Below are 72,089 nucleotides of genomic sequence, written 5' to 3' on the forward strand. Positions count from 1 at the left end.
GCTTTATTTTTAAGGATACAATTTTTTTTGGGAATAACAGTAAGTTCGCCACACTTCCAGTCGCCGCAAAATGTATATTATTGACGTATAAAATATACATTAAAAATAAATTAAACAATACATATATTTATACAATAAATATTATTTTTCGTGTAAATATAATATTTTTCTTTAAAACAATAAGTACTCTTTTTTCTTAATCAATATGGCATGTTTGAATCTTCAACCTTAGATGTAAGTAATGAATATTGAAAAAAGTTTTGTTAATTAATAAATATTCTAAAACCATTAGTTAAAGTGTTTAATATAAAAAGTTTTTATAAAAACGTAAGTAAAGGTATAAAATGAATAAGAGGACGAGTTCGAGTTAACTCGTCACGAGCAGTGAGTCAAAAAAAAAAAAAAAGTTAGTTCGTATTTTAAATGAGTCAAAAAAATGCTAATCTGATTCGACTCATTTGAATCAACAAATTAGACGAGTCAATTTGTTTGACTCATTTTTTAATTTTTTTTTAAAACTTCATAATTTTAGTTATTTTTAACTTGATATCAATACAAATAAAAAAATATATAAATAAAAATTAAAATTATTATACATTCATATATTTTATATTATATTAAATTATTTAAAGTCTAAAAACTTAGTTAATAAAAAAGATATTTTGTATTCCAAAAAAAAATTTATATATCCAAAATGAAAAAAATAAAATGAGAAGAGAAAAAGAGTTAGACGAGCTAACTCATGTTCGCTCGATCTGAACCCATTTAACTCGCGATTCACGAGTTATATAGGTCGAGTTAATTCGTTTATAATAAGCAGTTATAATTTTATTGATTCGACTCCCTTAGCTTATTTTTACGAGTGATTTGAGCTGACTGACTATTCACAACTCATTTTGATAGTTTTAAAATTAAATAGTTAAAATTTTTATATATTTATAATATATTTGCAAAGTGGTTTAAAAATTTCAACAAGTGATAACCTTAAACAATTGCCTAAAAACACTACTTGTTAGCAAAATTTTTTTAAAAAAAATTATAACTTCTATAAAATATTGAATATTCAAAAAATAAATTACATAAGAGAATGGAAAAAATAACACCATATGGATAGATAGTATAAGAATGTCTCGTTTAAAAAAAATTTATAATATTTTTTTAAGTATAAATAACTTTATTACATACATGATACATAATAAGATACAATAATATTATTTGATCTATATTGTTAGCTCACTGAATAGAATAAATTTTTTTGTTATTATTGTTCTTTTAACAAGATTCTTAAAGACAATTATTAATAAGATTTCTTAATATTTTTTAAATATCATATATAAGACCTTTTTCAATTTTTTGTATGTGTGAATATTTTATTAATAGTATATCAAATATCTTGTAAGATAATTTTTGATAATATTTCTTACTTTGGAATGTATTCAAAAAAATAATACAAATTATATAGTGTGGTTTCACATAGTATTTTAAATATGTATTATATATACAAATAGTTAATCAAATAGTTAATTTTTACAGAGATGGCTCCTTTGGAATAAGGAGAATGGGAGGAATGGTATGACTTTGGTGAGATGGAAATTGGTGCAGGCGCCAAAGAAGCTAGGTGTGTTGGAAGTTGGGGATGCTATCGTTCATAACACTACACTTTTGTTTAAGTGGTGGTGTCAGTTTACAGAGGAAGAGTGTCCGTTGTGAAAAAAAGTGGTCTGTTCCTGTAATAATCTAAATCCGGATATATTAGTGTCCACTCAAGTGCTACCTACTAGAAGAGACACATGGAAGGATATATGCCATGTACAAATTAAGGAGCAACATATAAGGGATAAGATGATTACAGGCCTGTCTATGGAGATTAGTGACGAACGGCGGACCCGGTTTTGGGAGGATGTGTGGTTATGTGGTGGCCCATTGAAAGATCGGTTCGCTAGACTTTTCTTTGTTTCAAACCATTGTGGATTCATTATTAGGGATTGTGGGTTTTAGAATGGGTTAGAGTGGATTTGGAGCTTTCAGTTTCAATTTTTTGCAGCCGTTTATAACCGCTGCTAGATCCCACTTAAAACTGCCACAAAAATATATTTTGCAGCATATTTTTTTAATATTCTTGGTGATTTTTTTCACTGGGCGTTCAACGCCCAAGGCAGCACAAAAGGAAGAAAAAAAAGAATATTAAACTCAGAGAGATAAACCCCCGAATTAGCAAGCCACAAATAATGAGCATTTTGATGATGAAAAACCATAGAAAATAAGCTCAATACACACAAAGAGTAAGTGTTGTGACAAAGAAGCACTAAGTTGCAAGAATAAGATAAAAAATAAATCAAAGTTATTAGTGCTTTTTCACAAACACTTGATATGTATATTATAAGCAAGAAGCAAGTTGAGAAATTCAAGTGTGTAATAGATCCAAAATTGAATGCCAATTATCAAAGCAACACCATATAACACAAACAAGCCAAGAAATATTAAAATAAACCACCAATTCACAGAATATTCATCTTGAAACTCCAACACCAATATAAAAATGCAATGAAAGAAAAATAACAAAAAGGAAACTACAAATAACAAAACTAATATGCAATTAAGAACAATTAACATATTCGAATACAAGAAAAAAAAAGAATTGAAGAGTAAAATAGAATAATAAAAGAAACCTTGAAAGGAAGGAAAAAAAGATGAGGGTATATGGAAGTAAGAAGAAGATAAGAGGGGTGAGAAGAGAAAAGAAAAAGAAAGACGGTGAGACCGCTGGAGGTGGTGGTCCGTCAGCGCTGTGACGCGTGTGCGTCATTCACGCGTACGCGTGGAAGGACCAAAAGTGAAAGTGACGCGTGAGCATCGGTCACGCGTACGCGTGATAGGTTTTCGTGCTAGACGCACGAAACTGGCACAATTCCATCACAATTCTCTGGTTTTTGTACCAGAGGCAGCATTAAGAGACGAGACATGCGCGTCGGTCACGTCCACGCATGTGTCGTAAAAAAAGTAATATGACGCGTACGCGTCAGCGAGGCACACCCGTGGATTGGGTTGTGCATCTAGCACCCCACCTGCACAGTTCCAACGCAAGTCTATGGTTTTTGTACCAGGAATTGTAGCATTAGCATACGACGCGTGCGCATCGGTCATGCACATGCGTGGACAAGGAAAATTTGTAGGTGACGCGTACGTGTCAGCGAGGCGTACGCGTGAGGTGGGTTGTGCGCCTGGCACCGCATCCGCACAGTTTCAGCACAACTCTCTGATTTTTGTATCAGAGAGAATCAGCATCAAAATTGTGGGGTGTTGACGCGCACGCGTAGGTCACACCTACGCATGATAGCCCCTTTTTTTTATATATAAGAGCAAAGGTAAATATGCATAATTGAAAAGGATGACACACATCTAATGAAGCAAAGATAAATAAATAAACTATAGAAAAGGAATATCATACCATGGTGGGTTGTCTCCCACCTAGCGCTTTTCTTTAACGTCCTTAAGTTGGACGGTTGATGAGCTCAGTCCTCTTTCTTGGTCGGGTCCTTCAAGAGAAAGATCTCTAACTCCTTGTTGTTCTTTATTTTTGCACCCTGGTAAAGTTTTAAACCGTGGCCATTGACTTGAAGAAGGTAGGGCTTGAGGGGTTACTCAAGTGGACAACTCCATACGGTTCAACCTTTTCTACCACATATGGTCCATCCCACCTTGACCTCAGTTTGCCCGGCAATAATCGCAACCTTGAGTTATAGAGAAGGACTTGATCCCCAACTCTAAACTTTCTCCTCTTGATGTTCTTGTCATGTACCACTTTCACCTTTTCTTTGTAGAGCCTTGAGTTTTCATAAGCTTTAAGACGAATGCACTCCAATTCTTGCAGTTGCAATTTCCTTTCAATTCCGACTCCTCCCAATTCTGAGTTACATTCCTTCGCAGCCCAATAAGCCTTGTGTTTCACCTCTACCAGAAGGTGATAAGCCTTTCTATAGACTAGCCAGAACGGAGTCATGCCAATCAGTGTCTTGTAAACCGTCCGATAAGCTCATAGTGCATCTCCAAGCCTAGAGCTCCAATCCCTCCTATGGGGTTTAACCATCTTCTCGAGTATGCGCTTAATCTCTCTATTGGACACTTCGGCCTGGCCTATTTATTTGGGGATGATAAGTTGTCGCCACCTTGTGAATAATACAATGTTTATTCATCAAACCTGTCATTCTTTTGTTACAAAAATGAGAGCCTTGATCACTCATGATTGCTCGTGGTAATCCAAAGCGGCAAATGGTGTTATTTCATACAAAAGAGACAACCACATTAGCATCATCAGTACGGATAGGAATTGCTTCCACTCACTTAGAAACATAATCAACAGCTAACAGAATATATAAGAAACCATTCGAGTTTGGAAAGGAACCCATAAAGTCAATACCCTAAACATAAAAATTTTCACAAAATAATATGAGTTGTTGGGGCATCTCATCCCTCTTGGATATGTTTCTAAATCGTTGGTGTTAGAATATAATTAGGATCAATTAGAATTATTTAGTATATCTGAATATTTATTATAGAATATTACGCCTTTATTATTACGATTCTCTTAGTCCCTATAAATACCCTTCTATATTGTATCATTCCAGACAACTTGAGTAGACAACTTGATTACACTCAATAATATACTATCCTTTCTCCAGTTTAGTCTCTTATTTCTAACATGGTATCAGAGCCATGACATCCTCCTTGAAGAGGATAGGTTATTTTTCTTCGGTTGAAATTACCGTATTTTTCATACTTTTCTTCCGTGCCATTTTTTTCCCTTCCTTTTTGTCACTTCTTTGATGCTTTTTCACCTTACCGACTAGCCTATTCTCTCCGTCTTGTATCTTTCTGAGTCGAAAGATCAAACACCAATGTCATCCGCTGTTTTTCTATTCTCATGAAGAAATCATAAAGTTTTTTCTCTCTTTCGGCAGATCCGTCTACGTTCTCTCGTGGCAGTTCCATTTGCATTCTCTCGTGGCAGTTCCGTCTGCGCTCTCTCGTGGCAGTTTCGTTTGTGTTCTCCCGTGGCAGTTCCGTCTGCGTTTTCCCGTGACAGTTTCGTTTGCATTTTCCTGTGGCAGTTTTGTTTGCATTTTTCCGTGGTAGTTCCGTCTGTGTGTTTCCTTGTGGCAGTTCCATCTGCACTTCCTTCAGATAGTGGCAGTTCCGTCTGCGCTTCCTTCAGACGAGCGGCAGTTCCGTCTGCGCTTCCTTCAAACTAGCGGCAGTTTCCTCTGCGCTTCCTTCAGACAAGCGGCAGTTCCGTCTGTGCTTTCTTTCGGCAGTTTCGTCTGCACCCGTTTTATCAGTTTATGCAGTTTTTTTTCTCTTTATTTTGTTGTTTTAAATAAATTTCAAACTCAAGTTGTCACTTGAGTTTGAGGGGGGATGTTAGAATATAATTAGGATCAATTAGGATCAATTAGAATTATTTAGTATATCTGAATATTTATTATAGAATATTATGTCTTTATTATTATGATTCTCTTAGTCCCTATAAATACTCTTCTATATTGTATCATTCCAGACAACTTGAGTAGACAACTTGATTACACTCAATAATATACTATCCTTTCTCCAGTTTAGTCTGTTATTTCTAACAGTTGGCATTGGTGGCAAGAGTTACAGAAAAGATTTGCATCCTTAAAGAGTGTGGGCCACCAAAATCCGCAGTCTAAGATTTTTCTTGCAGTTCTTTAAGGGCCAAAGTGGCCACCACTTTCAGAAGAGTGGCATGCCTCCAAGATAGACTGAATTTCGAATTGTGGAACACACCTTCTAATTATTTGGTCGGCACCACATCTCCACAAATATGGGTCATTACATATATAATATTTGGACTCGTTTTTCAGCTTGTTCTTTTGATGTTTAGAAAAATGTGGAGGAAAGGTGTGACTAACCAAATAATTAGCCATGGGTGCATACCAAGGAACCACCTTGGATATTGCTTGCAAGTTATCAAGAGGAAATGCATCATTGATAGGAGTGGAGTCACTTTTTATATGCTCTAAGCGACTCAAGTGGTCCGCCACTAAATTTTAGGAACCACTCCTATCCTTGATCTCTTAAATCAAACGTGTTTATTTTAAATGGACAGTTCATCTTCCCTCTTATTTAAAATGGACGGTTTATTTTTTCTATTATTTAAAACATTCCATTTTTAAGAGTTTGGTCAAATTAAAAGCATTAATATTTTTATTATTTTAAAAATTATATTTAATTATTTATTAATACATATATCTCGTTTACAGTGTAAACGAGATAACATGTATACTGTAAATGAGATACGTGTAAAATTATCTCGTTTACAGTGTAAACGAAATAAAAGAAGAATATTTATTTCGGTAAATTTTTTTTAAATTATTTATTTCAATAATTATTATATTTAATTTATTTATTAAAATAAAAAATCTACATATTAATAAGCTTAATATTAATATGTATATATTTTTCACACATTATAGTATATGTATTCACTCATAAATAAAAAATCGGCATATTTTTCACACATTAATATGTATTCACTCTATAGTATATGTATTTATTTTCAGTTTTTCACCAACTCAAAAAAAATTATTTAAAGCCAATGAGTTATAGTTCAATGACATAATCTCCCCATATTCAATTAAGAGGTCACGGGTTCACTCCAAGCTAGCTTTGCAATTATATATATCATGCTATTATTGAGCTTCACGTGATATTGTGATGAATGTTGTGCTCTTAATAATATTGTGTCTTTGAATTAAATTTTTATTTATCTGGCTAAAATTTGTTAAAATGTCTTTTTTCGTATAGAATCAAAGTGTATAGAGAATATAAAAAATAAAAATAAAAATAAATGGTAAATTATGTGAAATCTATTATTTTTCGTTTAAATAAAATATTATTTCACCACTATATACGCTTGCTATGTTTAATTTTTCCATACTTTTGAACATGTGTTGATCTTTTTACTGTATTCACTACTACAAACTCTCCTAAAAAAAAAGCACATTAAAGTAATTCTTTCTTCTACTATCTCATTGATGAGAGATCCCATTATTAGTGATGAGACACTTTTAAAAAATGGACATCACTAAATTGGTCTTGATATTTTTCTATCAATGCTTAAAATGTTATTTATTTATTTATTAGGGAAATAGATTAAGTTTAGATGAAAGCTTTTGCTTTTGATTTCTTTACATATTTTAATTTTAATTCTAAAATGTTGCCGTTGAACGAAGAGTTGAGGGTGACATTTACTTGGTAACATCATGGGTCAGCTATATGTATATTTTACCTGTTTTATTCTTTTTAAATTGTTTTTAACTTTTTTTTATCAGTATACCACCACATCGGCTGTAGTTGATTTTCTTTTGTCTAGTTGAATACACGTTTTTACTAAAATTTAATTTTAATATAATGTTAATATAAAAATATTTACACATATTTTAAATCATATCTTGTCACATTAGTTAGAATTTTATTATCTCACGCTTAGATGCCCATTTATATTAATACTAATAGACCTTATAATAATAGATAAATTTTATTAAAAGCATTACATATAAAGTATGCTGGAACATCAAAATTATTCTAATATCAAATATTTTTATTGAACCTTACACAACAATAACCTAAAAACGATCGATCGAAATATATATATATACGAAGAATGTTAGAAACATTTTTCTTTTTATTTAAGTCGATCAACACAAACTATTTTTTTTTTTCTTCACTAAAAATATTGACTTTCTAATATTTTCCATATATCAGTGTTTAAAAGTTGTGTCCCCGTGGATAGTCTCTTGGTAGAATTCTCGGAGCTGCAAAGTATTTCAATTTAATAAAAATTAAAATTATGAAATAATTAATTAAGAACTTTAAACTGGCAGTATTATTTGATATATTTATATATAAATATGCATACAGAAGTACATATATATACAGATATACTGAGTTAAAATAAAGTTTCGTGCACGATAATTTTAGACATATTTTAATTTGTACATAAAATATTATTTTTATATACTCTGCAAATATGCTCACATAAATAAAAAGTAATTAAGGATTCAAGCTAAGTGAGCATGCTATTCTTATAACAAGAAAATGAATAGAAATAAAATATTAATTCCAGAAATTAAGCCAAAATTAAAAAGGTTCCTACTTTTTTTTTTCCTTTTCTTTTTCAAGTAACAAAACATAGAGTACAAATTAAAACATGTAATAACCGTAACAATTAAAAAAAAAAAAACAAAAAAAAAATATTAGGGTTTCTACTTACATGATGTTTTGGATGATTGAGATTCAGGTTGAGTCGTCTTTCGACTCCAACCAAGACGCTTTGCCATGTTTCCAAAGTTGAGTGAAATAAAACACGAAACCATTTTGTAAGACAAAAAAAAAAGTTATTAGTTTGTAATTAATATGATGTTTTTGTATAAGTGATTTTATTTGTATCTTCTTGACGCTAAGTCTCTATGTATATGCATGTATTTATAGTGTTGATAATTCTCAACTTTTCATTCAGTCAAAATTTTCAGTCCTTGTATCTTACCAAGTCAACTTGCATTGTGGAAAAAAGATAATGCTACTTGTTGTGTATACACACATATTGTTCTTTTATTATTACTATTTTGGTTCACACTATTTTTATGGAACGAGTAAAAATACAATCATATATATTGTTCTATTATAGATGAAAATTCACGTATACTTATTTTTATACGAAGTTAATAGTTAAAAATTATTAAATAATTATTTTATTAAATATATTAAATTATCCAACAGTTTTTAATTATTAATTTAATACAAAATTAACTGCATATAAATTTTTATTTATATATCAAAATTTTATTTTCAAAAGGTTTAGAATTGATTTTTGATAAATTTCAAAAAGAGAACATAAGACAAATAAAAAAAATTTTACACAAAAAATTAAGTGAACAAACTTAAAAAATATATTCTTATTTGATAGTGCATATTAAAAATATTTTTTTATTAACTTAAATTTTTAGAAAAATAATATTACGACCTATTTTATCATAATTGTGATGGTTTAGATGGATGCTCGGTAATAAATTATTGTATGCTAGATAGTTAGAGGCACGAATAGTTGAAACTTGAGTTAGCTAGATTAAATGATTAATTAAACTGATTAAGCCACTTAGTTAGTTGAAGTTAATTATAGTACTTAATAATTATATATAAATCAAAAATATTATTTGTACATTAAAATTAATTACTAAAATTAGTCATTAATATATTTGTGTATAAATATATGTGTGGTTTAATTTATTTTTAATGTGTATTTATATTCTAATATGTATTTTATACTGGTGGCTGATTTGATGTATATGTAGCATTATTCTATACAAATATATAGCTGTTAACTCGTGTAACGTAATGATGTGTATGTGGTTAACCGCCCATATATAATACTATATGAAGTACGGATATCTTGTTGAGTTGTTGTGTCACGTGTCAGGCACATTTTGGACACGATACTTATAGACATTCATTCAATATGCGTGTCTGCTGTGTCCAACCATGTCTTAATAAAAAATAAAAAAAATTTTGGATACATTTAGATACACTTAAATAACATCACGTGTTAGCATATCCAACCTTATTCTTAACATATATTTTTAAAATAAACTTAAAAATAATATATATTATTTTTATTAAAACAAAAAATATCTTAAATATTTTATATAATTAAAATAAAATATTAAAAATAAAAAAATTATATTTTAATATCAAAATATCAATACAATTTTTTTTAAAAAAATACTTTATATTTTATATATATACGTGTCCCCGTATCTTATAAAATTTTAAAATTTATGTGTCAATGTATCCCTATCGTGTTGTGTTCCATTTCTATATAAGTGTTTATGCATTATAAATACTACCAAAATTTATTTCTCAAAAAAGTTTAAAAAACAAAGCAAACCAAAATAAATTACAGGGTAAGTTAATAAAATAAATTGTTTATTTTTTAATATTATCAAAATATAACATTTATACATTGAAGACGAAAATACATATTTTCTATTTTTATAAAAATTGTGATCGGAGTATAGTGGATTATAAACGTAATATAAATCGCGATTGGAGTGTAGCAATTTATGTTGGATTGCATGTGAGAAGAAATCGCTATACCCCTCTAGTAGTTTTTGATAGAATGCTTAAAAGGCATACATTGCAGTACTCCATCGTGATTTATGCTTGCCTATATCAATTAAAAAATTGGATGAATGATTAGGACATTGTGTATATTAATTTCAGGTTATATCAGTAATAATGTCAATTTTAGTATCTGATTATTGTACCTTGTTTGGAATTTGAATTTGTTAGTTTAGCAGGTGCTTAAGTACAATTTAGCTTGAATCTATATTTTGCACATGTTTTTGAGATTTGACACTATACTATTTAGCTTAAACGAAGATATGTTAAACTTATATTCATATAAAATAAAAATCTTTTTTATTTATCTAAAATAGAACTTAAAGAGGTATAAAATGAAGAATTATGTGTTGTTGTATGTAAATCATTCCCATTATCATGAGTTAATTAACTTAATATTCATTTCTTTTGGTGTACCATTCTAGATTCATTACAACATGATGTAATGAAAGTGGTATAAAAATAATATAAATTTTCATAAGTAGTATTGTATTAAACTCAACAAAAAAATATGATACAGTTAATACAAATAACACCAAAATATTATCTCTTACAATCCAGATGAATAAGCAGGTCCGGAAGTGGGTTGGTATTGGAGTGGGTCTGCTGCCAAAGTCTATGACTCACACAATGGTTACTTGTGGTTGTGTAAGCAGCTGTTTGGTTGGGAGGAGAGGGAGAATTGGCTTTGACTTTGGCGTCAGCTTGTTCCGGAAAAGCATAAGTTTTTGGCTTGGTTGTGTCTTAAGGAGGCTCTTCCTACTGCAAGTTTTCGCTTTAGAAGAGGGATGTCGTCATCGGATAGGTGTCCAAGATGTCTTTCTAGCCAGGAATCGGTTATACATTGTATTCGGGATTGTCCAAAAGCTCAGCTTGTCTGGCAAAGGTTGGATATTCCTTGTCATCCTTTGGATTTGAAGAACTGGTTCTTGTATCATAGCAGAGAGCACCCGTTCAAGTTCTTTTCGGGACTTTGGTGGATATGGCGAGCAAGAAATAACGACATCTTTAATCCCCATGAAACTTGGCCTCCGGAAAAAGTCATTTGTCTGGCATTAACTTCAGAAAAGGAGCTTAGAAATATTTTTGAATTACAACGTATGTCCCTTCCCTCTACTCTAAATGGTTTTTGGAATCCCCCATCCATTGGTACTTTTAAGATTAATTGTGATGCTAGTTATTTTGGTTCGGGTGATAGTGTTGGTTTTGCTTGTGTTATTAGAGATTGTAATGGGAGCTGGCAAAGGGGGTGTTTGGGAATGATTGAGAGTAATAGTATTCTTCAAGGAGAATTGTTTGCTATTTGGAGAGGATATCTCTTAGCTTGGGATGTGGGTCAACGAGATGTTATTTGTGAGACGGATTGTGTGGAAGCATTTAATCTTGTTACTCAAGATGGTTTTGGGTTTATTGATCCACTGGTGCTCAAAATAAGAGATATCATGCATTGAAATTGGCGTGTTGACTTTCGTTTGATTATGAGAGATGCAAACACGGTGGCAGATACTATGGCAAAGATGGCGATGAAGTTACAACTTTCGCATATGGAGCTTCTTTCACCTTGGGAGGAGTTTAAGAGTAGTCTTAAACGGGACTGTCCCTCTATTTAAGCAGTTCCTTGTTTTGTTTCTTTTGTTTTTCTTTGTTTAATTTATTTCGGTCACCAAAAAAAAATAACACCAAAATATATAACAATTTCAACTACTTGTATATGTGTACTTAATGCATCACAATAAGTCACATAGTACTAAAAGAACTTTAACTTCTCATTTTCTTTTCTTATTCCATTGTACCTTTAGAAGATGACAATAATTCTTGTCAATTTTGTTTATAATATTCCAATATAAATTTTATATTGTGAATTTCAAAAGACCAATTTAACTTGTAGTACTCAAATAAAACTCTACTTCTCAATTTTCTGTATGAATTCCGTATCATAAGAACTTAACTTTAATTTAGAAGATCGTCAGGCATGTGACTCAGATAATAGAAAAAAATTCAAATTAAATTCAACGTCAATATAAATGGAAGAAATTAGGTTCGATGAATTGTTACGAGTTTTTATATTGACAACTACATATCATATTTTAAGGGATATATAGATAAGTATAAACTCCTATAGAAATACTGCAGTTATGCCTTTAAAGCATTCTATCAGAAATTGCTAGAAGACTGTAGCGGTTTCTTCTCACAATCCACGACTACACTTCTACCACGGTTTACATCTAAATTATAATCCATCATATTCTACGGCGATTTCTATAGAAATAAAAGAATGTATTTGCATCTTTAATGGATAGATGTTGTATTCTGATAATATTAAAAGGCAAACAATTTATTTTTGTAACTTGTTCTTACCTTTAATATTAAAATATTTGATTGTATTAAAAATAAATATTAATATTATATAATATAAACCAATTTTAATATTTTATAGTTTTTTTTTGTGTTTAATTTTTATTTAATTTTTTGTAATAAATTTTATATTTTTAAATTTAAAATTAATTATTTAATTTTTTTATAATTAAATAATAACTTTTAGACACAATAATAAATACTTATAATATGTCATTCTATTAGCAATCAATGTATATTTAATAAATAACATCAAGTTATCAAATATAAAATTTGTTTTCCGAACATCATATGCAACTTTCTGATAGAAAATTGGTCTTGCAACATTAAAATTTCTTAAGGCCATACGCTATTTTTATAAAAAAAATTGCTCATTTATCGCTATTTTTTAAGGATGTAATAATTTTTTTCCTATAAGCATTGCCCTCAATTTATTTCCATTTTTGTCATTGTTCAATCCTTATTGATTTTAATATGATGCGTTAAAATTAAAAATTTATTTAAAAACTTTTTTAGTAATTTTTTATATATTTTATTTTTTATTTTTATTTTATAATAACCAGTGAGTTGTGTAATAAAATTTGTAAAAGTATTTTTAATTTAATATCTATAATTTTACGTACATAATATTCAAAATTTCATACAAATAATATTCATACTTTTATATATATATATATAAAATATCTATAATTAACAAATTTTTACTATTAATATTATCTAATTTAAAAATATATATATCTTTTGAATTATCTTATATGTACGTCAATAGATCACAATTTTAAATTATTTTAATATTTTTTAGTTGATATATATATATATATATATATATATGTTTATTTATTAATTTTAATCTAGTTTATTAATAATTATATTTAATAATTTATTTTATAATTTTTTTATATTTATATTTATTTTTTGTTTTATAATATTTAATCGTAAAAGTATGAGTTGTATATACAGTAGAAGTTATTAAAAATTTAAAATATTTTTAATTTAACATGCATAATTTTATATGTATAATATTTATAATTTTAAAGATATAATATCTATAATTCAAGAATTAAAATTGATTTATTATAATTTATTATTTATTTTTTTTCAAGTCATAAACTAACATTTCTTTATGTTTTTTATTTTCAATAAATTGAGACCAATCGAATTTGATATTTTAGATTTTTTTAATTTTTTTATAAAATATATTGTGGTGATTTAAAAATACTTTTTAGGATTAATGATGTAAAGATTTAAGACTTTTATTTAAAATAAAAATTATATAATTACAGATATAATAAGCTAATAATGAGAGAAAGATTTTTGAGATTTGATTCCCATAAAAAATAAATTAATTTTTTGTGTATTAAATAAAAAAAGATATCTATAAAAAAATTAATTATATTAATTAATTAAAAATTAAAGAATGATTCACACTCTCTTATAAATAAAAATATTATTAAATATACATTTTTATTTATTATTTGTGATTTTTAACTACATAACATTATTCTTATTGATTTTGGTTAATATTTTTAATTATTAGTCTAATTTTTTAATTTAATAAATTAATAATATACTTTTTAACTCATTTTTAATAATACAATGTTACATGCATTAGTATTTAGATTACATCTCTTTCATAAAAGTCAAGAAATACTTTTTCCAAAACCATAAGCTCAGCGCCTAGATCCACCGGTTAGGTAAATACATCCTATATACAAAGATAGTTAAACAGAATAAAATGATTAGATAAACAAAATTTGTATTTCTATATTGTGTGTTCTGAAAATGGACATGGAATTTTATGTTAAAATAAATTAGGATTCTTTCAGTGCGGCATAATCGTAATTTGCATGTATGTATAATTCCAACTATTATGCATAGTCAATTAACACAGTCCATAGTCAATTACAACATGTACAAATATTACTTACAGAATAAACTATTATTTTTATCTATAAAAAATTAAAATAGAAATTAGTTTACTTATTTATCATAGATATGAAGTTGATTTTATTTATTTATTAATATATTTGTCAACGTTTTGAACTCATATATAATATGTATAATAATTCGACTTCAATCAGTGTAACAAGTTATAGTTATTAGTTAGTTCGTTCCCACCACATATAATTACTATGTATGCTTAGGGAGATAAATTAATTTAATTCAGTTCCCATCCATATTCAAGTCAAATATCCAAAGTCTAAAACAATTTGCTCAAATGGCTAGAGTTGATGGATTTAACTGAGCAAAGTTTCAATTAAACTTAGCAGCAAATGCTAATAATATTAATAACTACTTAACTAGTAAGCACATACATAGAACTCTATTTTTATTAATCACATTAGTTTCTGATGAACAATGTCTAACAACAAATGCTACCATTTATTGTGCCATAAAATTCAATCTGCATTGATGGTCATGATTATTGTTCTTCTTGTTCTTGATCTTGCTCTATGTGATGTCACTTCAGGGGTAGCATCAGAATCTGAGGCCTTACTCAAATGGAAACAAAGCCTACCTCCACAACCAATTCTTGATTCATGGGTTATGAATCAAACTAGTCCATGTTCATGGAGAGGGATCACCTGTGATCTTCAAGGGAGTGTGACTACCATAAACTTAGCCTACACTGAACTTTCAGGTACTCTTCACAACCTAAACTTCTCTTCTTTCCCAAACCTTTTGATTCTTGATCTCAAAACAAATAACCTGACAGGAACTATACCACAAAACATTGGTGTCCTTTCAAAACTTCAATTCCTTGATCTTTCTACCAACTACCTCAATGGAACTTTACCTCTTTCTATTGCAAATTTGACTCAAGTTCATGAACTTGACTTGTCAAGAAATGACATAACAGGAATCTTAGACCCTCTTTTGTTTCCTGATTCAAGTGATGATCCAAAAAGAGGCTTAATTAGTATTAGGAAACTTCTATTCCAAGATACCCACTTAAGTGGAACACTTCCTAATGAAATTGGTAACATTAAAAACTTGACTGTTCTAGCTCTTGATGCTAACAATTTCTATGGACCTATTCCACCTTCTTTAGGAAATTGCACACATTTAAGTGTTCTTAGACTTAATGAGAATCAATTCTCAGGTACAATACCTCCTAGTATTGGCAAGTTAACTAACTTAACCGATGTGAGGTTTTTCGCAAATTACTTGAATGGCACGGTTCCTAGAGAACTCGGGAACTTGTCTTCTTTGGTTGTCCTGCATCTTGCTGAGAACAATTTCATTGGTGAGTTGCCACCTCAAGTGTGCAAAGCTGGAAAGCTTGTGAATTTCAGTGCTTCTTCTAACCGTTTCACCGGTCCAATTCCGGTTAGCCTTAGAAACTGTCCAAGCTTATACAGAGTTAGAATTGAATACAACATGCTTACAGGGTATGCTGATGAGGATTTTGGAGTGTATCCTAATCTAACATACATTGATTTCAGCTACAACAGGATTCAGGGTGAGATCTCTTCGAATTGGGCCGGCTGCGAAAACTTGCAGGTACTTAGAATGGCTGGGAATTCCATAAGTGGTAACATTCCGGCCGAGATTTTTCGGCTGAGCCAACTAGCAGAGCTTGATGTATCTTCCAACCAACTTTCTGGAGAGATTCCTCTAGAGATTGGTGGTCCAACAACCTTGTATGAACTGAATTTCAGTGGCAATAGACTTTCTGGTGTGATACCGGCCAAAATTGGAAACCTTTCGAGTTTGCAGTCTTTGGACCTGTCAATAAACATGTTCCTGGGACCAATCCCAAATACAATTGGTAACTTGAACAACTTGATGAAACTGAATTTGAGCAACAATAACTTGAATGGCACAATCCCATACCAAATCGGAAATCTTGCAAGCTTGCAAGATTTCTTGGACTTGAGTTTCAATTCACTTTTAGGGGAAATACCTGATGATCTTGGCAAGCTTGCGAATTTAATAATCTTGAATCTCTCTCATAACAATCTTTCAGGTTCTATTCCTGAATCCATTAGCAAAATGTTGAGTTTGTCATTCATCAACTTTTCCTACAATCATTTGAAAGGTCCTGTGCCGAATGCGCGCATATTCAACTCTTCTAGCACTTCAGATTTGAGCAACAATGAAGACTTATGTGGGTATATCAAAGGTTTGCGACCTTGTGAGGTCTCGATCGATGTGCCTTCAAGCGCAAGTAACAAACACAAGCTTAAGGTTCTTGTCCCACTTCTTGCTTCTTTAGGAGGCGCTTTGTTTCTTTGGTTGGTCTGTTTCGCGATTTTCTTCGTCATCAACAAGCAAAATTTAGGATCAACAAGACGAAATTCGTGGAACAAGAGGCCTAATCCGTTCTCAATTTGGTGCTTCAATGGCAGAATTGTGTATGAAGACATAATGGAAGCTACCAAGAATTTCGACAGCGAATACTGCATAGGAGAAGGAGCATTAGGAAAAGTTTACAAAGCAACTCTGAAAGGAGGTCAAGTATTTGCTGTGAAAAAATTGAAATGTGATGAAGAAAACTTAGACATTGAAAGCATAAAGACATTCAAGAGTGAGGTAGCAGCCATGAATGAAATTCGCCACCGGAACATTGTAAAGCTCTATGGATTTTGCTCTAAAGGATTACACAGATTCTTGATCTATGAGTACATGGATAGAGGAAGCTTGGCAGACATGCTTGAGAATGATGAGAGAGCATTAGAGCTAGAGTGGGCTAAGAGAGTTGACATTGTTAAAGGCGTGGCCAGAGCTTTGTCTTACATGCATCATGATTGTAATCCTCCATTGATTCACAGAGACATTTCAAGCAAGAATGTTTTATTGTCATCTGATCTTAGAGCTCATGTCTCGGATTTCGGCACAGCCAGATTTTTGAAGCCTGATTCGCTAATTTGGACCCCGTTTGCAGGCTCATATGGATATGCTGCTCCAGGTTAGGTTCACATGCATTCATTTTAATTCTTCTTAAAACTTTTGATATTATGTTATAAAACTATCTACAGTAAGGAAAAATATAGGGAGACAATAAAAATACTAAACAATGTGAACAATAAATATATCGGATGTTCAATTCACTAGGTGTGCGGATGATTATTCTAATATTAAGATTTAGGTGGATAATTTAGGGGTATAGTATATTTTTACTTTATTGGACCAATTTTAGAATCCATTATTTACCTTATTCACAAAAATCATTGTCTACCTAATAAAGTCATTAGAGTAATGTTTCAATATGGAATCTTCAAAGAATTTTTATACCAACATTTTAGTTTCAATAAATTTTAATCACCAAATTGGTTCTAAAACTTTTATTTGATTAGATAAATAATTCTGACGTTAGATTATTTGAGGGGTGGATCCTCTTAATTTTCTTCTTCAATTATTTGATAAAGTGTGATTTTTCACCTTATATTATTTAAATGAGACAAAAAAATATATAAAAAAATATTAAATAATAAAAAATCATACTTTATCAAACAATTAAAAAAAAATTTAAAATGATCTAATCTATTCTTAGTTGTTTTTCTATACGAAGTTAACGACCTGAAAATTTTAAAACTTTTCAAAAATTATGTCTTCGTTAAATAACAATATAGTTTAATTAATTTGTTTAACTTTTTGTCAAAATTTGACGTGATGATTGATTTGTTTATCAAAAAAAAAGTTAGGAACTGATTTGTTGATTAAACTTTGTGGAGGATTACTTTACATACTTTTTGTTTTGTTTGGGTGATTTAAATTAAATCATAAAAAAAATTGATTAATTTTAATTTAAATAATTATATTTTTTTATTCTAATCTAATAAATTGGTATGAAAGCTATAGTTATAAACCACGACAAAAGAGTTAATAGTCAATTTCGTCGATTTCCATTTTCGTTCCCGAAAATCAAAATTAATTAAAAACGTCCTCGAAAGATACTTTAGTTGATCACGTTTGTCCTTCCGTCATCTTGGTAGGTGATATGGCAAACGGCCGCTTACCAAGATGACGGAAGGACGAACGTGATCAATTAAGGTATCTTTCGAGGACGTTTTTTATTAATTTTGACTTTCTTGGAGACAAAAATATAGATCGAGGACACTTTCAAAGATGAAATTGACTATTAACTCCACGACAAAATCTATAAAAGCATTGGTTTATACATTTTTTTTAGTCTCAACTTTAGTAATAATTAAATGGATTTAGCTAATTTTTGTTTTAACCGCACAAGTTAAGGTTGCTAGTAATAGAAAGTTTTAAATAATTTACTTTAATAAATACACAACAAATGTATTGAAAATTTAAATTTTACATCATTTTCTATAAAAACTTTTTTAATTGATAACTTTAGCCCGCATGTTAGATAAATCCTAATTAAATATACGACTAAAAAATTATTTGAAACTGATGTGAGTATTACTCAACTATTTATCTAAAAAATTTAAATCGTTAATTAGAAGCAGTTGAATCTCATTTGAAATATATTGATAACAGCAAAGATTTTAGAAATATTCTATGTTAGATCATAGTACAACTATGTGTCTTCTTTCAGTTATTTGCAATTGGCTAATATATATTCATTCTTTTGGTGTAAACTATTATTACAGAACTTGCTTACACAATGGCAGTGACAGAGAAATGTGATGTGTTTAGTTTTGGGGTTTTGACTTTGGAGATTCTAAGTGGAAGGCACCCTGGTGATCTTGTTTCTTATATACAGACTACAACTAACCAAAGTATAAACTTCAAAGATATTTTGGACCCAAGACTCTTACCTCCTAATCATGATAAACATGTTCTTAAGGAATTAGCATTAATTGCTGATCTTAGTCTTTCTTGTTTACAAACAAATCCTCAATCCAGACCAACAATGAGAACTGTGGCTCAGTTGCTTGAAGTGGACACTGCTCATAATTCATGATTTATCAGCATTATATTTTTCTTTTGGTCATGTATGTTCTCATTATTGTATATGCTTGCAAAGTTTATGTTAGTAATTGTTGTTCTTGGTTAATTACTATTAATTTGCAATAATACTACTCTTCTTTTCCACTTTTCATTTCCCCCCCCCCCCCCCCTTTTTTCTTGGTTTTTTCTCATTTTATTTAAAGCAAAAAGTATTGTCTATTTGAAAAAAACAAAATAAAAGAGTTCATATATCATCATTCTTGATTTATTAAGCACCAATTAAAGTAGATGTCACCTAAGTTTATACATAGTATAAAATATAACATTGAGATTAAATATATATAGTATAAACAAAAATTTATAGCACTGCTTTTACTTTATATATGTATGCAAAACCAAACTGTAAAACATGCTAGTAATAAGTAGTAACTAAACTTTCAAATAAAATAAAATAAAAAACTTATATGGCCTTGTTTCATCAGTTGTTTGGGAGAAAAAAAATATTATAATAAAGTATTTTTAGTTTTTTACATTAACATTGCTTTGTTAATATCTTTGACCCTTTCAAAGAACCTGATAAAATATAATAATGGATAAATTATTATTTTTGTCTCAAATATTTGAGATAAATATTAACATTGTTTTTATTTATAGTTTAGTATAGCAACAAATGTCTAGATCCAAAAGTACAAAACTGATTACCAAGTCCAATCTTTATCTAAGTATAAAGAATGCCAATATTATTAGAAGAAGACAGAAAGATGATGAAAAGCAAGAAAAAAGATAGTTGTGGAATCATACCTGATACTAGTTAGGTTTGGTAGAGCTTTTATATTTTAGAAGTCATTTATAAAAGTTAATTTTTAAAAATAGTTTTTTTAATATTATAGTTTTTATATTTCATAAATTAAATTAAAAATAATTTTTAATAAGTATAAACAATAACAATTATATTTAATAAAATAATTTTTAAAATTTAAAAATATTATAATAAATATAAATATAAGAGTTAAATTTAAAAATTAGTTAATGTATAAATTTATATTAGATTTTTTTTAATTTTGATAAATATAATTTAATTTTAAAAAATTTCACTTTAAATATTTTTAAAAGTATTCCTATATTTTAAAAATTGCAAATACAAGCATATAATTTTTTTAATTTATCAAACACAAAATAAAGAACTGGTACTTTTTGAAAAGCACCGCCACTTTTTTAAAAAATTTTACCATACATTTTCCATATGATTGTTTGAGCTTGGAAAAAGAATTATTATGATTTCAAGACACTAATTAAAGACAGCTATCAAATCCAATCGTTTTTTACCTTATAATAAGCATGTATAATCATATATGCGTATATTGTACTGTTGTAATATTTGCATCATTTGGCCATAAAAAAAATATACTATCGTTCATGAAAATTTTCTTATTATAAGAGTTCAATGAAATCATATGCAGCTAATTATATCCTGACTAACATTTTCATTTTTGATAATAAAATGTTGTAAAAATCAGGCTGGGCACTAAAAAGAAAAAGTTGTCCCAGTTGAAGATGTCAAAGTCTTCTATGAAAATTAAAAGCTGAATTAATTAGTACGGCATAAAATTTTATCTATAATTGCAATTTTTTAATAGGAAAAAATAAAAGGGTTATAGTGGATGCTATTTTTCTTAGCTTGTAATAAGAATATACAGGGTGCTTGACTTCAGCGTATGCTATTTTTCTTGTAAATTTCTTACAAATAATTGTTTGAAAAAAATAAAAACTTATTTTACAGTTTGATCGTGAAGCAAGGAACTTGACCATTTCAACTTCTACGAATTTTGGTACTAAGTTTCATATCTATCAACATCCCAATTCCTATGTACTTAATAATGAATTATGGTGGTTTGATTTTATTGGAGGCTATAATAGAAGAACTGGATGAAAGAGAAGATTTATTTTAAAATTAAAAGTAGAATATATTTTAAACTTAGAAGTAAAATTTAAATTTATTTTAAATATTGAAAACAAATTTAAATTAAATTAAATTTTAGAAATACTTTAAAAAAATTTACTATTAAACTATTAAAATGTATTATTAGAGAAAGAATGGGAGGAAAGAGAAAGAATGTGAAAAAGATAAGAGCTACAGTGGAATATAAAAAAGTGGATTTGGATAATGAAAATAAAATTAAAATTTATTTTAAATGTTGAAGATGAATTTAAATTAAATTAAACTTTACCTTTCATATATAAATATAAAAAAATATTACGTGGAGATTAATTAAAATTAACTACTATTTATTTATGTTTAAATATATATAATTTAACTAATTTTTAATATATATTTTATATTTTAATATATAATTTATATTGATGATTAATTTTTTATTAATTTTAATGTACATTTAATATAGATGAAGGTAGAGCAAACCTTTATTTCCTTGCCAGCTAGCTACTAACATTAATTAATGTAGAAGAGCATCTAATTATAATTAACCAATTTTCTCAGATTCATTGTCTTGTTAGTTTACGCGGAAGCATGTAATAAATTACACCAAAATATATTGAAATGAAAATGTTTGGTAGCTAAAATAAATTAAACAAAAATAGTTAGAATTTATTTTATTTAATATTTATTAATTATTGTAATAATTAATAAATATTAAATAAAATAAATTCTAGTTTTTTTTTTCCTAACATTATCGATATTAAAGAATAACAAGCTAAGGTAGTGAAGTCAATTACACAGCCAAACTTGGAGTAAATAAATTAAAAATGCTTGAAAGGCAAGAAAGGAAACACCAATACCAATTTGGAATTATAAATAAAGAATGGGGTTAGTACATTATTGCACTAATAATAATGGCTACTTCATTCTAAGAGTTGCTCGCTTATTTGGGCATTAATCTTTCTTGGTATACTATGTTTCTCCGTCAAGGCATCAATAGAAGAATCGAATAGTAACAACCACCTTGATGGTGGTGTTTATGATGAACTTAAATATTTAATTATGCAAGTAAGTGATACATTATCCATTTAATTTGTTTAATTTTTCTGCATGCATTGAAGGATGTACATACAATTTCTATTTTTCTTTTTCTTTTTTCTTTTTTTAAATAGTTGTATAATGAGATCAAACTATATAAGTGATTATTCTAATCTTTTTTTTTTGCAGCATCATATGAGAATTGGAAAGGTATGAGTAGGAGACTCCTACAGAAACGACCACCATGCAATAGAGGGAGATATGCTTATGATATGAATCAAGCTCGCAAGAGTCAACCTTATTATGATGAAAAAGTATAAGATACCAACATATTATTTACCAACTTATTATTAATAATAATTAATTATTATATTTTAGACACATATATAAAGAGACACATCTAGAAAATATATCTATAAAAATATTTTTATTAAACACAGTCATAAAAAAGATAGACACATCCATAAAGACATTTCTATTAAATACAGTTATAAATAAGAGTTGATAAAAGTTGACAAAAATGATGTTGATAACGTAGCGGAATTGTATTATGTGCCACAATTATCTATGAATCATAGTAATCAAGTTTAGATCAACGCAATAATAAAGGATTGTTAAGATCCATCGCGTTGTTAATTTATTACTGGTTTGGTTTATGTAATTTGTATTGATTAAGTGATAAATTAAATACTAGTTGATGATTTAGGGTTTTATTATCTATGAATGGAATACCAAAGTTAATTTTATTCATGTGTAAATTTGCATAGAAGGAAATAGGAATCAAATAGTTAATTTTATTAAACACAAAATACATAATCTTTTCCTAATTACAATTACAAATACATAATCTTACAAAGCAACTATGAAAGGAGGTCAAGTATTTGCTGTGAAAAAATTGAAATGTGATGAAGAAGAAAACTTAGACACTGAAAGCATGAAGACATTCAAGAATGAGGTAGCAGCCATGAATGAAATTCGCCACCGGAACATTGTAAAGCTCTGCGGATTTTGCCCTGAAGGATTACACAAATTCTTGGCCTGTTGGGCCATTCCCTGTTATTTGTGATGCAGACTTCTTCTATTGGCCCATAACCAATGCAACTACAGCATAACACATTTTTTTCTGACCACAACAAAAAAGAAATGATATGTTCTTTGGCAACTTAACCTAGACAAAATATATGACCAAAAACGCCCAAAACCAAAACAGTACAAGACCTTAGTCTAATGATTATAATCTTTGCTTTTCAATAAGTACACTCAGAGCATTTACCGAAAAAAAAATTACACTATGAGTAGATGGGAATCTTTAATATTGGTTATGTGAGTGTGTAGTGTGAATAAATATTATGATATTATAACCAAGTTGAATTGGTCTAGTAATTAGTTTACTAGTCCGTTTAAGCAAATCTCGAAAGTTCGAATTTCGTTTTGTGCATGCAGCAATCTATTGGCTACCAACAAACTCTTAAATAGAATTTCGATCTGCAATAGATTAGTTCTTAACCTCACGAATTGGGAGATACCGTAATATATACATATTGTAAACCGTCTAACTCACCTTAAAAAAAAAAAGAGAAACAAGTACTACAAGTACCACAAATAATACATTCACATTAATAATTAATCACATTTGAAGCTAGATGATTGTTAGTCTAATATTTCTGTTCTACTAGTAGAGTTGCCAATTATAAAAAAGACATGCACCAAAGTTCTAATCTTAAATAACTCAAATCCCATAATCATGTTGCTAGAAAAAAGGATCACATAGATAATGATTCATGTGGTTAATTAAGATGTTTTGAAAAACATCTAATTTAATACAGTTCTTCTAATTTAAGATATTACAGTAATAAATAAATGGTTAGCAACTCAAGCATCCAATTTGAACTACTTCTAAGTTAACAGCTATACAATGTCTCACAAACAAAATAATTACAAATTTTCTAACTCATAACGACCAACAAATTAAAATTAATCGGTTTAATATTGCACGTATATAGAAAAGGAAAGTATGAGGAGTCAATGGAATATTTATATAATGTGTACAATGGAAGTTTAGAGAGTATTAGAGATATAATTATTAGTGTTATCTTTTTTCATCAGTTTAAGCTTTTGGGAAGATGTTTATTATTGCTAGTACTCGGATGGTTATTCTAGATAGTATGAGAGATGTTCATTTTGTAACTCAATAGCCCATTATACACATTGTACAAATAGTCCATTGTCTCCCTAGCGGGATCCATATAGAAATGCTACATAAACAATTGGTTTTGATAATTATATGCTATAACTACACCACACTATATGAGATTCATAATAGACATAAATTTTATTTTTGTTATACTACAAAAAAAAATACTAAATACCGTTCGATTTATTGGAGGATTTATTAAAAAAATTTGTCGGTAATATGTTTACTGTCAGAATAAATCCGACAATATAAACCTCATCGGTAATTGTTTATTGGCAAATTTTTTCGTCCGCCACTAATTATCGTCAAAAAATGTTCGCTAGTAATTTTTATTGTCGAATAAATCCGATGGTAATATATTATTAATTAATAATTAAATTAATAGTTACTGACGAATTTATCCGACGATAACTCCGACGGTAAATTTAAATTTTAAATTTAAAAAAATGTTTAAAAATTAATATATAATTTTAAATATTTAAATTCAATAAAAAAATACAATACTAATTAACTCAGATAATAACAAACTTAGAAAATTGACAACAATAAACAATAAGTCAATAAAATATTTAATAGCCTCAATAATAAATCAGACAATTAACAACAATCAAGTAATTAATTCAAAAAAATTTAGAGGGTATATATTAACATTTAACCATCAAGTAATAAGAATAATATAACTACTAAGCCTTATTCCATTAAAAGAGATCAATTATATAGATCAAATGCCATCATAATATCTTATCATAAATCATATCTAAAGTTAATACTAAAATCTCAAACTACAAAGACAATACTAATAACTAAGTTGAATATTTTAAGAAATAAATAAGGACTATAAATTAGATAGATAAATTAAAAGTTGTTATTAATTTGAGCACTAATGTTACACTGATTGCGCTGTCGTATGCGGATGTAAAATGATATGATGGTTGACTCAAGGTAATGTCGCTTAAGAAGTTATTTTCGTTTATATCTTTGTACTGATGGTTTTTATTTTTGTCCATCTTATCAAATTCCATACAGAAATTATTAGAACTTAATTATTGATCATTTGAATTCATTAACATAAATTTTGTGGCGTGATTTGGTCAAAAAAATCAATTACCAAAAGTTTCGCTAGCTCAATGACCTTAGCTTGCACAGTTGGCAGAACTTTCAAGTTGAATTTTTTGAAAAGACATAATTTTTGGATACTTTTTTCAATTTCACCAAGTTTATCACATATAATCTTAAATATACATAAATAACAACTGCATCAACAAATATATCATTTTTTTAGAACTTAGAAGTAAGAAAAAAATAAGGAACTCCACTAAGTGCTAATTAAGATAAGATTTCATATAACAATACTTAAAGTTGGGAGTTTATCTCAGAAAGATAGTTTATATTTTATTTTTTTTCTAAATTTTTCACAATAAAAATCATAATAATAAACACAAAATCATCAAAACAAAATTTAAAATCAGAATTATAAACAAATTTCAAACACATAATTATCAAAATAGAATTAAAAAATTTCTAAATCAAAACAAAATTAAAAAAATCATACATCTAAATTAATACATAAACTAAATCTGAAAAAAATAATACGAAGAAGGAGAAGGACAATATACCTAAAAAAAAGAAGGAGACAATTCCGACAAAGTGGTGGCAGCACAGACAGCAAAGTGGTGGCGGCGATGACTAATCGGCAGGATTATATTATTAGGATTTTTAAATAAATTAAAAAAATAATAGGAAGAAGGAGGAGATACCTGGAGAGAGGTAGGAGGCAGCTCCGACGATACAAGGAGTAACAGCGACAACGGTAAAGCGGTGGTGCGCGACAACAATGGCGGCGACAACAGTGGCGGGAGGTGGGGGCCGACGCTAGTGGAGGGACTGCCGGAGGTGGTTTGTGGGGGGGAGGGAAGAGAGAGAGGGAGAGTAGTTCAAAAATGAGGGGGAGAAGGTTCGCGGTCTGAAGTTAGGGTAAGATTACTGTCGTACTTACCGCCGGATAAATCCAACGGTAATGCTTTGCGAATGGCCAAAACACAGCATTGCACTAATTCGAATTACTTACGGATTTATCCGCCAATAAATTCGACGGTAATGACCGCGCCATTGTTTTTTTCTCTCCAATTATTACCGGCGAATTTATCGTCAAAAAACTGAATTCAACGGTAACTTTGTATCCGATAAATTTATTGCTAATTCTACCAGTAAATTCACCAATAAATTTGCTGTTAATGTTTATGTCTGACACTAAATTAGACGATAAATTCGACGATATTCAACGTTTTTCTTATAGTATTAATTGTCATATATAGTTGTAAAAGCTAATTGTTTATATTGTATTTTTATTTTGACAAAAAGTGATGCCTATCTCATTTTGAACTGCCAGTAAGGTTAATTTCTTCAAATTTTAAATTTCCTAGAATCAAATAAATAAATAAAATAGGAGACTAACGAATCGAATCATACACAAACGAAATAGATTAAGAGATAAATATTAGATCAATCAAAAGAGAACAACAAAATAAAGAACCGAATAAATAAACAAGATGTGTTCAAGTCGAAGATGATACTCAATATCAATTGGTGATTTATATTATCAAAGCAAATACCAATAACAATGCTCTGAAGATTTTACCAATGGATATGTCAAGCAAGATAAGGCATACCCTAATTAAGAAGGGAAAATATCTACTTCACATGGCATGAAATCTTGGAAGTGCCATGCTATATTAATTGCGACGGTGCACACCGTCACAAGTACATTTATAACGTACAACTATTTAAATATCAATTTCCTTTAAGTTACTTACTATAGAGTTTATTATTGCAATTTGTATATTTCAAAATTTTAAGCCAAACCCATATTAAAATTTAGCTTTCCCCTTAGTTTTTGTAAAACTAAAGCTACTTAGATTTTAGATTTCCAATCCACATATATTGCTGGATTGGATTGTATGATCATCAGAACCCAAATAATAACATAGAACCTTCTATATTAAAAATTAAAATGAATTAAACTCTATAAAAACTAAATTAAATTAAACTAATTAAGCTAGCTATAAACGAATTAAATAATGTGCTTATTCTCTTAGCTAGGAAGGTGACACTTGGCGTAGAGTTTTGAGTCATCGTAACAGCTCATACACCACAGCTCATCATGGCCGTCCATAAAAATTGTTTTTGCCACACCAGTCGACCAATGTGGAAGAAGAGTCTGTTACATAATTTTAAAGCATATTTAATTTGCATTTCAGGAATATTTATAATTATTTGCATTTATTTATAATATTTAAAATTTATTAAATACTTTTTCTGCTTTTTTATGTTGCTTTTATTTTGACGTAAAATTTATTATTGATTTGTTAATTATACTTTTAATTTATAAAAATAACGTTAAATTTTAGTTTATATTTTCTCTCTTCACTAATTAAAGATTGTTTAGTAATTAATGTTATCTTAAAATTATTTTAATTTTGTTAAGAATGACGTATTCAATTAAAATGAGAAATAAAAAATATTCACGCAAGTATATAGTTCATTTAATTTGAATTTATAATTAATACTGAGTGAAAAGTCCATGGGATTGACTCAGATAAGTCATTATTTAAAAGGTTGACTAAGGATAAGCATAGAGGTTTGAAAGTAAACCTGAGATTCATCAAACAACAAAATCTTTGGTCTCACATGACGTATGATTTTATTATAATCCTAAAACCTATTGTGGCGGTTTAACGTAATTGTTATTCAATTTCTTCGGCTAACAATAACACGTATACAGCTGAATAACACATATACATAAGGGGCAATTCAAAAAATTTTAATAGTGCCGATACAATATATATAATATAATAATAATTTTTATAATAAAAATATTATGTGTATATAAAATTAGTTATCGAATTAGTTATTAATTATTATATATTTAAATATATATATTATTTAATTTATTTTTAATATATATTTTATATTTTAATATTTATTTTATACAAATAATTATTTTTTATGTACATATAGTATAATTATTGTTATAATTATATTTGTTATTATAAAATATGATTAATTTTAAAATATTTAATTTATAAATTAAAATATTAAAATAATAATTTAAATAATAATATATAATTTAGATTTTTATCATTTAGGTTTTATATTTTTTTAAAAATTGAGTAATGTTTTCTTAACAATACAATCTAAATATCTCTTTATATATATCAGTAAACAATTATTTAAAAATTTATTTCGTATACAATTAGAAGTCAACTCTTATGATATTCATAGTTAAAATTTTTTTTCAATTAATGCAGTGTTACAGAAAAATTAAAGCTAATATAAAAAAAGATAAATAATACTCTTTCGAATCGATTTAAAAAAAAAACAAAAATTTTATTTAAAATGAGAATTGATCATTCTAATAGACATCTAATATGAAATTCTTAAATTGACTATTAAGTATCGAAAATTGAGTAAAAAATTATTGTGGGATCAAATTCAATAATTTAATAGAGACAAATAAATATTATTATCATATACTACTCAAAAAAATTTCAAATTGTAGTGGGGGTACTTGTTCCCATACTAATACATGTACATCCGTCCCTGTACACAAAGACATCTAGGGGTGACAATGGATAGAGTATGATAGAATTTGGATCTATTCCTAACTCTACCTACGAGATGAATTTTTTTATTAAAACTCAATTCTGTCCAACACGCGAGTTGAGAACAATCCAACTCTAATCCTACCCGCCATCAATTCGTGGGTATCTGATCTTACTCGCGAATTTTAACAAATATGTAATATTATTATATAATCTCTTGAGTAGAAAAATTAAAAAATTCAATATAAACAACACAATCATCCCACAAACAACATAACCATCAAATATTCAATTCTATATAAAAGTCTTTGCTTATAACACACACAAATAAAATTATCATAAGTCTATGAGCATTTCATTTGTTGTAACAACACCATCACTAGTCTATGACTTCACATACAACATCATCATCATTCACTACTACATAATTAACTTTTACTAACATTTAAAAAATGTTACTAAATCATATTAAAATGTTATCTATGTATATTAGTAACATTTTAACAAATGTTAAATATACCCTATGTTACTAAAGAGTTTTACTAACATTTTTTTAAGGATCTAATAACATTTAATAAAAATGTTACAAAAGATATTCGATAGTAATATTATAAAAAATGTTACAAAAAAATGTTACAATATTTTTTGTAACACTTAAAAAAATGTTACCATAAATATTTTCTGTAACACTTAGAAAAATGTTACAATAGATATTTTTTGTAACACTTAAAAAATATTACAATAAATATTTTATGTAACACTTAAAAAATATCACAATAAGTCTTTTTAATAACACTTTAAAAAATATTACAATAAATATTCTATAGCAATACTCTAATAAATGTTACAAAAGATTTTCTTTACTAACAACAAAAAAAATTACAATAGATCTTTAGTAACATTTTAAATGCACAAAATATTGAATTAAAATCTTTTTCTTCAATTACATATTCTACACCCACTTTACAAATTAAATTCAAGATATTTAAACATTAAAATTGGTCCAATAAGTCAATTTTTCTATTTCTTCAATATGCTTACATGATTAAATACACAATATACTACACATAACACATGCTAAAACCTAGCTGTCTAAGCACTCAATTAATATAACTCATCAGAAAAGTAAGCCATTACATAGAAATAGTGTCTGTGCTTCATTGTGACTGCTTTATAGACAAACTTAGGACAATACTTCAACCACCCCAAGAATTTGGATCTCAGCTTCACCAAGCAACTATCCTTCACCAGAAAACCCTGGTATTGACTGGTGAAGTAACTGAGTGGAATCAATCTTGATCCACCACGTTCATGGTTTGAGGAACTAAACCAGTAATTAGTTGCAAGTAGAAAAAAGGAGAACTTAGGTTATTGGATTGAATTAAATGTTTTAGTAGCGTCAAATATTAATTGAACTATCAATTTGTGTTCCTGGCATCAGGAAAATTTCATGTTTTAAAGGTGAACTAAACTCTACCTTTTCCAAAGTGATACTTGACTTATTTTTGGTCAAGTATGCGTAATGTTATCTGTACATATATTTTTGAAACAGCATTATGACTAAAGTAAGTAAATTCAAAGCAAAATTTCAGATACACTTTGGAAGCATATATTAAAAACAAAGCAGGGTGATTGTTGTAACACTCAGTTTCCAGCATTGAATGTTTTAGAGTCATAGCATTCTAAGTCCAATTTTGAGGAGTTGTTAATCTCCCAGACATATTGTAACACCCTACCACACAAAGCTTTACGCTTAAGTCGTAAAACAAAGGTGATGTGGTATTACGACCTCTAAAATAAAATAAGTACATATAATAGCAGAAGAGTTATAATATGCTAGGAGCCTTGAAGGATAGGGAAAATAAAAATCGCGAGATAAAAGCGCAACGCTCAAGGAACGAGTTAACTTGCATGCTAAGAAAACTGTAACTGTCAAACATAAGATAACAGAAGTAGGAATAGAGTGCCAAAGATACAAAATATCAAGCTCCTAACTCAGCCTGCGAAGTCAAGACTGGCCGGAGAATATTTACACATATATATACATACATATCCAAAACCCAAAAGTACATATACACAATCCTGCCTCTCCATAAACCTCTAAGAGGATCAAAAAGAATAAGTCATGCGGAGAGAAAACTAAGTACAAATATATACATCATAGCATAACAAAATATCCCAGTAACCACTCCGCTTCAAGAGTCCAGACGCCTAACGAGATGCCTCTCGACCTGCATCTGAAAATTAACAACATAGTATGGAATAAGAACCGGAGGTTCTCAGTATGGTAAAGGTGCCACACACATAATATATAAGGTCCTGGGAATGCCAGAGGCAATCCTAAAACGCCGACACTCAGATTATAGAGCTTAAAGTATTAAACAGAAGCAATAAAAGGTGGTTTCCTAAAAATATTTAATCCTAACTTAACTTAACCTTAAATCTAAGTCCTATACTGCCATTCCTCCATACCTCCAACTCCATCATGCATTTTCACGGACAAATAGACAGATAAAGGCAAACACAAGAAGGTTACAACTACTGCAGGTAACAAATACACATTTAGCATGGAAAATACAGATAGGCACACCCAATTAGAGCACAAGCAAGTAATTCAAGTAATATGCATATGATGCATGCCTGTCCTATGGCTGATGAGGCTCATCTGTCGGTTATCCAGCCAACCCGACAAGCCTGAATTGTCCTTAGACGGTCCCCCGACGTGCATCCCCAAGAGTCTATGCATAGATTTTTCTCAAATAATCAATATTGCTCAATGGGGGTAACATTCCCGGGAATTTATGTAGTGCCCGGTCACACTTACGTCGTAGGGTCAACAGAGTATCGAGTTTTCAACCTGGTACACGTGGTGGCAAGCCACGGCACTTAATCCAGGGAATCTCGTATCTCAGATTATTCAAATTCATAAGCCATATAAATAATTCAATTATAATTCATCAACATCCACATCATTCTCAATCACATCGCATTCATCATTATATGTCAATCATATTCAATCATTATCCTTCATTATCACACCTCTCATTCCGTCCATCAATAGTTCCAATTCAAAACATAATTTATTCTTTTCCAACTGAACTAAACTTAAAACATGCTCATTTTCTTAATAACTCAAAATCAAACCATATAACCTTTAAATCTAAATCTTTTTAGATAATCATATAAACAAAATCTCTAATTTTTATAAAATTTCGGCAGCATCTCCTCTAAAACTCGGACTTTGCCACCCTGTTCGGGTCCAAACCTGTATTCTTTTCAATTCAACATACCCTTTCTCATCATCATAACAACCACCACAATAAATCTACCTCAAATCAACAATTAAACTCATACAACATTCAAATCCAACAACCAAAATTCAACTAAGGATCATAGTTCACAAATCCTAGGCTTTTAACACAAAATACCTCAAATCAATAATTCACCAAATCATTAGTTAATCAACAATAACATTCAACCATAATTCTCTCCAAATTAACATAACAACATTCACCATCCAAAATTAAAAACTAATTATCCAATAAACTTCAACCAAATATATTCATCGATAAATTACTAAACATTAAACATACACCTGCATTCCAACTTATCCAATGGTCATCTAGCCTAAGTTTTCACAAAACATTATATATTAAATGCAAGAAACCTAAACCATACCTTAGCCGATTTCCACGTAACGACCAAAGCTATTTATTCAAAACCAAAACAGCCCCTCAAAACTCAACTAATCCGCTTCCTCCAAGTTCCAGTATTCACAATTTCAAGCTCCAATTATTTATTTTCAACCTAATACACATTCATAATACATATATACCCAATTTAATACTCAAAGCTCAAATTTAATGAAAATAAAATAGAATTATCGTATCCTCACCTTACCCAAGCTTCACATAAGCAAGAGTGAACGTTTTTCTCAAGCTAATTGGATCCTAAAACATCAGAAATCAAAGAAATTCAACATTCCCACTTAAAATTCGAAAATTGGGGGAAATGAGAGGCTGAGAGTGAAATAGCAAGTTACCTATGAAATTGTTCCGGTAGAAATGTAGAGCTCGACGCGGTGAACGCGTGGCCGCAAACGGTGCGGCGATCGGAGCTCGAACGGAGGAATTACGGGATTTGGAACTTTGCCGTAAAGGTTCGGCGTTCCTTTCCTCTCCCTGGAGCTCAGCTGCGTCCTTGAGGAAATGAGGGAAAAAGAGCCCGTGGCTCTTTTTAATGGGCTGGTCCAGTTGGACCGATAGCCCGGTTCGGATTCGGTTCAACCGGTTCGGTCCTTTCGGTCCAATTTTGGACCGTTTTCTTCGAAATTAGTGTCAAAATTCTCGTTTCGATGAGCTCTACCCTAATTTAATATAGCATTCACATTTCTAATCCTCCTTATTAAAAACTAATTTATTGACTAATTATCTACTAATTTAACCGGGGTTTACATCCTACCCACCTAATAAAGAATTTTGCCCTCAAAATTCAAATATAGTTACCTGAAAAGAGATGTGGATAGTCCTTTCGCATATCTGATTCGAGTTCCCAGGTATGTTCCTCGATACCAGCTCGTCTCCAAGCTACTTTTACCAATGATACTTCCCTTCCTCGTAATCGTTTAACACTGGTGTCATCAATCCTCACCGGAATTACTGGGAGTGTTAGATCTTCTCTCACTTGGATTGGTTCTGGTTCTAGAACATGACTTGCATCAGGAGTATACTTCCGAAGCTGTGATACATGAAATACATCGTGCAAATTCGAAAGGTATGGCGGTAAGGCAATTCTATAAGCCACTGGTCCAATTCTTTTCAGAATCTCAAACGGTCCAATATAACGGGGATTCAGTTTCTTGGTCTTAATAGCTCTTCCCACTCCAGTGGTTGGTGTAACTTTCAAAAAGACATGTTCTCCTTCTTCGAACTCCAAAGGCTTTTGCCTCTGGTCAGCATAGCTCTTTTGGCGGCTTTGGGCTATAAGCATTCGACTACGAATCTTCTTTATCTGCTCAGTCGTTTCGGCTATCATCTCAGGCCCTAATAAACTCCTTTCTCCAGTTTCATACCAACACAATGGAGATTGACATTTCCTGCCATACAGAGCCTCATATGGAGCCATTCCGATGCTCGCATGATAGCTATTATTATAAGCAAACTCTACTAATGGCATATACCGGTCCCAGCTCGCCGGTTGGTCCAAAACACAAGCTCTTAGCATATCTTCCAAGGTCTGAATAGTTCTTTCTGACTGACCATCTGTCTGAGGGTGATACGCAGTACTCAAGCTTAACTGAGTCCCAAATGCACGCTGAAAAGCTCCCCAGAACCTTGATGTGAAACGAGGATCTCTGTCAGATATGATAGTAGAAGGCACACCATGCAACCTGACAATCTCTTTGATATACATTCGAGCCAATTCCTCCATTGTACAACTTATTCGGATAGGAAGAAAGTGAGCTGATTTTGTCAGTCGATCCACAACCACCCAAATAGCGTCACAACCAGATCGGGTTCTAGGCAAACCTATCACAAAATCCATTGCGATACTCTCCCATTTCCATTGTGGAATCTCCAAAGGCTGAAGGGTCCCTGATGGTCTCTGATGCTCAATCTTAACCTTCTGACACGTTAAACATTTAGATACATGCAATGCCACATCATTCTTCATACCTGGCCACCAGAACATCGCTTTCAGATCCTGATACATTTTAGTGCTCCCTGGGTGAATTGAAAACCCGCTCTTGTGAGCTTCCTTCAAGATACTTTGTCGTAGGTCTCCAACATCAGGCACAATAATCCGGTTCTTGAACCTCCATAAACCATCCTGACCTTTTGACATTCTCCACTGTTTTCCCTGTTCAACTGCTGGTAATACCTTACGTAACGCTTCACTATCTTGATGAGCCTTCAGAAGTTCTGATTTAAAATCACTTGAAATCTGTAACTGACTCAAACACAAAATTCCAAATTCTTCTCTAACTCCCAAATTCAAACCTTGAAATGCCTTTAGTAACTCTTCCTCCCGTAGCATCATCCAAGCTGCATATAAAGACTTCCGACTCAAAGCGTCCGCCACAACGTTCGCTTTTCCTGGATGATAATTCAATTCAAAATCATAATCTTTCAGAAGCTCCATCCACCTCCTCTGACGCATATTCAACTCTTTCTGCTCAAAAAGATACTTCAAACTCTTATGGTCTGAGAAAACATGAAACTTAACGCCATAGAGGTAGTGCCTCCAAATCTTTAAAGCAAACACAACAGCAGCAAGTTCTAAATCATGTGTCGGGTAGTTCATCTCATGCGGCCTTAACTGCCGTGAGGCGTATGCTACAACATTCTGGTGCTGCATCAAAACACACCCCAACCCTTTCAGAGATGCATCACAATACACTTCAAACGATTCACTTGGTTCAGGTAATACCAATACAGGTGCAGTAGTCAACCTGTGCTTCAATGCCTGGAAACTCTTTTCACATTCCGGAGTCCAGATAAAAGGTTTATCCTTCCTAGTCAACTTAGTTAAAGGTAAGGCAAGCTGTGAAAATCCTTTAATGAATCTGCGATAATACCCCGCCAAACCTAAGAAACTCCTGATCTCTGTCACTGAAGTTGGTTGCTCCCAATTCATCACTGCTTCCACCTTAGCAGGATCCACAGCTATCCCCTGCTTACTCACCACGTGGCCGAGAAACTTCACTTCACTCTTCCAGAACTCACATTTAGATAGCTTAGCATATAACTTCCTGTCTCTCAGAATTTGCAGCACAGTTCGCAAATGATCAGCATGTTCCTCTTCAGTCTTAGAATAAACAAGAATGTCATCAATGAAGACAATAACAAACTTGTCCAGATACGGTCGAAAAATCCTGTTCATATAATCCATAAATACTGCCGGGGCATTAGTTAACCCGAAAGACATCACTGTATACTCATAATGACCATAACGGGTTCTGAAAGCAGTTTTCGGAATATCCTCGTCTCTAACCCTTACCTGATGATACCCTGATCGCAGGTCAATCTTAGAAAACACACCGGCACCCTGTAACTGATCCATTAGATCATCGATTCTAGGCAACGGATATTTATTCTTCACAGTGATCTTATTCAATTGCCGATAATCGACACACAGCCGCATACTCCCATCCTTCTTCTTTACCAGTAACACTGGCGCTCCCCACGGAGAAACACTTGGTCGGATAAAATGCTTACCCAACAGATCTTCCAGCTGAGCTTTCAGTTCAGCCATTTCTAAAGGCGACATCCTATAAGGAGTAATTGAAATTGGACCGGATCCAGGTACCAACTCAATTGCAAATTCAACCTCTCGGTTAGGTGGGAATTCATTAATATCATCCGGAAACACATCTGGAAATTCACATACAACCGGAATTTGCTCTAAACTCTGATCATCACCTGATACTCCCGCAGTTAATAACATAGTACCCTGACATTCGGTTCCAGAACAGTTTACTATCATAGAGTTCAAATAGTAACTATTCACCACAACCGGTGCTTCTGACCCTTCTGGCATAAACTGTACCGACTTCTCAGAACAATCAAGCAAAACATGATTCTTGGATAACCAATCCAATCCCAAAATGAGATCAAGACCAGTCATAGGCAAACAAATCAAATCATGCACAAATTCACGCTGTTGCACTCGAAAAGGAACTTGTGGACATTCTCGTATCTCAGATTATTCAAATTCATAAGCCATATAAATAATTCAATTATAATTCATCAACATCCACATCATTCTCAATCACATCGCATTCATCATTATATGTCAATCATATTCAATCATTATCCTTCATTATCACACCTCTCATTCCGTCCATCAATAGTTCCAATTCAAAACATAATTCATTCTTTTCCAACTGAACTAAACTTAAAACATGCTCATTTTCTTAATAACTCAAAATCAAACCATATAACCTTTAAATCTAAATCTTTTTAGATAATCATATAAACAAAATCTCTAATTTTTATAAAATTTCGGCAGCATCTCCTCTAAAACTCGGACTTTGCCACCCTGTTCGGGTCCAAACCTGTATTCTTTTCAATTCAACATACCCTTTCTCATCATCATAACAACCACCACAATAAATCTACCTCAAATCAACAATTAAACTCATACAACATTCAAATCCAACAACCAAAATTCAACTAAGGATCATAGTTCACAAATCCTAGGCTTTTAACACAAAATACCTCAAATCAATAATTCACCAAATCATTAGTTAATCAACAATAACATTCAACCATAATTCTCTCCAAATTAACATAACAACATTCACCATCCAAAATTAGGGTAGAAATGTGAATGCTATATTAAATTAGGGTAGAGCTCATCGAAACGAGAATTTTGACACTAATTTCGAAGAAAACGGTCCAAAATTGGACCGAAAGGACCAAACCGGTTGAACCGAATCCGAACCGGGCTATCGGTCCAACCGGACCAGCCCATTAAAAAGAGCCACGGGCTCTTTTTCCCTCATTTCCTCAAGGACGCAGCTGAGCTCCAGGGAGAGGAAAGGAACGCCGAACCTTTACGGCAAAGTTCCAAATCCCGTAATTCCTCCGTTCGAGCTCCGATCGCCGCACCGTTTGCGGCCACGCGTTCACCGCGTCGAGCTCTACATTTCTACCGGAACAATTTCATAGGTAACTTGCTATTTCACTCTCAGCCTCTCATTTCCCCCAATTTTCGAATTTTAAGTGGGAATGTTGAATTTCTTTGATTTCTGATGTTTTAGGATCCAATTAGCTTGAGAAAAACGTCCACTCTTGCTTATGTGAAGCTTGGGTAAGGTGAGGATACGATAATTCTATTTTATTTTCATTAAATTTGAGCTTTGAGTATTAAATTGGGTATATATGTATTATGAATGTGTATTAGGTTGAAAATAAATAATTGGAGCTTGAAATTGTGAATACTGGAACTTGGAGGAAGCGGATTAGTTGAGTTTTGAGGGGCTGTTTTGGTTTTGAATAAATAGCTTTGGTCGTTACGTGGAAATCGGCTAAGGTATGGTTTAGGTTTCTTGCATTTAATATATAATGTTTTGTGAAAACTTAGGCTAGATGACCATTGGATAAGTTGGAATGTAGGTGTATGTTTAATGTAACACCCTACCACACAAAGCTTTACGCTTAAGTCGTAAAACAAAGGTGATGTGGTATTACGACCTCTAAAATAAAATAAGTACATATAATAGCAGAAGAGTTATAATATGCTAGGAGCCTTGAAGGATAGGGAAAATAAAAATCGCGAGATAAAAGCGCAACGCTCAAGGAACGAGTTAACTTGCATGCTAAGAAAACTGTAACTGTCAAACATAAGATAACAGAAGTAGGAATAGAGTGCCAAAGATACAAAATATCAAGCTCCTAACTCAGCCTGCGAAGTCAAGACTGGCCGGAGAATATTTACACATATATATACATACATATCCAAAACCCAAAAGTACATATACACAATCCTGCCTCTCCATAAACCTCTAAGAGGATCAAAAAGAATAAGTCATGCGGAGAGAAAATATCCCAGTAACCACTCCGCTTCAAGAGTCCAGACGCCTAACGAGATGCCTCTCGACCTGCATCTGAAAATTAACAACATAGTATGGAATGAGAACCGGAGGTTCTCAGTATGGTAAAGGTGCCACACACATAATATATAAGTGTGACCGGGCACTACATAAATTCCCGGGAATGTTACCCCCATTGAGCAATATTGATTATTTGAGAAAAATCTATGCATAGACTCTTGGGGATGCACGTCGGGGGACCGTCTAAGGACAATTCAGACTTGTCGGGTTGGCTGGATAACCGACAGATGAGCCTCATCAGCCATAGGACAGGCATGCATCATATGCATATTACTTGAATTACTTGCTTGTGCTCTAATTGGGTGTGCCTATCTGTATTTTCCATGCTAAATGTGTATTTGTTACCTGCAGTAGTTGTAACCTTCTTGTGTTTGCCTTTATCTGTCTATTTGTCCGTGAAAATGCATGATGGAGTTGGAGGTATGGAGGAATGGCAGTATAGGACTTAGATTTAAGGTTAAGTTAAGTTAGGATTAAATATTTTTAGGAAACCACCTTTTATGGCTTCTGTTTAATACTTTAAGCTCTATAATCTGAGTGTCGGCGTTTTAGGATTGCCTCTGGCATTCCCAGGACCTTATATATTATGTGTGTGGCACCTTTACCATACTGAGAACCTCCGGTTCTCATTCCATACTATGTTGTTAATTTTCAGATGCAGGTCGAGAGGCATCTCGTTAGGCGTCTGGACTCTTGAAGCGGAGTGGTTACTGGGATATTTTGTTATGCTATGATGTATATATATGTACTTAGTTTTCTCTCCGCATGACTTATTCTTTTTGATCCTCTTAGAGGTTTATGGAGAGGCAGGATTGTGTATATGTACTTTTGGGTTTTGGATATGTATGTATATATATGTGTAAATATTCTCCGGCCAGTCTTGACTTCGCAGGCTGAGTTAGGAGCTTGATATTTTGTATCTTTGGCACTCTATTCCTACTTCTGTTATCTTATGTTTGACAGTTACAGTTTTCTTAGCATGCAAGTTAACTCGTTCCTTGAGCGTTGCGCTTTTATCTCGCGATTTTTATTTTCCCTATCCTTCAAGGCTCCTAGCATATTATAACTCTTCTGCTATTATATGTACTTATTTTATTTTAGAGGTCGTAATACCACATCACCTTTGTTTTACGACTTAAGCGTAAAGCTTTGTGTGGTAGGGTGTTACACATATTTGTAGGTCAACACATATCAGAAAATTAAGTCATGCCAAAATTAAGTCATAAATATCTGAGTTAAAAACTATAAGCATGTAACACCTTGAGACCAAGAGAATACAAATTTAAAGCTGATAGCTCTAGTCCTGATAAACTCCATGCTAGTGAAAACACATGCAAGTAACAAACCACATCAGAACAAGCAACATGGTCATGCACTAAATGATTAGAAAGTAATGAACACAGAGAAGACTATTCATCCTGATACTTAATATTGTTAGCTTAGAGTTTAAGAATTCCATATTATTTGACTAATCTCTGACTTTAAAGAGGAGTCAGGAGTGCATAGGAAAATATTGTAACTTTTCAATCATGTGCACATTTTATCGAATACATGGTGGGCAGCAAGAAATTTACATCATATTGGGGAAAGAAAATCCACCCATTTTCCAAAATCAAAACTTCTGCAATTGCTTCAAAGTCTGAGGACAAGAAAGAGTGGTTTTCACAGGAAAAAATATTGGGAAAATGGAAATTATTCTTGGGTAGGCATTGTATTGGTTAGATAAATAGATGGTATTCAAGGAAGTTGAGTAAGAAAAATAAAAACTAAGAAGGGAAATTAACTCACTGTTAGAAAAGGAGTGAAATAGTGTAGAAGAAACTAACGGAATTCCCATGTTTATGTAAATAGGAGGCACCTGCAACTCTCCACCTCAGAGCATGAAAATGATAACAGAATGCTGTCCCAATTGTTGATTCCTGTCAACATCATAAATAAAAGAAATTCCTCATATCCATAAATATTTATTTTGGAATCACCATCCAATAAAAGTTTGATAACTTGGCACAGTACTTCCTTTTCAAAAGATTATTTTGTTTCAAGAGATTTATACTCAGTACACAGAGCCAATAAAAAGGAAAAATTTCACATGCAAACCAACCAGAATATAGAAAATCGATATCGCTGTGATAGATAATAATTAATAACCTGAAATTTATGGAATTGAGAATCAGCTATTGCTGTTAGGTACATTAGATTTCTTTGTAGCCTTGCTTGGTTCCTAAATTATTATAAACCAGAATCATAGAATTGATAAAGATTATTAATTATGTAGAATACCTAGAGACTAGAAATTGAGAGAAAGCATTCAAAAAAAATCTAAACAGAATCCAGAACTAATTAACCAATACTGTAGTAAATAAGAGCTTTCAGTTTTAGTTCCTCCTCATTTTTTTTAATTATTTTGAATTTACACAATTAGCAGATTCTCAAGTTAGAAAAATCATAATACCCTTGTTTTGAACCAAATGAATTATAACAACCACTTAATTTGATAAATAAAATAAAATGAGCACCACTTAATACTATTTAGAAATTAAGAAATTATCCAAAGAAGATACCTCTGCTGTATATTTAAAGGGAGCCACACACCCATTAAAAAAACCTGCAAAAGATAAATAAAAATAAATGAGAATACATAAGTTGCTTGCTGCATGTACACAACTCATATTCTTCAAATTATCTATGCATTCATTTAGATAAAATCACAGGAAAGAAAAATTTATATGAACACATCAACCTATAAACCTAGGCATCAGAAAACAAAGACTATAAATACAAAATCTATTCAGGATTCAGGCCATACCCACTTCGAGTTCTGGTAGTGCACTGCTGGGCCATATATTTGATCCACAATATGATGGATACCTACAGAAAACACAAATCTAAGAAAATGTGTATGATCATAGGATACAGAATTGCCAATGCTTCCATTTTTAACTTGGCATCTATGAGTGTAGCTGTAGATAGGCATCAACCTAAATTAAATTGCAAATTACAAGGCAAAAAGAGTTTATTAACTGAGGTATAAATGATCTAAAAGTGAAAATGTCGTATATCTAAGTAATGAACTATTCTCTTGTATCCATGAACAAAAGTTACATATGAACAAAAAAGGTATTAATTAGAAGAATAAAATTAAATTTATTTTAAATATTTAAAATTTATATTTTAAAAACAAATTTTTAAAAAATAAAAAATTTAACAGACCAAATCTTAAGTAAAACTTATTATTATTATAATTGAAGAATTAATAAACGAAATAAGCTTCATACTCCACTTACTTTCACAGCATTCACAATTCTATAGTACGAAAATAACTTATATGACAAAAATGTTCGGGAGAAGCCAAAAGCAAAGTTGTATCCCAACACAAATTTATATCTTTCCAAAAAGAAATATTCTAAAGAAGAAGACAGGTGAGATTGTTGCTAATTGCATTAGAAAAAGATAGGTAGCATGAAAAGGAAAAAATAATAATACTTCCCATTCATTCTTGCCAATTTCTTTTGTGGTCCTTTTCCAAAGTCAAGTTCCCCCATGGCATGTTTTCTCAGTTAATTTTAATTGCTCTTTTATCCATCACAGAGACATATTTAATTCAATATTAAAAGCTATAACTTTTTATATGAATCAACTGTGTTTTTGCTCACACATATAAAATCTAAAATAGTTGGTGTTATGTCAAGATATCAACTTTCTATTATGCTAGTGACTAATTATTGTTTTGACTTTTTTTAACACTAAAAAATAACTTTTGCCAATTTATTCTTCGGATATTAGGCTGAATTCTTATGAACAGATCAATTAATATTTATAAAATCTTAGAAATAGTTGCATAAATTAATCCTTAGTCAAAATCAATCTTACTACTATATATTTTATTCTACTATGCAACTTAATAATGCTTATGCTTGTCCTAAGTAGATGATAACAACCCAAAGATCTACCAGGCTTCCCAATTTCTAATACTAATTAGGCCTCTTTTTGGATCATCACTTGAATCAGGAAACAAAAGAGAGTCTAAGATTCTTGTTATGTCATTTCTTGACACGTCAAGTTCATGAACTTCAGTCAAATTTGCAACAGAAAGAGGTAAAGTTCTATTGAGAAAAGAATCAAACATGTCTAATTTCATTTGAATTAGAATTGTTATCATAAAATCTTTTTTAAATCTTCTTATTTTTTATCAAATTAATTACTACTCTATACAATAATTTCATTTGGAATCAATATATGAGTTTTTCCAACTGGCAATATCAAACAAAACAAAAATTAGAAATTAGAATCATAGAATCCAAACTTAATAAGAAAAAGCAACTAGAAAATAGAGGATATGAAAATCTAATAATGTATGATTTTTAACAACTTAATAAGCAAATAAACATGCTTTGAGATCGGTAAATGAAAACGTTCAAAACCTAACTACTAAATAACCAATTAAAACCTTAAATCAACTAATAATTATACATCAAATTAATTATTAGGTAAAGATTAAAGAAGATTGAAGGAGCAAAAAACTAACTAAACAAAAGAACTGGAACTTACCAGGCCGTGGGACGAGCAGACGATGGAACCGGCGAGAAGACGGCGGTGCAGGCGAGAAGACGGCGGCACGAGAGGATGAACCAGAGGCGAGACAACGCAAGCTGGAGTGAAAGTGAGAACACCGGATTGTAGTTTCGATTCACAAACCGTGAAATCGAAGAGGCGGAACGAGAGATCGAAGAGGCGGAGCGAGAGATCGAAGAGGAGGAGAGAGAGGTGGTTTAACACAGGCACACAGCTTCGAGAGTGGGAGTGAGAACGATATTCAGACGCGTGAAATTGGGGGAAAATGAAGAGAACATCTTTTTAGTAACGTTTGTATCTTATTTTTTATTTTTTTTAAAATAAAAATTATATTTTCTAACATTTATTTTACAAATGTTACTAAAAGTATAATTTTATTAGTATAGCTAACATTTTAAAAAATGTTAGATAAAAAGTGTTAGTAAATGTCTAAATTCTAGTAGTGATTAGAGATGGCAATGAATAGGGTAGGATTTGGACCCAACTCTAATTTTACCGGCGAGTTGAAAACATCCCAACCCTAACTCTACCCGCGATCAACCTGCAAATATATGATTCTATCCGCAAGTTTTACAAATATGCAATATTATTATATAATCTAATGAGTAGGCAAATTAAAAATTCAACACAAACAATACAATCTTCCCATAAACAACATAACTATCAAATGTTTAATTCGGCATAAAAGTATTTGTTTAAATTAATAACACAAAAATAAATAAAGACCTTTTGCACTAGTGAAAGATCCCTAGTTCAATACTTATTTGCTACAACAACAACATCACTAGTCTATGACTTTAGATGCAGCATCATCATCATAAATTGATGATCTTAACTCAGTGGCAAAGACATTTTGCACTAAGTGAGAGGTCCTTGATTTAACACCATCTATAACATATTTTTATAACATATAGGGTACGAATTGGTTGCATAGGATTGAGCCACAATTCATACCCTCCTACCCAATCCGCATTCAAATTTGCTCTACACTCAATTCTATCTGCAGAAAATTAGGTTAGCAATCCTATCCGACCGAATTGGATCTGATTAGATATTTACAGGTAAAGTGTTACCCCTAAGGACATCAATACACCACTTACAACCTCTAATAATATCATATCAAGAATAAAAATAAAGCTTAAATTTTTTTTTTGTTGATATATGTGAAGCCAGGGTGACAAAGTGAATTGTCCTTTCCACTCGATTCCATCAAGGCTCGTTCTATCAAGTAAAACAGATTTAAAATGTTAGTTTGTTCTGTTTTTATGGTGGATTAGTAAACCAGTAGACTAACTCGGTTAACGTGTTTTTTAAGTTAATAAAATTAATTAAAATTAATCAAATTATTTTACAATTTTTATTATTATTTTTTTAATTTTTAACTTCAATAAAATTATTTAAAATAATATTCATTAATATAAATATATATTTTTTTCATTTTAAAAAATAATTTACATAACCTGAATATATATATATATATATATATATATATATATATATATATATATGAAAGTGTAAAATAAAATAAATAAAATTAATAAAAAAGAATAAAAAATGAAAAAAATATGTTTAAAAATTATATAAGTGATAATATTTGGCAGTACGAGTTTGACGATTCTAAATTCTAACTTAATTCGTGTTTTTTACAAATTTATTGGACTAATCTGACAAATTTGATCCGTTTTACCACCTCTATGTCAAGGGTTTATATCCAATAATCTAACAATATTGTTTCATTTTGATTGCCTATCTTTCAACTGTATTTTCTTCATTATTATTGGTGTAAGATTATCTCTATTTCAAAGAATATATACTAATTGAAATCTCACAAGCCGTTGATCGAAAAACCAAGTCCATAATATTTGACCCACCCGAAATGAAAATATACTCTTTTACTATATTTTTAATGCTAAATCAATTTTGTAAGTGATATGAGTTAAAGCAATAAAATGAATAAAGTCTAAATTCATAATACTAAACATGATAATGAAAATGCATTTCAGTGCAATCTAAATAAAATGAAACAAACTTAGAAATTCCATATATGTTTTTTTAATTAGTATAGGAAATTATATTCCATCTATGATTATTAACTATAAATTTTTGAATATTGGTTTAAAAAAATTATTTAAAAGGATAAAACTAAAAATATATCTTATTAATTCATAGAAAGCAAAGTAATGAGTCAAGTACAGTTCATGAACTGTGGACAAGTGCATTGCATTGTTGGATTCATCTATAATCTTTACTTGACTACTTCATAATTTGACTAAGTGTCATTGCATTGCATGTCTTTCATTTAAGCATGCATGTGTTGAGAATGAAGAATTTGAGAAAATAGTGCTCAGCAACAGAGAAACATATATAAATCATTATATAAAGTCAACTTGCAAGGGATATATAAATATATGAAATAAAATATTTAACTACAAAACTCTAGAGAAATATATATATTACGTATTCTTGCATGTTTTGTATTCTCTATTAATTAATGCTGATTATTACTTTATTAATTAGGTGAATATAAAAATTCCAAGTTTTGACAAATTTGCATGTCAAAAACTAGTTTTAATTCCTTTAAACTTATTGATTAGTTGGCCACAAAAAACTATTGAAGAAATTAAAGTTCAGTTTCATGCATCCACAGGCCACAAGCTTGAAAATGGAATTATAAATGGTTTAATTTCACCAAAAGATATATATCGAAGACTTTGGCCATTCGAAATGATAAATGTTTGAAAGTGCCAGCTCACTGACCGACTTTAACATTGAAAATGCACACGTTAGTATAGTTTATTGAGAGCCGATATATATTCAAGTATTTTTTGCGATTAAGTTTAATTAAGTTAGTTTAAATTTAACAAAAATTATTTTTATTGTACGTAGTGTATATATATGTGTTTCATTAACACAAATAAAATTCTGCTTTACTTTATGTTTATTTTTCGTACGCTTTCTTTTCTTTTTTCTATTGGTGATGTTACTGCGTTTTGTTTTTATTTTTTTTTCTCTTCCTTTTTTTTATGTTAATTTTTTGAGAGGAATAAAATAAAAAAAAAGATAAAAAATATCAAATAAAAAAAAAGAAGAAAAAAAATTAAAAAGAAAAAGAAGACGAAGCAGAAGAGGAGGAGGAGGAGGAGGAGGAAGAAGAGTTTTGAATTGTGCAGAACGAGACCAAATGTACCAAAAAATTACATAGTGATTGCGATACAATTAACTCAGAAATGCACCGAAATTACAAGAGTTTCTGAGTTTATAGAATGCACAAATTTCGGTTTATTTGTTATTACACAATAGTGTTGTTATAATAATATTTTGATTCATTTGCAGTCCAGGTGTATTGTCGATGAACAATTTGTCCTAAAAGTTGGGATGACTTTCAAAACAAAATGAATGGAATCTAATACAATTGAATAAAGTGATAATGAATAATTTCATTCTTCTTTGCTAAAAAATTTGGTCAATACTTATCAGTAGCATAAAGTGAATATCAATTAACACACAAATGAACCGAAATTAGTTCAAATTTGAACAAGCAGTAAAAAAGACTCAATCATCAACAAAAATACATCAAATTCATTTCTGGATCCAAATAAACCTCAATTAAACTAAGAAATGAACCGAAATTACTTAAACAATAAAAAATTTGGTCAATATTTATCTGCAGCATCAAGTGAACCTCAATTAACACATAAATGAACCGAAATTAGTTCAGATTTGAACAAGTAGGAAAAAAAACTCAATTATCAACAAAAACACATCGAATTCATTTCTGGATCCAAATGAACTTCAATTAAACTAAGAAATTAACCAAAATTACTTAAGGAATAAAAAATTTGGTCAATACTTATCAGCAGTATCAAGTGAACCTCAATTAATTCACAAATTAACCGAAATTAGTTCAGACTTAAACAAGCAGTTAAAAAGACTCAATTATCAATAAAAACACATCGATTCATTTTTGGATCCAAATGAACCTCAATCAAATTAAGAAATAAATCGAAATTACTTAAGGAATAAAAAATTTGGTCAATACTTATCAGCAGCATCAAGTGAAGCTCAATTAACATATAAATGAACCGAAATTAGTTCAGATTTGAACAAACAGTCAAAAAGACTCAATTATTAACAAAAACACATCAAATTCATTTTGGATCTAAATGAACCTCAAATAAACTAAGAAATAAACCAAAATTATTTAATGATAGAACTAGAGAAAATCAGAACCAATAAAGATGTTAGTAAAAGTTGGTGTTGTTGGTGATGACGATAACGAAAGAGAAAGATAACGAAAAAGAAAAAGAAGAAGAAAACGCAGCATTAAAGAAGAAGAAGAAAAAAATTTTTTAACTTAGTTAGAATTATGACTTGGATGTAGAACTTTATTCTTAGTTTAATATTTTTATATATTTTTTTTTTAATTAAACAAAAATGTTGTCGTAAAAAATAGTATTGATTTGGTCCATATATATATATATATATATATATAATATAACTAAATCTCTTAATTAAAGTATTGAAGATAAAAAAAATTCAATAAAACACTTTTGTCGTTTCAAATTTTAAATAATTATAATCGACTAAATTATTATTAGTTAAATTCTTAGTAATAAGATCTGACTCAACCTTAAATATTTTATATTATTAAAAAAATAATGTTATATTTTCTGTTAATTAAATAATTTTTATTTTTATTTATTATATTTTATATTAATAGTTCAAATTTAGAATTTAAAATTTAAAATTTAAAATATTTATTTTTTATTTTTTTATTTTTATCTTTAATAGTAAATTAATTTTCAAAAAAGGTTGTACTCATTTATTTTTCGAAACGTATTAGCATATGTAATAAGATCTAGATACCGATAATTTTATAACAAAAGAAAATAAGAAATATAGTGTGGCATTGACTTGTTCTAAGGAATTGATGGCCGAAAACTATTTGCTTTTGGATGATGGATTGGGGCAAATAAATAAAATCCCAAGAGACAGGGAAGATCCGATCCTTTGATTTGCATTCCTTCAATAATTGATTTTAACACTCTTCCACGTCTACTATATATTATAATTATTCAGGCATGATCATCATTATTAATCTATATATATGAGCTGACATATAGAAAAAAAAAACTAATAATAATTTAATTTAAGTCTAACCTCTAAACAACCTTAAAGTTAATATATGTTTTGACTTGACTTGTAGAATATCTATATATACCCAATATTAGACACACATTTAGCAGTGTGCGAAAAAAGCTAGCAATAGACCCACAAACACAGAGACAAAAAAAAAAGGAAGGAAAAGAAAATAAAGAGAGACAAAATGAGGAAGAATCATGTGCGTTTGAACTGTGGCATTACAATGCCTCTTATTGGACTTGGCACTTATTCTTTCCCAAATGATAGGAACATAACTGAACTTGCCATCCACAATGCTCTTCAGGTACCAACATTCATGCTTATTATTATTATACGCTTTACACGGTCATGCAATCATATCTGTTCTTTTAGATGACTATTTACGTGGTCAATAAATTATTTCTATAGTATTATGTAATTAGATGTACGTATAAAATTACTTTACACTAATAATACATCAAAATTAAATTCTTATTATTTTGATAGTGGATGAATGTCGTTTAATTTATGTAGCTGAGCAAATACAGTGTCTTAATGTTTATGTTTTGTGCAGATTGGTTATAGGCATTTTGATACAGCAAAGATATATGGTTCTGAGCCAGCAGTGGGAAAGGCATTGAATGATGCAATGTTTGATGGAGTTGTAGAAAGAGAGGATATTTTCTTGACATCAAAACTATGGGGGAGTGATCACCATGATCCTGTTTCTGCATTGAAAAGAACTCTACAGTAAGCACAATAATCATGAACATCCCTTAAAAAGAAAAAATATTGAAAGTGAAAAAAATTAAAAGAAAATATCTTACCCCTTTTTTTTTCTCTTTTCTTTTCTAAAGCAATGGAAAATCAATAATAGCAAATAATGTTAAAGTGCATGTGGTGTTATCATTACCAAAGCAAAAAACAATATTGGAATTAGTACATGTCAATCCCCATATGAAAGAAAATATGTGACAGAATCATCTTAATTAGTTAAGTAATTGTGAAGAATGGTGTTGGAATTAATTGTATAGGAACTTGGGAATGGAATATCTGGACATGTACCTGGTGCATTGGCCTATAAAGTTGAAGCCATGGGTAAACTATCCAGTGCCTAATGAAGATGACTTTGAAAACTTGGACTTTGAAGTCACATGGGCAGGGATGGAGAAATGCCTTCAAATGGGGCTCTGCAGATCCATTGGGGTTAGCAATTTCTCTTCCAAGAAGATTCATTGGCTCTTAGATTTTGCTTCCACACCTCCAGCTGTTAATCAGGTACATCTATATGTAAATAAATAAACCAATATTTGCATTACTTTTCTACACATTTTCTTTGTATATTTTTATTTTACCGTATAAAAGACAAATATTTTTATCTTCTTGTACTTCTTATCAATCATTTTTAATACTAAAAATAAAAGGTATACAAAAAAAATTATTTTTCAAATAAATATTCGCATCAAATATCTTAAATTATTTATAGATTTTTTATGAGGTAATAATTTTATTAAGTATGAGTTTAATTTTAGTGCACTGACAGTGTAAAACATTTACACAATGGTGCAAATATATTTATTTTTTTGAATGATTGCGTCAATATAAAAAGTAGTTATTTTTGCTAATATAACGTAGTTGAATACACGTGTAAAACTACTTTACATTGTCAAGACAATGTATCAAAATTAAATACAATAAGTATAATAAATATTTTTATAAATTAATTAAAGTTGTGTTGGAATTTAGGTGGAAATGCATCCGATGTGGAGGCAAGAGAAGCTGAGAGAGACATGTGGGGACCACAAGATCCATGTAAGTGCCTATTCACCACTGGGTGGGCCAGGGAATGCATGGGGGTCCACTGCTGTTGTTCATAATCCCATCATCCAATCAATTGCCTTCAAACACAAGGCAACTCCTGCACAGGTGAAATAAAATAATAAAAATCCAAACTTTGTTTTAAAAAATATATTTTTATATTCATGATGTTCAATTATTATTATTACCTGAAATAATTGAATGTATATGTCTTCATTATGATCAAGGTTGCATTGCAATGGGGACTGTCAAGGGGGTCAAGTGTGATTGTGAAGAGCTTCAATGAAGAAAGAATGAAGGAAAACATGGCATCATTTGATCTGAAATTGAGTGAGGAAGACATATTGGAGATTCAGAAATTGGAGCAAATCAAGATTATGAGAGGGGAATTTCTTGTTAATGAAACCACAAGTCCCTACAAAACAATTGGAGACCTTTGGGATGATGAAATTTGAAAGTGTTTTTTTTTTTTTTTTTTTTTTTTCCCTTGTACAACAATTAGTTTTATTTTTACAAGTACATTTATTCTGTGTATATTTAACTTGTGTTATTGTTCAATAGTTGTATTTCTTTTTCTTCCTCAACAACTATCAATATCCTTCAGAGTTTCTGCAAGTCCGATTATTGAATAATACTCAAACTGAAACTTGAAACAGAAACATTTTCAATCATTTTCTTTTTAAAGATAAACTGAAGCAATAAAAGACAGAAGGAATAATTTAGAACTAACAAGCAATCACTTAAGTATTACTATTACAACCAAATTCACGCTGCAAAACCCACGAAAAAATAACCAATACTAAAAACAACCTTAGAAACCCAACTACAAAGAACAATTAACATTTCTCTTTTTAGTTTTCCAAAAATATTCTATAAATACAAAAAATTAATCTCGCGTGTCTGTGTATATTTATATATACATATTTTTTAATAAAATAATCAACTATCAAAATAATCAAATCTATACAATAGTATAATCATTTTTTTTATTTACACTAAATACATATCTAAATAAAGTAACTGTTTTTTGTATCTACATAACATCGTCGTTATCTTCCGATAATTACAGTCAAAATTTCTCAAAGATTAATGTTAACTACCAGATCATGTATTATGATGTGCAATCGCCAACTTGGTGGAAAAGAATAATCCAAAACCACTGAGTACAAGATTTTTACAACGAAAATTCTCTTTTAAGATCATGCACACTTTCTTGAAAGGGAAGTTTTATTCCAATTGATTGAACCAAACATTTCTAGTTAGCCTCTGGTGAACTAATACATAATATTTAGAGGTATGTTATTGTTCAAGGATCTCCTCAGGGGCAATGAAGATACAAATCCTAGAGCAGTAAGAAAAAGACGAGATTTTTCAATCAGTGGAACGGTTATACTGAACTTTATTGTATTCTTTCAATAATAAGAGATTGCTTCAACATGATATATCATGATACAATAACTGTGCAATTGCTCTCAGCATCAAATGTTGAGAAAACAATAAACATGGATGTAACAATTACTGCTTCTATGAAGGCCTATTGTATTGCCTTCTCTTTCCAAGCCATGATGATATCATGATTGGGATATCCTTTTCATACGTTGCGAAAACGCAGCCACCAATCATTTGAGAAGATAGCATTTGGACAGATTCAGGGATCCACTTACAACCTCAAGTTAAACATGCAAACCATCGCTGCACAAAGATAATAATTGATAAACGGAAATATACTTTTTCCAACATGTTTAATTTTTTTTCTTTTTTTTTTGGGGGGGGGAGGGGGGGGGGGGGGGGGAATCATAGGAGAATACCCTTCAATAACCTTGTGATGAAGAAGTCAACAGAGTGTGTTGAAAGCACATGGCTAACTAAAAACATGAACCATTAACTTGTTGGCCATTGACTTTCAAAGTACATTTGTAAATTTTTAGATAAAAAAATATATATAATGCTTAAAGGAAGTTAATATTTAATATCATACCTGTCAGAATTGGATAATTACAACTATTCTGCACCAGCTTGCGCAACATGTTCATTTGATCCTAATGAAGTACCTTGCTCAATGCACTGGAAGACATCAAATTATAAGACCTTACTGATGAAAAGGAAAACGAGTAATTTATGATGTCAAGGAAATGCTTTCAGAAACTTTTGAAATATCAGCGACTAACTTGTGCAATGTCGAAGAGAGACAAAATTTACTAAGCAAAGATAAAATGCAGCATATTTTCAGTAGAATAAGAGCAGTGAAATTCAGGCCAGTTTTCGATCTTTCCTTGCTATCATTTTCAAAAAATAACTATGATACATTTTTTCCAGAAAAAAAAAAATGTCTGATTGTTTTCATTGTTTCATTCTGCTCTTTCTTTAACATTTGGATTAACAAAGATGTCATATATTCCTCTCTCTGCATCACTTGTAAACCTTCTTTCATCAAGCATTGATCAGAATTGATAAACACAAAAATATGCAAGCAAATATTTACGATCAAATTATATACCTGAAGAAGGTGATTATGGAGCCAATCCAATGTTTGAGGAAATGTTGTTGCTGATACATTCACCACAGTCAACCCCTGAAACAGAAAACATCTTACAAGCATTCATAGCATATAATAAATAAACTTAGACGGTTAAAAGTTTTATATACTGCAACCAGTGAATCTGCTTTCCTATCAACTTCATATTCACTAGTTAATGAATTGGAGCAATTTGCTATATATAGATCATAGAAACTGCAATGGCCATGGAAATCAATAAAATAAATAACATCGCAAAAAATGTAAAGTATTAGACATACTTGTGAGGTGAAAGAGCACAGGTAATCTTGTATGGTTTTCAAATTTGCTATAAGCTTATCTTTATCCTGTAAATTGAACAACAAAATTCAGAAACCAGCTCTGATAGATAAAAATGCAATTGAACAGATGTAGGTTGCTCTTATGGTTTTTTTTCCAAGGAAAAATGTGGTTGGTTAACCACCTTCGCCTCAAGAGTGCCAAGTGTATATATCTGAGTTCTTTCAAAAGTTAGAGTACCTTGTCAGGGCATTTCTCGGTAAACGTGCGAGAGCAGATCCACTCCTCAAGTAATGCCTGAAAATATGGTAAGAAGTCTCACTACATTATTTCATGCGATTTATACGACGAAACAATGGAATATGATGAAAATACCTTCCCACCATGCGTGACTGGAACATAGAAATACATGCAGGTCAACTCTTTGACTAAAAAATCTCAAAGTTATACATACTACAAACTAAGAAAATAACCAATTATGAGGATAATTGTTACTTTCATAAAAGTTATGGACAATGAGACAAACCTTATGATCAAATTCAGCCATCTTCAGAACAATAGGCACAATTATTGGCTTAGGACCTGACTTTTTAGTAACAATTTTTTTGTCTGCCTCTATTTCTTTGAGAGAAGCAGCACCTGCATGAGAAACTTGGTAGACATATAATTTGCCACTTTAGTATTCAAGTGAAACACAATACCTACTCATGCAAATATTATAACTTCCTCAGTGCATGTGACTCCAAGAGGAACTAAACAGCTTCAAAGTATTGCAAATAATAAAGACCAACCTTCATGCCCAGATGTGCTTCCAGCTAGATTAATGGATGCGACATTATTTGATACTGCATCAACTTGGTCCATAGATATTCCTTCAGTTGAACTCAGAGTCCTGGAACCACCATGATTCTCATCATGACTACCTTCATTAGTATTTTCCGTTTGAACTGTAGCACTATCGTCTGGTGCCGCAGATGTTGAATTCATCCCTTTATTTTCAGCTTGTATAGCAGCAGGTGATTTCTCATCGTCTACTAAATAAATGCTAGGGTCCAAATGAATTCCCTTTCATCATCAAAATAAAAACAAAGAAAATGAGCTCACAACAAGTCCATAGGAGAAACATTTATTACTTCACAGTAAACTTGAAAAGCTGTATATCAATAAAATATACATTGACCAGTATAAAAGCTTCAATTGTCTAATACAGCATATACAGGGAAACATCCCCAAAATACATATCCATACATACCTCAATTATAATTGGCTTTCCATCCTTCATTGCCTTTTTCAAATCACCAGCCAAACCTAAAATAAGTTTGAAAGATGAGAATTTAAAAAATGTATGAGATCTCAAGCTACAAAGAACTGAGAAAACCTTTGCGAACAACTCTGCATTCTCTGCAAAATTCAGTTATTAACTCCTCCGATGAATTAAAGTCTCGCGTCCATACAGGAGTTGACGCCAATGGTGCACTGTCAAACATAAGAAAATAATCATTCAGATAAGATATACAAATTTATAGGGTTTAGGTCCTCTTTGATGTTAACTTGATTACTCTTAGCCAGGTCTCTTATGATACCATTATGAACAAATACTAGGTTTGACTAATAGGAACTTAAAATCAAAGCTAAATACTAGTCAGCTTAAGAATGAAACAAAGAAATTCAGGACATACTCTGTTGATGTGCGCAACAATTCGTAAACCATATCTGTCTATTAGAGTCAACAACAAAAGGAATGTCAAAATCAGTTGTATATAATTCCAGTCAGCTACCATCAATTGAAAGCCTAAAACTGTCCTTATTTTATATGACAGGAAGATTCAGGGTTATAGACACGATTGCTACCTGCAACACATTTGGTAGATTTAACCTCTGCGCAAGCTGGGTGGCAATAGTAGACTTCCCAACACAAGCAGTTCCACAAACAAGGATTACCAGTGGAACTCTTTGATGATGAAACCTTAAAGGAAGATAAAAGCAGAAATATGCTTCATTATTACTAGAACTATAAAATATCACCCTCAAGAGTCTTCTTTTTTTTTTTTTTTTTTACATATCTTTTAAAAGCATTATCAAGTAAATTTTCTTCCACACACACACACACATACGATGAAACAGATATGATGTACATTCAGCACATAGTAGGAATCAACAAACAATCAAAAGAAGCTATGATATTAACACAGATACATGTAGAAACAAAAGTTATCTCCAACAGAAAGATTGCATACTAACCTTGTCATCATCTTATAACGATTAATGTACTCTTCTCCATATCCCCGCCTCTCCATTAGCTGCACAACCAGATCTCTGTTAGAAAATTTCTATTGATTAAATTACTACCATCATTTGGAAAAGCCAAGGACATCCAGCTATGATAACTTTATCCTAAATATAATGGAATTTGACTTCCTACTATTAAGAGACATGTAGTAAATAAACTTAGGTCCCATGTAATTATATTATTAATTTAAAACCATCTAGTAATAATAATAATAATTAATATTGACATTACAATAATGTACTTAAATCCAAAAAGACCTATCCAAAGAATCAATCAACCATATTATCTTTATGCACTAATTTACGGTACGTAATACAACTTGAAATAAAAATATCCAACAGGCATGCATGACATATGACTGTGACTCTGTGAATATATGTATAAGATTTTGCTCCTGGAGTAATACTTTCCCATAAAATTTTAATTTTGGCCATGAGTTCAAACAGTAAAAGGAAATACATTACAAGTCAAGAAATACGGGATGTACAGGATGGAGAAATGAAACCATAGATTTGGCATACCTTGAATAAGTTGACCTCCAAATCGGACTGAGAGCTGCAGAATGGAAAGAAAATTTTAACCAGCTATACTAGAACTCAGCAGGAAACTAGAAATGGAAGAGAAGCCGAATAACATACACATCAAGAAGGCTATTGTCAATGAGCAGCTTCTTCAATTCAAGAGCAATTTTAATAGCTACATGATTCGGAATCTGCAACCAACAAGCAAATCACAAATGATACTAACCAAATTGAATCCACATTGCAGCATTAAATCCAGTCTATAAGGGCAAGCACAACACTTTTCAACACAATCCAATCTCAGTCCTATCCATCTAAAGTAACTCATAAGCAGAATGAACAATTGAAGAGTGGATTTTCATACCTTGGTTACAGTTAGCATCCTACTGAGCAAAAATCTGGACAGAACATAGTAGTGATCCGCATTATCACCCAACCACACCTTCACCTATAGGCAAAAAACACAAGGGAATCGATATTCGCACTATTGAAGCAAATAAACCAATTGAAACTGAACAGAAAATAGATTCCAAAATGATTGATTATGTGCATTCATGCAATGAAGAAAAGTTTCGATATCTATATTGAAATTGAGGTTTCGAAACGGACCTTAACGAAATCGTACTTGGAAGAAGCATTGCGGGAAGAGAATTTGTTTTTGGAGGAGAAGCTTTGCTTTTCGTCGCTTTCTTCGCCGCTGGCGGGGCTCGAAGGCATGGGTTCTTTCTCCTTCCTCATCGATTATGATTATTGATTGGCTTCTGTAACTGTAACTGTAACAGTAACTGTTGAAAATTGAAATGCCTCTTATCTTCTTCTTCTTCGTTCGCGCTTTTTCTCAATGCCTCTGAATTCTAAAACGCTGCTTCTAGATTTACATCCAAACTAGATTTTCAGGTAACCCTTTCTTTCTTAATCTTTCTTTTCAGGGGAACAAAAAGATTCCTTTTTCAGTTGTAAAATATTTATTTATTTATTTAGTCCTCGGAATATTTATAAACATCGATCATTATGAAATACAAAAATTAAATTAAAACTACAAATTAAATCTCCGTCATTATTCTTTCTTTTTTGCTGGCGCAATTTATTTATTTATCTTTTGTTTTGCTCCAAATTTTCATGTTAACTGAGATCAACTTTTCATTTTACTATTGAATGATTTTGTTATTATGATCATGTTTTTTTACCCCCAAAAAATAAAAAATAAAATAAAACTAAGATGATCCAGTTGGGACATCAAAATCATGGCTAGTTCTACGATGGGGAGAGCATAATATGGTCCTCCTTTAAGGACCTGGGAGGTTCTATTAAATAAAGAAATTGTAGGGATTGATTTAAAATTTTTTTTTAACCAAAAAATTTTAAAAACAAACTGACCATGAATAATATTTTTATAAAATAAAATTATTTAACTATAAAAATTTCACTAAAATTAAAATTACTAGGATTACCATTATTATTATTATTATTATTATTATTATTAAACTTTTTTTAACTATTTCAAAAAAATAATTTAATTTAAACAGGTTACATTCATTTATTTTTGTAACAAAAAAAATTCGGTTTATCAAATAAAAAAGATTCTTTGTTACATAACAAGTATATAAATTATTAATTTTTTTAAAGGTTATACAACATAGTTTATGAAAAATATAGGACAAAATGTTCTCGTACAAAAAATTTTAGTAGCATTTTATATTATTTTTAAATAATAAATTTCAGTATTTTGTATATATATATATATATATATATATATATATATACTTATTATTATTATTATTATTATTATTATTATTATAGACACTTTGTTTGGGAATTTTTTTTCTTATTTACACTATGTTTTGTGAGTTTTAATTCATAAACTATTAACTAATATTTTTTTTTTCGGGTGCGCTACACATCCATGTAATTCATGTAATTAAGTTGGCCCAAATTTAAATAGATTCACGCACATTAATGACGAGTGAAAACACACGCTCGAAAACCCTTCGTAACTTCGTGCTCATTATGAAAAAACGTTACTTCTTCCTCAACACAAAACCGCTCATTCTCTTCGAATCTCTCTCAAAATCACTCAAACTTCAGTCACGTTCTCTGTGAAAACCACTACTGGAGAAGAATTGCGAGAAGATTTGGCAAGGAACAACCAGAAACGAACGAAAACAGCAACAGAGATTCGCCTTCCTCCTCCTCCTCATTTTCCTCCTTCTTATTCGCGTTCCTTCTTCTTCACGTGTTTTCTCCTTATCTTCATTTTTTTATTGTTATTGCTGCTGTATTTTTTTTTTTTTGTTTTTTCCTCTTTCTTTCCCTGGTGAAGAAGTAGTAGAAGGTGAGGAGGAAGAGTTTTAAATTGTGCAGAGCAGAAATGAACCGAAATGGCCAACTCCACTTAACCGAACATCATTCATATGCTAAATAAAACGTCACAAACATTTAATCATCAAAGAAAAATATTTTTACATGCATAAAGACTCAATTGAACACACTAACAATCAAGTAAATCAAAATGAGCAACTCCACTGAACTGAGCAACATTCATGTGCTGAATAAAACGTCATAAACATTCAATCATCAAGAATAGCATTTTTCCATGCAAAATAAGTCAACTGAACACATAACAAGGTGAACTGAAATGACCAATACCACTGAAGCGAACATCAATCATGTGCTGGATAAAACGTGATAAACATTCAATTAGTAAGAAAAACATTTCTGCAGCACAAGGACTCAACTGAATACATTAACAATAAAGTGAATCAAAATGAGCAACTCCACTTTACCGAGCAAAATGTTGGTGTCGTTGGTGATGATTATAACGAAAGAAGAAGGAGAAGGAGAAGGAGAAGAAGAAGAAGAAGAACCTACGTGCGCGAATTTGAAAGAAGAAAGAGGAGGAGGAAGAAGAGGAGAAATACTATTCTTTTTTATTGAAAGTTGATCACCATTTATTCACCACATGAACATTCTTCAGTTCGGTGGCCTTTGTGATTTTGATTCACCATATGAATGTTGTTCGGCCTCCTTTTACTTTATTCAGTGTTTAAGATTATTGTGATAGCATGCAGCAATCATTTCCTAGCTGTCTCAACGTAATAACCTCATTCAACTGATTTCAAGTTGAATCATTCATTGTTTCCAATCAAAAGTGTAGATCGAAGAAGAAGAACGACGGAGCTTATTACGTTAAATTCAATGCAGATCAATAATGAAGAATGCGAGCAGAGAAAAAAAAACGCGAACAGAGGAGAATGACAAATTTTATTAGGTTGAAGAAGAAGAAGAAGAACGAAAACGCGAGAAGAGAACAAGGTTTACGTTATATGAGACGCATGTATAACAAACGCGTAAGGGGGTTGAGGAGGCGCGTCTGATTGAAGTTACTTAGATAGTTTGAATGAAAAAATTACATGGATATAGAACTTTTTTTTTTTTTCGGTTACTTGTGTCCAATATTAATTTTATATATAGAGCTAAAATTGTTAGTACTTTATACGGATGTCTATCAAAAATCCAAATTATAAAAAGTCCAGAAACCTAACCCCTCCCTAATCGCATTCAAATAAAAATTCTTTCATTAATGATTCAGGCCTTTTTATAATTATTATAAATTTTGGGTGAAAACATAAATTTACAAACTAACTTGTACGATTGAATTACAACACATTTAGAATCATTTTAAAAAGTCCTTTAAGAACCACTTTATACTTTCTCCATCATAGCCAAATCCAAATCGATCTTGTCCTTAAGCCTCAAGTTGTGCTGAGCTATGCACACCAGTCTTAGATACTTTTCAGTGATAGATTAGATTCAGAATTGAATTCAGTAGTCACACCTGAGCAAATGCATATATCACTCATTATTGTTACAACCATGAATCCCAAGGGAAGTTAAAGTGCAAGAATACCAACATCAAAACCTCTTTCTTTTTCCCTTGAATTCTTATACTAGCAACAATAAATATCCTCCAATTTTCCAAAAATCTGGCCATTATTGTGTTTGAAAAATATTTTAGAAAAATAGGTTCACTAATGAGAGTAAACGTTTTATGTTAAGTAGCTATAAATTTGATATTATAGTAATTTTTTTATTCATAAAATTTGTTTAAAAAATATCTTTAAATATTATTTTAGCATAAAGTAATTTTACATTTAAAATAATAACACCTCTTGTATTATTTTTTTCTTTGAAAAAAAATAAGACTATTTAAAAATCTTTTGATTTTGAAATGCACATTTGTTGAATCATAGGAGCAAAACAGAATCAAGTGAATATTGAATCACCTTATATACCTAGTGAAGATTTTCATAATTATGTTTACTGTCAAATACTCCATCCAATAAAGATAGAAATCATGACAAAGATTAATTTTCTTCAGGTGTGAGTTTACCTCAAAGAGTTGTATTATCATCCTCATCCTTGGCACTTGTCTATGGAGTGTATTGGCTGGTTGATGCCTGTGAGTAACCAGGTCGACTTGGCGAGTATTCCGTTGAAGCACTACAAATGATGAAATAGAATGGCAAAATTAATAGACATGCCCAGATATTTGGCAACTAAAATAATGATATCTATAGATGCATACCTGAACTGTGGAGAAGTTAGGCTGAAATCCAGACTTGTAAAATGCAAAAAAGTGAATTAGTCAAACAAAAGAAGAAATGCAACCTCTTGCAATTTTAGCAACACATAAGTAAGAAAGAAAGAAAGAAAGAAAAAAGAAAGAAAGAAAGAGAACATTTGTACTGTTGTTCTTAACTTACCTGCTTGGACTAAATGTTGGGCTGGATGGAGAATAAGATGGTGATGAGGGGCTACAAAATAATATGGCATATAGTTAGTTGGAGTGAAGAACTATAACAAAACAAGTGTGCAGTTGAGAACCAAAGTCACTAGACTATTTTCAACTACCCAAAAAGCTAATATTGAGAACCAAGGTTAAGGCTCATCCTCATTTTAAAAGTGTTAGCAAGTTCCATTTCTGCATCCATTAGCAAAGTTCAACAATCAAAAGAATCCAAAGAATGACTCACCTATAGTATGGTGATGTGGGACTATACTCTGCAGATAACCGACTGTAATAAGGGGAAGTAGGACTATAGCTTGGTGATGTAGGGCTGTACCCAGGAGAAGAGGGGCTATATGCAGGTGATATAGGACTACAGCTTGGTGATGTAAGGCTGCACCCAGGAGAGAAGGGGCTATATGCAGGTGATATAGGACTATATGTCGGAGACACCGGGCTGCAAAAGATAATAGTTTCCGAGTCAAATCCAAAGAGTTTTTTATGAAAATAAAGTTTTCAGGATATCAATACAGTTTGGTTGCAAGTTCCATTTATCATATAGATTTCCAGAAACCAATATTAAAAGAATTCAAAGAATGACTCACCTGTAAGTTGGGGAAAGAGGACTATAACTTGGTGACACAGGGCTATATCCAGGATCAGTGGGAGTGTACTTAGGTGAAACTGGATCATAAGCAGGTGAAGATATACTGTAGTTACTTCGATATGTGCAGTAACCACAGGCCATTCCATAAGGTGAAAAAACTGCATTATTAATTGGTGATGGGCGCAGATTTGGACTGGACAAATGAGTTGGTGACATCAAGCCATCAAGATAGGGAGTTGACATGGAGAAATGAGCAGGTGTCATGCCAAAGTCAAGACCATCCATATAACCAGGTAGCTGGAGATCAAATGCATTCTTAATCATCTCATCATTAAGATACAGAGAGCATTGTCCAGTGCCAAGGGGCGCAAGCTGGCCTAACATGATGTTTTCGCTGACACCCCTTAAGTGATCAGCCTCAGCATATGCTGCAGCATCAAGGAGAATATCAACAGTCTGTTCAAATGAGCATCTCATCATTGGACCGGTATCATTTCGGTTGATACCATGGCGCGTAATTGACATCAAATGGCCACGATAAGTCATAGTATCACAAAGAATAGCGAGATGCCTGTAATTGACATAAGATCCATCAAAAGAGATGACAGCACGCAATTCATTCAGAAGAGCCCGCCGAACTGCCTCAATTCCAAAGACTTCAATAATTTCAATAAGGTGGTTGCTTATGGTCCTTGTTGCATCAACTTGCTCATGGCACATTGCAGCTAAAAGGTTGACACCTTCAGTTTCAAGCATCCATTCCTTATGAGTCTGAAAACCTTCATTGTCATCAAATTTTGGAACGTCAATACTTTTTATAAAAACTTTGCTGATGCCAGAGATGCCACGTAATGTCATCTCAGTAAGCATGTTGCTTTCTATTCTCTTTAAGAAAACATCATCAGCAGAATCATCCTGAATCTCTCCCCGGTGGGCTTCATCATTCATGATTCGGATTCGAAGTATGAGCTTTTCAGCATTGTCATCATTGAAAATACATTTCAAATCATCATCAAACACATGTTTTATCTCCTCAGCGATGTCAGCCATGCTCAACTTCTTATCCACCATCATCTCTCGGTTCAATTCTATGCGAAGCAACCAAGGTGACATTCTTTCAAGAGCAACTTCTTCATCAGGCATTTCATTGTACAACTTCACAAAATCAACATCTTCTTCAATTACAGTATACAATGGGTCTGGATCATACCACACCTCTGTAGCTTGTGTCACTCTCCTAAGTGTAGTAAGCTCTAAATCACACTGCACACGTTTGGCCTCCTCTGAAGTCCTACTAACCTCAGGTTTCAAATACACAGACAAGGAAGGTGTTTTGATTCTCTTGGCCACATTTATAATTTCTGTTAACCTGGGAACACCAAGTGTAACATTCTTAGCACTTACACCAGCATAGTGGAATGTGTTGAGAGTCATTTGAGTAGCCGGCTCCCCAATAGATTGTGCCGCCACACAACCAATCATTTCCCCTGCAGTTACTAGTGACTGCTGGAATCTTGATTCTATCTCTCCCACTAACCATTCAAACGCTTCGCGGGAAAGCTTATATTCCTGCAAGACCCTTTTACTGGAAAGAGTGCTGCGAAGAAGGATATTGAACAGGAGAGTAGCATTCTTCTGAGCTTCTTGACTAAGGAGATCATCACCAGGAACAACTTTAAGTCTCTCCTGTAGCTTATCAACAGCTTCTACAATTTCAATCGGGTCCATATCAGAAGGCATTCGAAAGTCGATTTTAAATGTCTTCTGAGCATTCCTGATAAGCCTCTTAAGGTTAACAGGCAGTGGAAGAGAACTAGCACCAGTAGTGGCAATCTCAGTTGCAAGCAGATGTCTATCATGTTCAAGCATTTCAACTTCAGCCTCAAGTACATTACGAAGCTCTATGCTGGATTTCAAGTCTTTAATAGACCCTTCAAGCATGTAACTAGGATTCCAGTTCTCCTTATCAAACTCATACTTAAAGGTCCTATCAAAGTCTGACTTTTTCATTTTCAGGGAATCAAGATTCTGTGTTTCAATCCAAACAGCATCCATACCATCTTCTCCATAGAGAAATTGTATGACATCTCCTACGGAGTTCCTAACAGTTCCATCGTATTTGACCATAATATCCTCCATAGCCTTCACAAGCCGCCTTTGGATGTATCCAGTTTCAGAGGTCTTCACTGCAGTATCAATAATACCTTCCCTACCTCCCATGGCATGGAAAAAGAACTCTTGTGGGGTCAGCCCTCGAAGATACGAGTTCTCCACAAAGCCTCGGCTTTCAGGCCCATAATCATCTTTTGTAAAGTGTGGCAGTGTCCTATCTATGAACCCAAATGGAATTCGCTTGCCTTCAACATTCTGTTGACCAAGACAAGCAGTCATCTGAGATATGTTGATAAAACTTCCTTTGGAACCAGCTGTCACCATTGCTTTCAGATTATTGCTCTCAGATAAACTTGTCTGCGCTTTTTTCCCGGCATCATTACGAGCTTCGTTCAGCACCTAAGATTGCCAATAACATGAAATATCATATTCAAACAAATGCAGAATTCAGTAATAGATCAAAGTGACCTGCAATATAATTGAATCACCTCATTCACTTTCCTCTCAAATGTGTCCATCATTGTCTGACCGGGTTCAGACTCCAACTTCTTTTCTTGAGCATCCCTGAATAGTTTTTTCACTTTCTCCTTTGCCTCTGAAATAGTCTGGTTAATAACCTCCATAGTGGAAGCGTCCGCAATCGAATCACCAATTCCAATGCTAAAAGAATTCTGCAGAAGCCAGTAGTTTACAAGCCACTGAGTGTGACCAAGAAATTTACGAGCTGCATCGGGGCCAGCGTCTTCCCTGTATTCAAGCCAACATTAGTGAGGGTGTGCAAAGAAGAAAGTAACTGAATTTAACAGTTTCCAAAGCCACCAAGTTTACCAAGATCAATTCAACCCTTTGCAAAGAAGTTGTAAAGATGAATGGAACATTAACATTTTATATAGTGATGTTGCATACCAAATGACATGAATGAGACTTCCAGTAGATGCTCCAAGTGTCTTTTTGCAAAGAGTTCCGGTAAGTAGTTCCCCTTTTTCAATTCTGACCATAGTATCCCCTGGAGTTATTGATGATCCTCCTTCGTTATCATCATGCCAGCTAGAATACCTAGTTAAATTTATTTGCTTGGGAATAATAAGATTGAAAACTTGTTTCCCAGTCCACAATGGTTCTGGCTTCAATATTGCTGGTGTAGGAACATTCCCGTCGAAATCTTCCCACCACATTAGAATGTTCATAAATACATCCTTTAAAAAAGAAAAAGGAAAACAAAAAATTCATTAATCTGAAGAGCTTGTACAAGAACTTTTTCATATATCAAGTAACTGCAGCAATATATAAAAATTCGGCGAATAATACCTTTGTGATGAAGGTATCTCTCTTGGTGATTTTTCTGCATCCTAATAGTGTGTCTTGAACAATATCCATTACTGGTCTGTTTGATTGAGGAGACACAATGCATTTAGGCACCATCATGAGCTCCAACACCTCTGCTCTGGTTTCAAATGACTGAGGAACATGCATGTTCATTTCATCCCCATCAAAATCAGCATTATAAGGCTTAGTTACCGACAAATTAAGCCGAAACGTAGAATAAGGCATGATTTTGATTCTGTGCCCCATAATGGACATTTTATGAAGACTAGGCTGACGATTGAAGAGAACTAAGTCTCCGTCCATCAAATGGCGCTCCACCTAAAATCACAACAATTGAAACTATTAGCAGACATCAAGAGGAAACCTTTTTAAAATAAGAAGAGAAATTGTTATCATCTAAAACACAATGCCTTGTATCCTATCTCCAAATGGGGATGGCAATTTTTCTTCAAATATCTGAGATCAAGCCTTTGCCCATCATCGCGAATGATGTACTTGGCACCAGTTTTCCCAGGTGGGGGATTGGGTCCATACTCTACAAGCTCCTTCAACCTGTTTTTCACATTTTTTTGTAAATTAAAATTCTTTGTTTGGTTAATAATTATACAAAATGTTTTAAAAGCCAAGCAAGTAGAAAACCATATCCAAAGGACAACCTTTCAATATTATATGGAGTTACAGTCTCAGGGTATGTAAGGTTCAAAGCAATACTCCATGGCACTCCGAGTTCATCAATGTTAATGTTCGGGTCTGGTGTAATAACCGTTCGAGCAGAAAAATCAACTCTTTTCCCCATCAAATTTCCTCTAATCCGACCTTCTTTGGCTTTAAGCCTGCTACAAATTGATTTGATAGGCCTTCCTGTTCTTTGAGTAGCCTATGAAAATTTTATCAAAATTCCAAATTCAATGGTTATAAAGGAAATGCAGATTATATCAGTAGTAAACGGTGGCATATGAACACAATCATACTCTTGGCAGTCCCGGCAACTCGTTATCAAAATATGTGGTTATATGGAACTGCAACAACTTAGAAAACTCTGAAACAATATGCTGAGGTGATCCATTTTTCTCATGTCTCTTCAAATTTTCATTGTGCTTGATGATTGTGGCTAACTGATGAGTCAAGTCATCCTACATGCACCAACAATAACATAATCTAGGTAAGATAAAGATGAAAATGTTATCATTCATCACTATCATTGGTAAAGGATTAATTAAATTTAAAGAGCTTAGAAAACTTGTACAGCAAGTAAAGACAGTGCAAGAGAAGAGAACACTTTCCTCACACCTACAGGATGAGTGCATCATAACAGAAGGTCTCACTGGTGGAGGAGGAATTGGAAGAACTTGCAAGATCATCCAATCAGGACGGGCAAACTGCGGATTCAAGCCCAACAATTCGCAGTCCTCGTCGCTTATCCTTTTTAGAACACCAAGAACCTTCAATTGATTCAACATGTCTATTTATTATTTACTATTTAGCAACAAACATAGAAGTCAACATAATAATATAAATTCCGAACTCGGATCAAATATCAATTATTACTCTTTCTGCAGAAAGAATCTGTTTCCTTTCTTCAGGTTCAGGAAGCTGTTCATGGTCATTGTTTTTGTTCCTCAGAGCCTTATACTCAGCAATCATGTTCATACCGTCAATAGTAATCTTGGGCTGCAAGGCACCGCAGCCAATTCGAACCAGCTCCTCAGAATCTTCACCACCTTGACACTTGCTTATGTTTTTGCAAGCATCCAAGATCCTCTTCAGCCTGTTTTTGGGGTTCCCAATCTTCAAAGCTTGTTCAAACTTCTTATCCTGCTCCAAAACCATAGTCAACTTAAAAAGAGACTACTAAACAAGAATTCAGATAAAATTCAAATTGAACAAAAGCAACTAAGCTCCTTCCTCCTATTAACTCAATGCATGGTTCTCAAAACATTTGAAATCAGACCTCACGCGCCAAAAGCTTGGAGCAGTTGAAGCAAACACAACGCATGACGGTGAGCACCGTCTTCAAGAAACCAACGTGAAACATTGGCTTAGCGAGCTCCAAGTGACCGAAATGCCCCGGGCACTCAGCCATATCAGCCGTACACGTGGCACACCGGATCTTCCTATCAACGGTTCCAAGGCGAGGGTCGCTCAACCCTCCGACCTTTGGCTTCCCCTTTTCCGAGCTCTCCCCGTGCTCGATTTCCACCACAGAGTTTCTCCTCTGCACACGCACACACACACAATCACAATCACAATCACAATCACAATCATTGTGGTTTCTTCAAGTTCGAGGGTTTTGAAATATTTTAAGTTGGAAAACATTACGATTTCGTCGAGGCTGAGAATTCCGAACTGAACCGTACGGACATTTGCAGTTTCCGCCGGCGAATAAGGAAACCTAATATCCATGGCAACCAGAACGGTGACGGAAAAGAAAATGCAGTTATTATTTGTTTATTCTTTATAATATAGAATTGATTTTTGCTTCGAATTTATGTGTCAATGTTCTTTTTAAGTTTGATCAATAGTTCTTGTCTTCTTTTCTGTTCTATCTTTCAATTTTGGTCTTCAGGATCGGACAATATCAAAAGCCCTGGCAGAGGCGAGAGGAAAGAGTTTTCTTTTCTCGCGTTGCATAAATGACAATGAGAGCAAAATGGAAAAAACGATGCCCTATCATGGTATATTTATAGGCGCGGACGGGGAGGAGAATGTAGGGTATCTAACTAGTCCGGCCCACAAGTCCACACCCTATTAATAAAAAAATATTTTCTAAGAAAAAAATATTTTCACTTCGGAAAATTATATTTGTTTTCTCTCAAATTTACCAAAAGTGATAAGAGTAATTACTTAAATCATTCTATTAGATTTTAAAATTAGACACTAATTTTTTTTAAAATATATAAAATAGTTTCTATTTTTTATTATTTATTTCGTTGGATAATATAGTCTCTTCTAATTTAATCCGAAAAATAAAGTATAAAATAGTTTAAAAAATTTTAAAATAATTTCTAAAAAAATTTAAAAATTTTAAAATAGTCATTTTAATTAAACAAATCAAACTAGAGAGGGTTATATTGTCTATCGGAGGTAAATATTAGGTTGCATTAGTTATGAGAATATGACAAGACAAGATATTAAAAACACGACACAAATGATAAAGATACAAAAATTAGTGTTATATTTTATTTGGTGATAAATTAGAATAAATTATGAAATTCTAATTTACTATATTTTATCATACAAAAAGATTTAAGAAAAAAATATAACGATAAAAAATATAATTATAAAAATTTGATAGAAATAATAAAAAAATAAAAAATAGGTTTTATCTTTTGTTAGTATCGTTATGTTCTTCTTGTTAGGAAAGACACATAATAAACTAATTCAGTATCTCTATACACAATCTCTGTCTATGTCTTGTCTCTGAAATATGATTTTGTGTCTCTATAGATACATTTGGTTTTAAGAACGGGACAAAATACGATAAGACACTAAAAATAAGACAAAAAAAAATAATATTCTAGTATTTTGTTTAGTAATAAACTAGAACAAATGATGAAAGTTCAATTTATTATCATTTTTTTATTCAAATAATTTGAAAAGAAAAATATAATAATAAAAAAATATAATTATGAAATAATAATAAGAATAATGAAAGAAAAAATAAAAAATAAGTTGTGTCTTTTGTTAGTGTCTCTATGTCATCCCTATCAGGATGGACACAAAGTACATTAATTCAGTGTCTTTAGACACAATATTTTTGTCCATGTCTCATCTATCAAACATGATTTTATGTTTCTGTGTCTCTGTCAGTGTCTTATGTCTGTAACGAAATGTAGCCTATGTTCATGTCTTAGTGTCTCGTACTTACAAACAAATGCAGTTTTAAGGACTATTTTGTGGATTTTGAAACCTACGGACTAAATTATCCAATATTAAAAACCTCAGAAATTTTGGATAATTACTCAAAATTTAAAAATACTCATAAATTTTATTTTATTTTAAATTTGTCTATAAATTTTTGAGTTGTATTAAATGTATTCTTCACAGCTAAATTTTCAAGAAGTTTAGGACTAATTCAGTAATACAAAGATAATCTTCAATACAAGCAAATCAGATACAGATTTCTATCATTAATTTTTAGTTATCATACATTGTTACTAGATTGATCCTAAATTTCTTAAAAACTTAGCTAATAAAGGTACGTTTGATGAAAATAAAAAAATTGTTACAAAATTGAAACAAAATAATACCTAAGAATACTTATAAAATTTTAAACAAATTTTAACAACAAAAAATATACTTTACTTTTTTTAATTTATAATGTTTTTGCCAAAAATGTTTTTACTATCACTACTCCAATATCAATTATTTTGCCAATTACTAAAACCTGAATATGACCATAAACACCAAAATTATAAATCTATTATAAAAACCATTACAACCACCAAACCCACCCGCACTATGATTGCAGAGATAATAAATCCGGTAGATAGTAACAGTAGTTGTAAAAAACTGCCGCCGTCTGAAAAATAACGGCGGTTGATATGGCGGCTAGGTTTGGTGTTGCTATTCGTTTGGCATTTAGCGGCAGTTATAGTGTAACCACCGCTAAATTGACCTAATTGCGGGAAGTAGTCGCTGAGACAAAATTTACTTTTAGCGGCGGATTCATCCCAACCGCCGCCAAATTTGTTAAATTCCTCACTTTTATATTTGGATGTAGTCTCTTTTAAAAAACAAAAAAGAATAAACTACTTAAGTTCTCACTAGTTTCTTCAATGTTGTAATAGAAAAATATCGTCTGTCGTAAAATTAGAATTTTTTATTATTAATTAAATTGAGTTTGCCCGTATTTTAATTTTTGATATATTCTAATAAGTTTATTTTGAGAAATATGTTTGAGTCACTGTTACCTAAACACTATTTTAGATTTGTTTTACGTAAAAAAATTAATCAATTTAAAAAAATATTTTTTTAATCATGTGAAAAAATTTACAAATTAGATTTTCTTGTTTACTATAAGATCTTTTAAGTTTACATTCAAGCATAAATATAAAAGAAATATGTAAAATATGTATAAATTAATGCTAATTTCAATTGAACATACATAAATTTTAGGCTTCTTCGAAGTTATAACTTACTAAACCTAAATTAATAAATTCTTAAAGTAGTGAAATATGTAATATCGCAACCCAAACCATTAAATTAAGGAAAACAATATAAGTCTTAAAATAAAAGGTCAAATTTCTCTTCAACATGGTATTGACCTGGCAAAAAAATATTTTGTCAAGAATCTACTGGCTTCATGTGATAAAAGATCTGATATGTCATCTCCAAATCATGGCTTTTTGTTCAGATTGAAGCCCTTTTTACGTCATCTTCTCTTTGTTGGTCATCTAAAGTTTCATTGTCTTCTTCCGGAACCTTATTCAGATCAAACTGCATGGAGATGTCAATTCCAACGGAGGAGATATCATCTAAATTATCTTCTGAATCAATCTATGCCCTATCTAGACTGTCATTAACTATTTTGCATGAATATTCAGATAACAGTGAAAATATCAACCCGCATACAAAAATCTTAGTATAATCAGAAGAAACCAACAACTCCCAAAGTTATTAGATATTAATTTAGAAAAAGAAAAAGGTACGTTAATATGCTAAAACAGGGTTCAAAATTAAACAAAAATAAACAACAATTACCATCTCCCTTGTTGATAGTTTGGGTAGATTTCTTGGAAAGAAACTTTGTAATGTGCAATTCTATAAATTTCATTTCCTCCTGTGATGCAATATCCAACTCAACCGCATACTTGTTTGTAAAGCGCATTTATATAATAAAACATATGGTTCATCATATTTTCGTAAAACACTATTTCTTTATGATGAACTTTCTATATTATATAGTTTTTGTACCTTCAATTCAGCAAGTATATGTCTTCAGTTCCCAGATGCACATGTCACAAAAACATATCCAAATTTTTTCTCGTACATTAATCCTGATTCATAAAGTTTCTACAAATATGAATGTTGACGTAGTAAATATTATTGCAACAAATTTGTTAGCATATGTTAACTTAAAATATGTATTAATCAAATATAGTTTAAGATAAGTTTGAAAGGGTATAACTAATGAACAAACCTGTATGGTAGATTCGTTAATCATTTCCAAATATTGGTTGAAACAAGAGCGTCCTGGTATAGCCTCCAACCAACACCTAACATTCACTCTACGAAACCATGTCTCTAGCAACAGGAATTGCATATTCCAATAAAAAGAATGGAGATGTCATGGCCATTTCTTTAGCGAATGTTGTAATTGCACAACATGATGAAAAGTCGTCCCTTTTCATTTGTCCTGTTACGCTATCATTTTAGGTTTACTAATATTTATTAGTCATAACAATATTAGCATTGATTATAACTAATAGATAGCATGATTATCATAACAACGACATTAAAAATAACAACAATAATAACAAAATTAATACTTCATTGTAAGCTAACTTTTTCTAAATAAATCATATATAGAAATGGAAAACGGCTTTTATTTATTAAAACCAATCATTCAGTAAAGACTTAATTGAATTCTGAAAATACCAATCGTGATATAACAATCAAACTATATACACCATTAAAATTATTAAACACATTAACTACACAAAGACCCTTTTTAAAGTACATTGACTTTAATCCTATTTCTATTATGCAACCTCGTCGATATTTTCAGAAGTATTGTCTGCGGGGAGTTCTATATCATCATCTATTGTCAATTGTAAGTCTCCAATGTTACCTGCTGATGACTTGTTCAACCCTGGCTGTGGAGAAAAACTAACTTCAGCTTCTTCATTCTCTTCTCCCATGTCATAAAAGTCTCATGGCTTCATATGAATCACTACACTCCATTCTTTATCTACTCATCATCTACATAGTATACAAGATGAGCCTCTGATGCCAATATGTACAGTTCATGGTCTTCTCGATCACCGATGTGTATCGAACGAGAGAAGTTAACACTAGTAAGACCCGAATGATCTTGTTTGATGCCTCTACTAGTAGTCGTATCTGCCCAAACACATTTGAACAACACGACTGAGAACCGATAGCTGTAATTCAATTCAATTATATCAACTATTTTGCCATAATATGGAACATTCCAACAATCACTTTTTTTGTCACGCATGCTTGCATAATTTCGTGTATTAGACGAGATATATACTCCACTATTTTAGGTTCTCATCCCTTCATCCTTTGCCATAGTTCTAAACTTATATCTGTTGACTTTGTATGCCCCATAACGTCTTGCTTGAACAAGGATCAGAGAGGAATGAAAAAAAA

General features: G+C 31.3%; 6 protein-coding genes across 8 annotated transcripts; 2 read left to right on the top strand and 4 right to left on the bottom strand.

The window, feature by feature from the left end:
- Nucleotides 1-3,595: 3,595 nt before the first annotated feature.
- On the bottom strand, nt 3,596-4,000 carry LOC110269380 (uncharacterized). The gene has a single exon (XM_021117171.1). It carries the CDS (start codon nt 3,998-4,000, stop codon nt 3,596-3,598), a length of 405 nt encoding a protein of 134 aa, XP_020972830.1.
- Nucleotides 4,001-14,907: 10,907 nt separating this feature from the next.
- Nucleotides 14,908-19,432, top strand: LOC107632555 (uncharacterized). Its single transcript, XM_016336224.3, has 2 exons — nt 14,908-17,461; nt 19,119-19,432. The coding sequence occupies exons 1-2, from the start codon at nt 14,908-14,910 to the stop codon at nt 19,430-19,432; spliced, it is 2,868 nt and encodes a 955-aa protein (XP_016191710.1).
- Nucleotides 19,433-31,399: 11,967 nt separating this feature from the next.
- Nucleotides 31,400-34,312, bottom strand: LOC148569889 (uncharacterized). Its single transcript, XM_088507956.1, has 2 exons — nt 33,694-34,312; nt 31,400-31,425 (listed from the first exon to the last, which is right to left on the bottom strand). The coding sequence occupies exons 1-2, from the start codon at nt 34,310-34,312 to the stop codon at nt 31,400-31,402; spliced, it is 645 nt and encodes a 214-aa protein (XP_088364082.1).
- Nucleotides 34,313-48,702: 14,390 nt separating this feature from the next.
- On the top strand, nt 48,703-50,770 carry LOC107634194 (NAD(P)-linked oxidoreductase superfamily protein). The gene is made up of 5 exons (XM_016337766.3): nt 48,703-48,822; nt 49,072-49,247; nt 49,532-49,775; nt 50,244-50,423; nt 50,543-50,770. The coding sequence occupies exons 1-5, from the start codon at nt 48,703-48,705 to the stop codon at nt 50,768-50,770; spliced, it is 948 nt and encodes a 315-aa protein (XP_016193252.1).
- A 912-nt stretch (nt 50,771-51,682) lies between these two features.
- LOC107629711 (P-loop containing nucleoside triphosphate hydrolases superfamily protein) lies at nt 51,683-56,976 on the bottom strand. Of its 3 annotated transcripts, none has more exons than XM_021118224.2 (16): nt 56,530-56,976; nt 56,285-56,368; nt 56,038-56,111; nt 55,921-55,954; nt 55,351-55,425; nt 54,961-55,075; nt 54,789-54,826; nt 54,488-54,585; nt 54,362-54,417; nt 53,901-54,174; nt 53,636-53,760; nt 53,350-53,406; nt 53,112-53,177; nt 52,813-52,887; nt 52,294-52,379; nt 51,683-52,007 (listed from the first exon to the last, which is right to left on the bottom strand). In XM_021118224.2, exons 3-15 carry the CDS (start codon nt 56,039-56,041, stop codon nt 52,317-52,319), a joined length of 1,080 nt encoding a protein of 359 aa, XP_020973883.1. In that variant the 5' UTR covers nt 56,042-56,111; nt 56,285-56,368; nt 56,530-56,976; the 3' UTR covers nt 51,683-52,007; nt 52,294-52,316. The 3 variants fall into 3 exon arrangements, with proteins under 3 accessions (XP_020973883.1, XP_016188064.2, XP_020973880.2); XM_016332578.3 differs by having other exon boundaries at nt 53,636-53,748; nt 55,351-55,409; nt 56,530-56,904; XM_021118221.2 differs by having other exon boundaries at nt 55,351-55,409; nt 56,530-56,887.
- Nucleotides 56,977-60,350: 3,374 nt separating this feature from the next.
- Nucleotides 60,351-67,347, bottom strand: LOC107629713 (DNA-directed RNA polymerase II subunit RPB1). Its single transcript, XM_088506702.1, has 15 exons — nt 67,071-67,347; nt 66,703-66,966; nt 66,300-66,569; nt 66,029-66,193; nt 65,723-65,884; nt 65,408-65,628; nt 65,162-65,303; nt 64,734-65,069; nt 64,332-64,621; nt 63,914-64,172; nt 61,312-63,824; nt 60,954-61,163; nt 60,684-60,734; nt 60,506-60,526; nt 60,351-60,420 (listed from the first exon to the last, which is right to left on the bottom strand). The coding sequence occupies exons 1-15, from the start codon at nt 67,152-67,154 to the stop codon at nt 60,351-60,353; spliced, it is 5,058 nt and encodes a 1,685-aa protein (XP_088362828.1). The 5' UTR covers nt 67,155-67,347.
- Between the last annotated feature and the right edge of the window lie 4,742 nt (nt 67,348-72,089).

This window comes from Arachis ipaensis, chromosome B3 (genome assembly GCF_059453495.1).
Source record: "Arachis ipaensis isolate K30076 ecotype BB chromosome B3, ASM5945349v1, whole genome shotgun sequence".
Classification (NCBI taxonomy): domain Eukaryota; kingdom Viridiplantae; phylum Streptophyta; class Magnoliopsida; order Fabales; family Fabaceae; genus Arachis; species Arachis ipaensis.

Excerpts from the sequence above, each read along its gene's own strand:
- LOC110269380 (XM_021117171.1), bottom strand. The coding sequence starts at position 4,000 with ATGACTCCGTTCTGGCTAGTCTATAGAAAGGCTTATCACCTTCTGGTA.
- LOC107632555 (XM_016336224.3), top strand. The coding sequence starts at position 14,908 with ATGTCTAACAACAAATGCTACCATTTATTGTGCCATAAAATTCAATCT. Across the intron at positions 17,462-19,118 it reads ATATGGATATGCTGCTCCAG|AACTTGCTTACACAATGGCA; the intron begins GTTAGGTTCACA and ends CTATTATTACAG.
- LOC148569889 (XM_088507956.1), bottom strand. The coding sequence starts at position 34,312 with ATGGCTCCATATGAGGCTCTGTATGGCAGGAAATGTCAATCTCCATTG. Across the intron at positions 31,426-33,693 it reads CTATCCACATCTCTTTTCAG|ATGCAGGTCGAGAGGCATCT; the intron begins GTAACTATATTT and ends GTTAATTTTCAG.
- LOC107634194 (XM_016337766.3), top strand. The coding sequence starts at position 48,703 with ATGAGGAAGAATCATGTGCGTTTGAACTGTGGCATTACAATGCCTCTT. Across the intron at positions 48,823-49,071 it reads CCATCCACAATGCTCTTCAG|ATTGGTTATAGGCATTTTGA; the intron begins GTACCAACATTC and ends TGTTTTGTGCAG. Across the intron at positions 50,424-50,542 it reads ACAAGGCAACTCCTGCACAG|GTTGCATTGCAATGGGGACT; the intron begins GTGAAATAAAAT and ends ATTATGATCAAG.
- LOC107629711 (XM_021118221.2), bottom strand. The coding sequence starts at position 56,658 with ATGAGGAAGGAGAAAGAACCCATGCCTTCGAGCCCCGCCAGCGGCGAA. Across the intron at positions 54,586-54,788 it reads TTGTTGCGCACATCAACAGA|TGCACCATTGGCGTCAACTC; the intron begins GTATGTCCTGAA and ends TATGTTTGACAG. Across the intron at positions 54,175-54,361 it reads GAAAGCCAATTATAATTGAG|GGAATTCATTTGGACCCTAG; the intron begins GTATGTATGGAT and ends TGATGATGAAAG.
- LOC107629713 (XM_088506702.1), bottom strand. The coding sequence starts at position 67,154 with ATGGATATTAGGTTTCCTTATTCGCCGGCGGAAACTGCAAATGTCCGT. Across the intron at positions 61,164-61,311 it reads CCTCTTTCCCCAACTTACAG|CCCGGTGTCTCCGACATATA; the intron begins GTGAGTCATTCT and ends TATCTTTTGCAG. Across the intron at positions 60,527-60,683 it reads CCAACATTTAGTCCAAGCAG|CCTAACTTCTCCACAGTTCA; the intron begins GTAAGTTAAGAA and ends TCTGGATTTCAG.